Source organism: Erinaceus europaeus, chromosome 17 (assembly GCF_950295315.1).
Source record: "Erinaceus europaeus chromosome 17, mEriEur2.1, whole genome shotgun sequence".
In the NCBI taxonomy this organism is placed as follows: Eukaryota; Metazoa; Chordata; class Mammalia; order Eulipotyphla; family Erinaceidae; genus Erinaceus; species Erinaceus europaeus.
In genome coordinates this window covers 49273573-49344976 of record NC_080178.1, presented here as the reverse complement: position 1 = coordinate 49344976, position 71404 = coordinate 49273573, and the positions used below count along the sequence as shown (strand labels likewise).

Below are 71404 nucleotides of genomic sequence, written 5' to 3'. Positions count from 1 at the left end.
ATCAACTCAATTTCTGTACTTTTTCTCAAAAGCTAAATTATTTATTTATTAGTAAGACAGAGGTTATGGAGGAGAGGAAGACCGTGGTTTTCCCCACGTGGTTGATGTTTTCATAATCAGGCAAATCAAAAACAAATTTATCTTCTACTTGCTGTGCAGCACTTTGCACCTGGAACATACGAAATTCTCCCTTAGTTTATTTCCCACCAAGGTTACTACTGGGGTTTGGTGCCAGCACTGTGAATACAACACTTCCAGCGGCCAGTTTTTCCTTTTTTTCTATTTTGTTGGATAGGACAGAGAAAATTGAGAGGGAAGGGAGAGGTAGAAAAGAGAAAAACCTGACACCTGTAGACCTGCTTCACCACTCGAGAGTATTCCCTGGGCCTTAAGCTTGGTGCTATGTGCACTTAACCAGGTGCGCCACCAACCAGTCCCAGTTCACTTATTATTATTTTTTATCATTGTTCTTAACTTCTCTTAGTTTAAAAGTCTGGTAGGTTTCTATTACCTTTATAGTACAGCTGTAAGTTCTACTTCCAAGTATAATCAATTACAATCATTATACCACTAATAATCTAATAATAGTGAATCTAATATTCCATGTCATTAACAAACCAGGAAAGCATAAAGCTTAGTGATCTAAAATAAGTATTTAAGAGATCACTGAGTGAAGGACATCTTTAAATAAAAAACAGATTTATAAGTATCCAAGGAGGCTCTGAAACAGCTGACTCGGATATTTGCCATGCTCAAGAGGCAGGTTCGAGGCCCGGTCCAGCGCACTGGAGGAAGCTGCGCTGCTATGGTCCTTAACACTATTCAACAAAAAGGCTGCAACACCGAACAGCAGCAAGAAAGCAGAGCTGTGGGACATTTCCAGGCGGCTTCCAAGGTGGCTAGCCAGGCTGCCTCCAGAGTATTCCTGACCATTTCAGGGGGTGACCTCGCCCCTGTCACACAATCTAGCCCAGGGGGCATCCTCTCTGGGGACCTTACAAGGAGGCGTGCTACCTACCAACACTGGGCGAGTGGGGAGAACCTCAGGCCCAATTGCCCAGGAGTCCTCCAGGCTACACCAGGCCCTGTAGGTCTACACTGCAGGGGCACCAGGGTCTTTAAAAAAAAAACAGGGTCCTCAGACCAGATGAGAACTGACTGCCCGCCGGGTGACAGGAGCTCAGGCAGACATCGACACTGCCAGTCATGCAGCTCTCCCTGGTGGGAACTGGAGCTCCGGGAGAGGGCAGAGAACAATAGCCCAAGATGTGCCTGCAGTGGCCAGGCTCCAGGCCGGCATAGCCTGCTCCCCGCCCAGTTGGGCTCATGCCCCCGCCATCCTCACCAGTCTCCCAGCCACTAAGCAGCGAACATGGCGGCGACCCTGCGCCAGCCGATGGGCGGCCGAAACCGTCCACGAGTCACGGGGATGCCAGGTCAGGCGGACCTCTGAGCCCCCTCACAGCTAGCTATCTGCCCCTGGAACAAGTATTTCCGGGTTGCGCCAAGCCCTGTCACTATAAGTGAGTGACAATAAATGAAAACTACAAGTCCCAGAAGGCTCCGCGCCTACTTACTGTAGGTTATGGTCCCTGAAAACACACCCCCGTTGAGAAAATTTGGGCTCCCAAATTCTGGAATCAGAATTGATTGACAGTTGAGTTATTGCCTCTGTGTAGTGTTTAAGAAATTACAGTGCGGGAGCCCGGCTGTAGCGCAGCGGGTTAAGCGCAGGTGGCGCTAAGTGCAAGGACCTTCATGAGAACCACTGTTCAAGCCCAGGTTCCCCACCTGCAGGAGAGTCACTTCACAGGTGGTGAAGCAGATCTGCAGGTGTCTGTCTTTCTCTCCTCCTCTCTCTCTTCCCCTCCTCTCTCCATCTCTCTCTGTCATATCCAACAACGACGACATCAACTACAACAACAATATCTACAACAACAATAAAAAAAGAGACAACAAGGGCAACAAAAGGGAAGATAAATAAATACAATTACAAAAAAAAAAAAAGAAATTACAGTGCGCCTTTATAAGTATCGCTTTATTAAATCCTTACAGCAGGCATTATCACTCTTTCCTTTAAAGAAATAATTATTCATTAACAAGAAAAAGAACCAGAAGGGTGCCGGGCTGTGGTGCACCAGTTAAGCACACATACCACCAAAGGCAAGAACCTGGCATCGAGCCCCGCTCCCAACCATCACGAAACAAGTCTACAGGTGTCTTATCTTTTTTTCCCCTCTATCATTCCATCCCCTCTCAGTTTCTCTTTGTCCTTCTGAAATGAAAAAAACATTGTTTTATTTTATTTTTTATTTTTTTTATATTTATATATTCCTTTTGTTGCCCTTAATGTTGTAGTTATTATTGATGTCATTGTTGTTGGCTAGGACAGAGAGAAATGGAGAGAGGAGAGGAAGACAGAGAGGGGGAGAGAAAGAGAGACAACTGTAGACCTGCTTCACTACCTGTGAAGTGACACCCCTGCAGGTGGGGAGCCAGTGGCTCTAACCAGTATCCTTCCACTGGTCCTTGTGCTTTGCGCCACCTGCACTTAACCCTCTGCGCTACCACCTGACTCCTCAGATTTTTTTGTTTTAATTGGCCGCCAGGAACAATGGATTTGTAATGTGAAAAAAGTGGGTGGGGCGAAATGAAAGTCAACTAAAATAGAGGTGGGATAAATTTAAAAATATATATTCAACACGTTGAGGCGCCATTTGTTGAAATTTAACTTTAAAAGGGGCTTGGATCTGTGTTGTAACTTGAGACTTAAAAAGGAACTTAAGACTTGGGTGCTTAAGGATTCACTGTGGGAGCTGAGAACAGTGTTAAGTTGCTACTGACAGAGCCCTATCACAAACTGAGGCTGACACAGGCAATTGACAAAGTTAAAGTATTTATTCACACAGACACACAAGACACACACACAGGGGAACTCAGCACTGAGGGTCTAGCTGGGACAGATCCCTCAGGCAACTCTAAGACCCCCTATTTACACTCTCGAGGGATGGGGGTTGCACAAGCAGGATGCCCCAAGGGAAAACAGGTGCACATTACATTCTAATCTTTGCCTTGAGCAAGGCAAAGCACACATTCCTCCTCAAGCTTTACCTAAACAGCACATTCCAATCTCTAGGGATACCAAAGGAGACCAACTGGGACCTAAACAAGACAGTACTAGAATGACTACAGGAATCCACCAAATCACCAGTGAGTGCAGATACACATGGATTGTGATAGAGAGGAGCCTAGGGAGAGTCTAAGTGGCTGTTAACAGTCCTACAGTTTATCAGTTGAGACAACACCTCCAGTCTGTTCCACCAACAAGGGGACAGCTGAAGGGAGGAGAGGACTCCCTGGAGTCTCACCAAGTGCAATTCTAAGTCTCCATTGCTACTGCCCTCAGAATCTGGAGCAGTAGTAGGGAGGGACAACAGGGGACAGAGATCTAACCAGGAAACAGAGGAGAAGACCTATACCTCTGTGGCATAGCTGTTGGACTGTGAAAGTATCTTTGCATAACCACTGGACTATCTCTGCCACACACTGCCTTATCTCTTGGTCAGGAGTCAGTGATTAAGCTAAGAAGCCTACTTATAGTTTAAAAACCCTCAGGCTCCCATAGCCTAAAGAGAGAGAAAAAAAAATAAAAGAGAGAGTTTTAAATCACTGAGCTCCAACTCAAGGATTAAAATACTATTTCACATCTGTTAACTTCCACCACTGTGAACCCTTTAATTACCTTACATAGACACAAGTCAATCCAGGAAATAGTGGTCAGTAATTTGAAAAGTACTAAGAGAGGGAAATCATAACATAATATATAAAATAGGTAAACCAACAAGAAGAACTATTGGAGAAAGAAACCAGGACAAGAGTCCAGCTAAAAGCCCCCCAAAGGGAGAACAACAAAATAGCAACTTCAGCATCCAAACATTAGCTAAGGAAATAATACAGGAGTGAGTAAAGAGTTTGAAAAAATTGTAATCAGAAACACGGGAACAACAAATGAGACTCTGGAAGAAAACAGTAACTAACTATCTCAAGGTTATTAGAGAGCTGAAAGCTGAAATAGCTGAGCTAAGAACTCAACTGGTTGAACAAGCTAAAACAGTGTCAAAACAGAGTAACAAAATAAATGAACTGCAGAAAACAGTAGAGGGCAGAGAGAATAGAATCAATGAGGCTGAAGGCAGGATTAGCAAGATTGAGGACGAATTAGAGACAACTAAAAAAGAAGTAAGACATCTCACAAAGAGATTAAGAGGTGCTGAAAATAACAACAGAGACCTATGGGTTGACTTAAAAGGAAACAATATACACATCATTGGCTTACCAGAGGAAGAAAGAGAGGGAAAGGAAGAAATCATTCTTCAGGCCATAATAGCTGAAAAATTCTCTAGTCTAGACAACATCAAAGACATAAAGATGGGAGATGGGCTGTAGTGCAGCAGGTTAAGCGCAGGTGGTGCAAAGCACAGGGACTGGCATAAGGATCCCAGTTTGAGCCCCAGCTCCCCACCTGCAGGGGAGTCGCTTCACAGGTAGTGAAGCAGGTCTGCAGGTGTCTTTCTCTCTCCTCCTCTCTGTCTTCCCCTCCTCTCTCCATTTCTCTCTGTCCTATCCAACAACGACAACAACAATAATAACTACAACAATAAAAAAAACAAGGGCAACAAAAGGGAATAAATAAAGAAAATAAAATAAATATTAACAACAACAACAAAAAGGCATAAAGGTTCAAGAAGCCCAGAGGGTCCCAAACAGAATTAACCCAGACATAAAGACACCAAGACACATCATCTTTAGAATGGAAAGGAATATGATAAATAAAGGATCCTGAAGGCTGCAAGAGAAAAACAAAGAGTCACCTATAGAAGACATCCCATAAGATTAGCAGCAGACTTCTCCACACCAACACTACAGGTCAGAAGAGAATGACAAGGTATCCATTGAGGGCTAAATGAGAAAGTCTTTCGACCAAGAATACTGTATCCTGCTAGACTGCCATTCAGACTAGATGGAGGCATCAAAAGCTTCTCAGACAAGCAACAGTTGAAGGAATCAACTATCAACAAGCCTGCCCTGAAAGAAGTTCTGAAAGCTCTTCTATAAACTGTCAGACCATCATAAATAGGTCATATATCAGAACACTCTAAAACTCTACAAGAATGGTGTTAAGATATCTTCATTCTTTGATATCAATAAATGTCAATGGCCTGAATTCACCTATTAAAAGACACAGAGTAGGAAGATGGATCAGAAAATACAACCCAACAATATGCTGTCTATAAGAAACCCACCTAAATCAACAAGACAAACACAGACTTAGAGTGAAAGGATGGAAAACTATCATACAAACCCATGGTCCACAAAAATGGGCAGGAATAGCTATTCTCATATCTGAAACGATACACTTCAAAATAGATATGATTAAAAAAGATAGGAATGGACACTACTTAATGCTCAGAGGATCAGTCAGTCAAGAGGACTTCACAATTATTAACATCTATGCACCCAATGAGAAGCCACCTAAATACATCAAACATCTACTGAAAGAGCTAAAGTAATTTATGCATAGCAACACAGTCATAGTAAGGGACTTCAACACCCCAGTCTCTCAACTTGACAGATCATCCAGGTATAAAATCAATAAAAACATAAGGGAGCTAAATGAAGAGATAGATAAACTAGAACTATTGGACATTGTCAGAGTCATTCATCCCAAGAAACTGGAATACACATTTTACACAAGTCCACATGGATCACTCTCAAGGATAGACTATATGTTAGGCCACAAAGACAGCATCAGCAAATTCAAGAGCATTAAAATCATCCCAAACATCTTCTCAGTCCACAGTGGAAATAAACTAACACTTAACAATCAACAGAAGATTACTAATAGTCCCAAAATTTGGAAGCTCAACAGTACACTTCTTAACAACCTCTGAGTCAAAGAGGAAATCACGGAAGAAATCAAAATGTTTCGAGACTTCAAAGAAAATGAAGACACAAACTATCAAAATATTTGGGACACAGATATGGCAGTACTGAGAGGGAAGTTCATAGCTGTACAAGCACACATTAGGAAACAAGAAAAAGCAGAAATAAACAGCCTGACTGCATATCTTAAAGACCAGGAAGAACAACAACAAAGGAACCCTAAAGCAACCAAAAGGACAGAAATCACTAAAGTTAGGTCAGAAATAAATAACATTGAAATAACAAGAAAACCATACAAAAGATCAATGAAAGTAAATGTTGGTTCTTAAAAAGAATGAACAAAATCAACAAACCTTTAGCCAGACTCACAAAACAAAAAAGAGAGAAAACCCAAATAAATCATATCATAAATGAAAGAGGAGCTATCACAACAGACACCGCAGAAATTCAAGATATCATGTGAGGCTTCTATATGCCACCAAGCTAGAGAATCTAGAAGAAATTGACGATTTCCTACATATCTACGAACTTCGAAAACTAAGTAAAGAGAAAGTGGATAACATGAACAGGCCCATCACAGCTAATGAAATTGAAATAGTTATCAGAAATAAAAGTCCTGGACCAGATGGTTTTAAAAAAGAATTCTACAAAACCTTCAAAGAAAAACTAATACCTCTACTTTTAAATGTCTTCCAGAAGATTGAAGACACTGGAATACTCCCTGCCAGCTTCTATGAAGTCAACATCACTCTGATACCAAAAGCAGGCAGGGACATAAACAAAAAATAAAACCTCAGATCAATATCTCTGATGAATATAGATGCTAAAAATACAGAACAAGATTCTAGCCAGCCAGATACAGCAGTATATTAAAAAGATTGTTCATCATGAACTAGTGGGGTTTATCCCAGGCATGCAAGGTTGGCTTAATATACATAAATCAATCTATGTGATCCAGCACATCAACAAAAGCAAGACTGAAAACCACATGGTCATATCAATAGATGCAGAGAAAGCCTTTGACAAAATACATGGTTTATTATCAAAACACTACAAAAAATGGGAATAGATGGAAAATTCCTGAAGATAGTGGAGTCTACATATAGCAAACCTACAGCTAGCATCATACTCAATGGTGAAAACCTGGAAGCATTTCCACTCAGATCAGGTACTAGACAGGGCTGCCCACTATCACCATTACTATTCAACATAGTGTTGGAAGTTCTTGCCATAGCAATCAGGAAGGAGCAAGGAATTAGAGGGATACAGATTGAAAGAGAAGAGGTCAAACTCTCCCTATTTACAGATGACATGATAGTATACACAGAAAACCTCAGGAATCCAACAAAAAGCTTTTGGAAATCATCAGGCAATACAGTAAGGTGTCAGGCTATAAAATTAATATTCAAAAGTCAGTGGCATTCCTCTATTCAAACACTAAGCTAGAAGAAATTGAAACCCAGAAAGAAATTCTTTTTACTATAGCAACTAAAATAACAAAATATCTAGGAGTAAACCTAACCAAAGAAGTGAAAGACTTGTATACTGAAAATTATGAGTCACTACTCAAAGAAATTGAAAAAGACACAAAGAAGAGGAAAGATATTCCATGTTCATGGGTTGGTAGAATTACCATCATCAAAATGAATATACTACCCAGAGCCATAAACAAATTTAATGCTATCACCATCAAGATCCCAAGCACATATTTAGGAGAATAGAATAAATGCTACAAGTGTTTATCTGGAACCAGAAAAGACCTAGATTTGTCAAAACAAACTTGAGAATAAAGAACAGAACTGGAGGCATCACACTCCCAGATCTCAAATTGTATTACAGGGCCATTGTCACCAAAACTGTTTGATACTGGAACATGAATAGACACAGTGACCAATGGATTAGAATTGAGAGCCCGGAAATGAGACCCCACACCTATGGACATCTAATCTTCAACAAAGGGGCTCAGACTATTAATTGGGAAAAGCAGAGTCTCTTCAACAAATGGTGTTAGAAACAATGGGTTGAAACAGGCAGAAGAATGAAACTGAAACACTGTATTTCACCAAATATAAAAGTAAATTCCAAGTGGATCAAGGACTTGGATGTTAGACCACAAACTATCAGATACTGAGAAGAAAATATTGGCAGAATTCTTTTCCGCATAAAATTTAAAGACATCACCAATAAAAAAAAATCCAATTGCAAAGAAGACTAAGGCAAGTATAAACCTATGGGACTACATCAAATTAAAAAGCTTCTTCACAGCAAAAGAAACCACTACCCAAACCAAGAGACCCCTCACAGAATGGGAGAAGATCTTTACATGACATACATCAGATAAGAGTTTAATAACCAACATATATAAAGAGCTTGTCAGACTCAAAAACAAGACAACAAATAACCCCATCCAAAAATGGGGGGAGGACTTGGACAGAATATTCACCACAGAAGAGATCCAAAAGGCTGAGAAACACATGAAAAAATGCTCCAAGTCTCTGATTGTCAGAGAAATGCAAGTAAAGACAAGAGATAACACTTCACTCCTGTGAGAATGTCATACATTAGAAAAGGTAAGAGCAGCAAATGTTGGAGAGATTGTGGGTCAAAGGAACCCTATTACACTGCTGGTGGGAATGTCAATTGGTCCATCCTCTGTGGAGAATAGTCTGGAGAACTCTCAGAAGGCTAGAAATGGACCTACACTATGATCTTGCAATTCCTCTCCTGGGATATATCCTAAGGAACCCAACACATCCATCCAAAAACATCTGTGTATACATATGTTCTTAGCAGCACAATTCGTAATAGCCAAAACCTGGAAGCAACCCAGATATCCAACAACTGATGAGTGACTGAGCAAGTTGTGGTCTATATACACAGTGGAATACTACTCAGCTCTAAAAAAATGGTGACTTCACCATTTTCAGCTGATCTTGGATGGACCTTGAAAAGATCATGTTGATTGAAATAAGTCAGAAATATCAGGGTGAATATGGGATGATCTCACTCTCAGGCAGAAGTTGAAAAACAAGATCAGAAAAAAAAAACAGAAATAGAACCTGAAATGGAATTGGCATATTGCCTCAAAGTAAAAGACTCTGGGGTGGATGTTTGGGAAGAATACAGGTCGAAGAAGGATCCCATGGCTGTGGCTGGGATCCTTGTGACTCTGTGGGTCACCAGAAGCCAGCTCTCTAGCCATGTGTTCATCTTCCAAAGAGCATGGGAGGTAGGTACTGCCATGAAATGGAGAAGCCTAGAGGCAGCCTGGCACGATGCCTCATCTGGACACTGCACTCCTTTGCCATGTGCACGGCCACTGCATTGGAGGAACCTCCAGACCTATGGGCTTTTTGCACCCTCTCTCACTTGAGGATCCCTTCGTGCCCCAGGTGTGGAGGGAGGAGGGCTGGCTGCTGCCTCCCTGGGTCTGAGCCTGTCCTGTGTGGCACCCCCAGGCTGCCCTGGGCATCACTCACCTCCTGGTCATGGCCCTGGAGAAGGAAGGCGTCCCTGCAGCTGAGGCCACCAAGAAGATCTGGATGGTGGACTCCAGGGGACTCATTGTCAAGATGTGTTGGTCTGGGGGCAAGACATGGGGTGTCTTACAGCAGTTGGAGATGGGGTGCTCACCTGTGAGGAGGCAAGCCTGGCAGGCAGGAGAGAGAGGAGGTCAAGGAGGGCAGGGCCTGCTCTTTATTTGCATTCATGGATTGATTGATTTTGCCACCAGGGTTACTATACTGTTTCACTATTCCTGAATGCCATTTTTATTGCAGAGAAAGGGAGAGATAGAGAGGAATACATAGGGAAAAAATGAGAAGGAAGTAGAGAGAAGGGGAGACATCTGCAGCACAGAGTGATTCCCCTCAGATGTCACTCAGAGCCTGAATTCAGATCCCAGATTCCACTAGCATAGAAAACTGGGGAGAGGGACAGGAGAGACAGTTCAAAGGTCAGAGCTGAAAATGTAAAAACCTGGGCTAGGAGGTGGCACACCTGGTAGAACACACACGTTCCCATTTGTGAGAACCTGGGTTCAAGTGCCTGGTCCTGACCTGCAAAGGAAAAGTTTCCCGAATAGTAGAACAGGCTGAAGATGTCCCTCCTTATTCCCTTTCTATCAGTCTCTGTCTCTATAAAAGAAGGGAGAAAAAAGAAAAGAGAATGCTTCGAGCCCCTGGCTCACCACCGGCAGAGGAGTTGCTTCACAGGTGGTGAAGCATGTCTGCAGGTGTTTGTCTTTCTCTCCCCCATTCTGTCTACACTTCCTCTCTCCATTTCTCTGTGTCCTATCCAACAATGACAACATCAACAACAATAATAATAACTACTACAACAATAAAAAATACAAGGGCAACAAAAATGAAAATAAATAAATATTTTGAAAAAGAAAAGAGAAGAAAAGGAGGAGGGAGGAAGGAAGGAAACAAAGTGGCCACCATGAGCAGTGGAGTTATGTAACCACTGATCCTGGACAATGACACTGCTGGCAATAATGATAATAATAAAATTAAAGTTTAAGAACCATGGACACCTGCATCTGAGAGCCATATATTTCAGTGGGCAGGGTAGATACCTTGCCATGCACTTGAATCACATTCAAACCCTAGCACCACATGGGAGGGTGTCACTGTACTGGGAGAAGCTCTGGTGCTGTGGTGGCTCTCCTTCTGTGTGTGTGAGTGTGTGTTTGTGTGTGTGTGTGTGTGTGTGTGTGTGTGTGTGTCTCGCAAAGAAGTATGAAGAGTACACTCTGTGGCTCAAATGCAGCAATTTTGCCCAGGTTCCCCACAGCCACATGCCTTCTTCCTCTCCTGCAGGGGAGGAGTCATCTGAGCCCTGAGAAAGAGACTTTTGCCCAGGATCATGCTGAGAAGGGCTCCTTGGAGGAGGTGGTGCAGCAGGTGAAGCCCACAACCATCATAGGTAGGAGGGTATGCCAGGCTCGATGATTTTGGTAGGCTGAGCTCCTCGGGTTGCAGGAGTGGCCCCAATTCAGCTTGATGTGCAGTGTCTACATCAACTCAGAATCCTTGTTCTCACAGCCCTGTGTGTGTTCAGTGAAGCCACCCCATCATTTGCTTGTTTGGGGAGATCAGTGCCTGTCTGCTGTCTACTGATTGTATGGTCTGGTGGGTGGCGAAAGGAACCTGATAGAAAAATTCAGGCCGTGAATATTATCAACAAGGGTTTTATTTGTGTGCTCCTGGGGCAAGGTTCTCCAGTCCAGGCATGCAGGGTAGGGTGGAGTGGGCATGGAGTCACAGCCAGGGTCAGGGACGGAGATTCTTATAGGTGAGGAGAACAAGGAACTTAGGTGAGAGTTCAGTGGGCATTTTCCATGACATTAAGTGTGGTGGGTCTGTGGTTTAGGAAACTGCTAGCCTCCAGCAGGCGTTCCAGGGAGGAGCTGGTATTGCTGGGTTCCACATTCTTATGATTGAGTGTTTTTAGCCACAAGCGCCTTCAATGGTCAGGCCGTCCCCGTTGTATCATTCTTACCTTTTTGGTTATATAGGGTGCTGAAGTCATTCTGGCTGCTTCCTGCTAAATGGGGGCGACATGTGGTGGGGGTAAAAGGTAGGAATAGGTCTGTCGGGGCCCAACCTGCAGAGGAATGTAAGAGTGTAGGAGAAGCTGGTTGACAGATACTCTGCATAGCTCGTGAATGCAGGTCATAATGGACCTAAAAAGGCAGGGAGCAAAAAGAAAAAGCAAAGAAATTAGGATTAGAGTGGTATCTCTGTAGAATCGTCTCATTCTCTAGATTCTTCTTTCGTTTTTCCTCTCTGTGGTACATGGGGGCAGAAGGAGGAAAAATAGGGAATCCGGAATTAGGCTGGGTGCTTCCTCCCTAGCTGTGCTGGTACCAGGTCTGTGAGGTTGAGGGTGGACAGGTTGTGGGGATTGGGGGAGAGATCCTGGACTAATTGGAGGGGGTTTGATGGGATGGTGTGGGGTGGAGTGGTGAATGTAGGGGTTTAGGCGAGCACACCACATCAGTCTTAGGCTTGGTGCCTTGTCCCAAGCTGTCCTGAGGGTGGACTGGGAAGGTGGAAGGATGGTGGTTGGGGTGGGGGACATTGAATGGGATAGGGTGGTTTGGGGTGCTAAATGGGGTAGAGGCAGGTCAACTAGTAGGGATGGGGGTGGGATTTGGGGTTGTTTAGTGGGTGCCTCCAATTCAGTTGGGCACCTCCTCTCTCAAGCCCCCCAGTCCACCCTCAACACTCCAGTCCCTGCTAGCAGGACAACTGGGAAGGAGACACAGGCAATGGTGAGAGGCCTTCCTCAAAACTGTGAAAAGGAGACAAGGACAGTGACCACCCCGCCCCAGTACCTGCTCCCATTCCCCCAGGCTGTTCTTCTCCTATCACTCACTGCCACAAATGATGGGCCCTACATGAGAGAGGGGGAGGAAATGCCTTCCACCAAAATCAGAACATCTCCTTTAGAAGAGATTGTATCCCAGTGGGAAAGATAGCATGGTGGTTCTGCAAAAGACTTGCATGTCTGAGACTCTGAAGTCCCAGGTTCAATCCTCTGTACCATCATAAGCCAGACTGAAGGAGGAGTAGAGAGAGAAAGAAGGGTAGGAGAAGAGGAAGGAGGAGTTATCCATGGGTTACCCAGGATTACAATTTGTTAATTGGCCATTTAGAATATTTGTGGCCTTTCTCTGACAATCAGTGTCCTATAGCAGTTTTTCATAAGTTTGTTAGCCTTTTGGATCTCCTCTGTAGTGAATGTTTTGTTCATATCCTCTGCCCATTTTTGGATGGGGTCATTTGCTTTTTTGGTGCTAAGTTTGCTGAGCTCTTTATATATTTTGGTGATTAGTTTCTTGTCTGATGTATGGCCTGTGAAGATCTTCTCCCATTCTGTGAGGGGTCTCTCTGTTTGTTTAATAGTTTCTTTGGATGTGCAGAAGCTTTTCAATTTGATGTAGTCCCATTGGTTTGTTTCTGCTTTAGTCTTCCTTGCAATTGGGTTTGATTCATCAAAGATGTCCTTGAGGTGTAGGTGGGAAAGTGTTTTACCAATGTTTTCCTCGAAGTATTTGATTGTTTCTGGTCTGACATCTAGGTGTTTGATCCATTGGGAGTTGATTTTTGTTTCTGGTGAGATAAAGTGGTTCAATTTCATTCTTCTGCATGTTACAACCCAGTTTTCCCAGCACTATTTATTGAAGAGAGCCTCCTTTTTCCATTTAATCCTTTGGGCCCCCTTATCAAAGATTAGATATCCATAGGTGTTGGGATTTATTTCTGGGCTTTCAATTCTGTTCCACTGGTCTGTGTGCCTATTTTTGTTCCAGTACCATGCTGTTTTGATGATGATGGCTTTATAATATAGTTTAAGGTCTGGGAGTGTGATGCCTCCATTTCTGTTTCTTTTCCTCAAGATGGTTTTGGCAATTCTAGGTGTTTTCACGTTCCAGATAAATGATTGTAGTGTTTGTTCTATTCTCTTAAAGAAGCTTGGTGGAACTTTGATGGGTATTGCATTAAATTTGTATATGGCTCTGGGGAGAATATTCATTTTGATGATATTTATTCTTCCAATCCATGAGCATGGCTATTTTGCTAGCTCTTTGTGGCTAAACCGACTGTGCTGGCTCCTGATTCTGGGGTGTCCGCATCAATAAGAATTGTATTATCACACTGCCACGAGTTCCTCGTCTCTTTCTCCAGTGAAGCTAGCACAGCAAGGTGGGGAATACAGAAAGAGGGAGAGAAATATATACACCTGCATACCTGCTTCACCGCTTATAAAGCTACTCCCCTAGAGGTGGGGATTGGGGGCTGTGAACCATGATATTTATATGCTTTGTGCCATGTACACATAACCCACTGCACTACTGCCCGACCCCCCTCTTTCCCTCTTTATCCCCACTGCCCCTTTCAATTTCTGTGACTGCATTCAATAATAAATAAATAAAAAGTTGAAAAGGATTTATAAAATATTTAATTTATTTCTTAATACAAGGTAGTGGTGGGGTGGGAGATCCAGAGCATCCTATTGTTTCTGAGTGACACTTTCAGTGTGTCAGCAGATTATGTTCAGAATACAAATAGTAGAGCTGTCTTCACAAACTATTGAGTTCAGTTTAGCTACCATGTACCTGAGAGAGAAAGAGATGTCTGATTCTCTCTCTTAACATCTGGAAAGAAAAGTCAGGTGATCACAAAATACAAAGACTGATTTTTTGACAGGTTTTTTTTTTTTAGGCTTATGGCCCTTATTTATATAACAAGGATCATGATAATACACCATCTTGCACTTTTATTTTTCCTTTTTGAAAATTGTGATTAGTAGTGGTTTACAAAATTCAATGCACTCTCCCACCGCCCAAAGAAAATCACGATAGGTGATTGTGGAAGAGCTTGGCACATGCCCCTGAAGTACTGGTCCCCAGGGCAGGTAGCTAGTTGTGAGGGAGGTCAGAGGTCATGCAGTGGGTGGCCCTGTAGTGTGGGCCCTAGAGCCTCCTGCATCTGCTGGACAGAATTCCTCCCCTCCTGGCCTGGCTTATCTGCGACTCATCAAAGGTTTCAGTTGCCCGACAGTTGGCACAGGGTCTCCACCTTGTTCACTGCTTAGTGGCTGGGAGACTGGTGAGGAAGGGCGGGGTGGGGGTGGTGGTGAGCGCCAGGCTGGGCGGGGAGCAGGGATGTCTGGCCCCAAGCCTGGCCTCTGCAGGTGCATCCTGGCTGGGCCTTTCTTTGCTCATCACCCTCTCCAGGAGCTGCAGTTCCCACCCAGGTCAAGCTGCGTGGCTGGCAGTGTAGACGTCTGCTGGAGCTCCTGTCACCCGGCGGGCAGTCGGGAGTTCTCATCTGGTCTGAGGACCCTGTTTTTTTAATGACCCCGGTGCTCGGACAGTGTAGACCTACCGGGCCGGGTGTAGCCTGGAGGACTCCAGGGCAAGCCGGACCTGAGGTTCTCCCCAGTCGCCCCGTGTTGGTCGGTAGCAGGCCTCCTTGTAAGGTCCCCAGAGAGGATGCCCACTGGGCTAGATTGTGTGACAGGGGCGAGGTCACCCCCTGAAATGGTCAGGAATACTCTGGAGGCAGCCTGGCTCGCCACCTTGGAAGACGCCTGGAAATGTCCCAGAGCTCTGCTTTCTTGCTGCTGTTCAGTGATGCAGCCTTTTTGTTGAATGGTGTTAAGGACCATAGTAGTGCGCCTTCCTACAGTGCATTGGGCCGGGCCTCGAACCTGGATCGTGAGCATGACAAAACTCTGTACTATCTGAGTCAGCTGTTTTAGAGACTCCTTGGATACTTAAAAATCTGTTTTTTATTTAAAGATTTCATTCACTCGGTGATATCTTAAATACTTATTTTAGATCACCTGGGACTTCAGAGCCTCAAGCATGAGTCTCCTTGCATAACCATTATGCTATCTACCCATGCCCTGTATGTCAGTTTTTTTAAAAAAAGGTCATTGTACACCTGAGAGGTGATGTTGTTGTACTCTCATGCAAGAAGTTTTGAGTTCAAGCCTTGGCATATCATGCCAGAGTGATGCTCTGGTTCTCACTCTGTCTACCTCTCCTCCTCCATAACCTCTGCCTTACTAATAAATAAATAATTTAGGTTTTCAGAAAAAGTACAGAATTTGAGTTCATTTCCGTTTAACATCCTCCAAGAATAATGCTTCTTTTAAAGTATTGATATGAAATTATGGGTATATGTTATGTGTGCGCATGTGTATTCATAGCCTCTGGTATACTGTCAGCATCTGTTGAACCATTTATACATAAGGGAAGATACCAGTATTTTAGGAACTTTTATGCAAGGAGACTCAGTAATACAGTGTCTGCTTTCTTTTTTTTTTCTTTTGCCTTTATTTTAGTTTTCTTATATTTTATAGGACCGAGAGAAATTCTGAGGGGAAAAGAAAGACACCTGCATCACTACCTTACTACCCTTAAAGCTTCCCCCTTCCTCCACCCCCTGCAGTTGGGGGCTGAGATCTTGAACCTGGGTCCTTGTGCATGGTCATGTGTAATCCAAGTGTGCCACCTACCCGCCCTTGATGTGTATATTTCTTTTTTTTTAAGATTTTTAAAAATATTTATTCATTTTTCTTTTTGTTGCCCTTGTTGTTTTTATTGTTGTAGTTATTATTGTTGTTGTTATTGCTGTCACCGTTTGGATAGAACAGAAAGAAATAGAGAGAGGAGTGGGAGAAAGAGAGAGGGAGAGAAGATAGACACCTGCAGACCTGCTTCACCGCTTGTGAAGCGACTCCCCTGAAGGTGGGGAGCCAGGGGCTTGAACCGGGATCCTTATACCGGTCCTTGTGCTTTGTGCCATGTACGCTTAACCTGCTGTGCTATCCCCCAACTTCCAATGTGTACATTTCTTAACCTGCCCTGATCATCTTAGTTGTCATGGGTCAAGAAGCTCTGTTGATAGAAATGCAGTTGGCATCAGGTTCTGAATTAATCTACTGTGACTTTCAGTTTGACTGAGAAGATTATTTGTAACATTTGGATTCTGAAAAGGAATTTTATGATGGTTTTCTTTTCCAGTTAACGGTAGTTCAACTCTGATAAAGCTCATTGGCTATGATACTCCCACAGCTCAAAGTTTGATGAAATTGCATTTTTATTTTTACATCTGCACTCACTTCTTTACTATTTCATTTCATTATTCATTTGTTGGATAGAGACAGACATTGAGAGGGAAGGGAGAATTAGAGAAGAGAGGGAAGGAACATCTGCAGCACTAACATACGCAGCAGTAGCATCAGCAGCACTGCTTCATCACTCATGACACTTCCCTCCCTGCAGCAGTTAGGGGCCAGAGGCTTGAACCCAGGTCCTTCTACACTGTCATATGCACTGTACTGGTGTGTCACCACCTAGTTCCTGAATTACATTTTCAGACTGAAAATAGACTGGAATAGTCAGACTGGAATAGTCTGGGAATGATGATTCAAAACTACGATGAGGGCCAGGCGCTAGCGCACCGGGTTAAGCGCACATAGTGTGAAGCACAAGGATGTGCACAATGATCCCAGTTCAGTTCCCTGCGGGGGGTAGGGGGGAGTCATTTTGCAAGCCATGAACCAGGTCTGCAGATGTCTGTTTTTCTCTCCTCCTCTCCAACTTCCCCTCCTCTCAATTTTTCTCTGTCCTAACAGCAGTCATAACAAGAATAAAAGCAGCAACAATGGACAAAAGATGGCCAACAGGAGCAGTTAATTTGTAGTGCCAGCACTGGGCCCCAGCTATAACCCCGGAGGCAAAAACAAAAACTGAAAAGGTGCCTGCTTTGCCATAGATTCAAGATCTGAGAGAAAGGAGGAAAAAAGCTAGAATTCTATGCACTACTACACAGAAGCCCCCAGCTTCTAGCAGAGCTGTGGGAGCAGAAAGTTGTTCTTTGTTCCCACAGAGCATGGTGGTATTGATTCCAAAAGTTTTTGTTGAAAAAGGATGGGGGAGTTGTACCCCTATTATCCTATGGTTTTTATCAGTGTTTGATTTTATAAATAAAAAAAATTGAAAAACAACAACAACACAAAGCTGTCTTTCTGCTAACTGCAGAAAGATAAAGGTTTTCTTAAAAATGTTTTAAGTGGAAAAAAATATTAGTTTGCTGCAAAATATATACCTGAAAGCAGAAGTACACTAGAGTTTGTAGTGAGTATCCCCCTCACACTTCCTCTCCACTATTCCAAGCTTTGGGTCCATGATTGCTCAACAATTTGTTTGGCTTTGTATGTGAACTCTCTTTTCAGTCACCAGGTTCCAGATGTCATCAGGATGCTGGCCAGGCTTCCCTGGACTGAAGACTCCACCAATGTGGCCTGGAGCTCCACTTCCCCAGAGGCCCACCATACTAGGGAAAGAGAGAGGCAGACTGGGAGTATGGACCAACCAGTCAACACCCATGTTCAGCAGGGAAGCAATTACAGAAGCCAGACCTTCCACCTTCTACTACCCACAGTGACCCTGGGTCCATGCTCCCAGAGGAATAGAGAGTGAGAAAGCTATCAGGGGAGGGGGTGGGATATGGAGATTGAGTGGTGGGAATTGTGTGGAGTTGTACCCCTCCTACCCTATGGTTTTGTTAATTAATCCTTTCTTAAGTAAAAAAATAAAAAATAAAAAAATATTAGTTTGGAACAGAAAAGGATAGAGATTCTTTTCAACTGTATTCTGTCAAGGTATCCTCCCCCCCAATAAGTTGATAACTATGGTATAAAGGAGAGTGGAGACCTCAAAGACAGGGTGATTGTGTACAAGGGGAGAGAAAAAAACGGAAAAAAATAAAGACTGCAACTTGCTCCTAGGGACAGGAGAAAATTTAAAAATGCAGGAATTAATCAGTGTTTCATTAGTCATCTCCTTCATCTTCCTCTCTTTCCTCCCTCTCATCACCATCTTCTTCTCCTTCATCCTTGTCTCCTTCTTCATATCTTCTTTTTTTAAAAAAAATTATTTTTATTTGTTAATTGGATAGAGACGGTCAGAAATCAAGAGGGAAGGGAGGGATAGAGAGGGTGAGAGACAGAGAGACAGCTGCAGTACTGCTTCACCACTTGTGAAGATCTCCCCCCTGCAGGTGAGAATTGGGGGCTTGAACCCAGGTCTTTGTGCATTGTAACATGTGAGCTCAACCAAGTGCACCACCACCAGGCTCCCACTTCTCCATATCTTCTAATGTTTCTTCCTCTTCTTCTTCTTCTTCATCATCATCATCTTCCCCCTCGCCTTATTCATCATCCATATCAGGAACCAAGTAGTATTGTAGTGGATGTGGCCAGATACCATCTTTAATGACCTCTCTTAACTCACCTGCATCTGCATGAGAATGGTCAATAAAGCAGGTGAAGAAGGTCTCTGGTTCCTCATGCTGTCTCTTCCTGTTGATTTTATATTGTGTTTGACTTGAACATTTGATCAGATCCTTTCCAGATTTCCATTTGATTTCAGTGGATCCTTCAAAAGAAGGATCACCACTCTCATTCAGATAAAATTCTTTGGAGAGAACTTTATTTTCAAAGTAAGGGTTTTCAACAAAATAAAAGTCTATTCTATTACCTGATTTACTATCTTTGAATACTGCCACTTCAACTCTTGTCAAGTAATGCAGTGCCTCTTCATCCTCTTCCCCAAGCAGTGTAGACACTTGTGGGTGGTTGACAAATGTTACCCCAAACTTTGGCATATTGGCCAACAATTCTGATCTCTTCTGAAAAAAGTAGTTGGCAGAGTTTGTTAAATTTCTGTTCTAACTTCAAAATTGTCACTCCCCAGACATCAGCTTGGTAAAAAAGCAACAGGATTGAATTGAATATATCCATGAAGTACAGAATGAAATAGACTTAAGGAACAAGCCAGCTAGGAGATTTCTGGAATTTTCTATCTCACCTTAACTCTAATCCCTGAGAGTCTCATCTAAGACTCTTTGCTGACTCTCTGCTACTTAAAAGAGTCAAAGTTCAGATATCTGCTAGGTAAGGAGGATGGCCTAGGTAGATAAAAGCAATGCATCAAGTGAGCTGAATGTACCGTGTTCCATTATATATATATATCTGAGTTGTAGTTCTAAACTGAGCTATGTGGCTTAATAGAAAATAGTAGGGTCCTCATGTCTGTGGCTCATGTGACCTTGCTTGAAGCATATGGAGAAATCCAAAGTTTTTTTTTTGTTGTTTGTTTTTTTTTTTAGGTGCTCGAGATACCTAGAAGTTGTCAGACAACCTTTTGATGACTGGTCCTTCGATTTAGAGATTTTCTTTGTTATCTTAAGTTGCTATTTATGCAATCTTCTTTCATTCTCTCCTATGTCCCCTATTTCTCTCTCTCTCTTCCTCTCTCTCTATCTCTCCCCCCTCTGCCAGGACCTGAACCTGTCACCTTCTTCTTCTTCTAGCGTTTGCCCTTCTTCCGTAGCCAGTCAACAGCATCAGGTTGAGCCTGATGTAAAGTTTCGAGACCTCCTTTGAATCTGGAGAGGTGGCAGTCGTTGACTATGTGGGTCATAGTCTGTCTGTAGCCACAGGGGCAGTCCGGGTCATCTCTGGCCCCCCAGCGATGGAACATAGCGGCACACCGGCCATGGCCTGTTCGATAGCGATTGAGGAGGGCCCAATCATAACGTGCTAGGTCAAAGCCGGGTTGACGCTTGCAGGGGTCTGTGATGAGGTGTTTGTTTTTTTACCTCAGCTGACTGCCAACTCTGTTTCCAAGAGACTGGAACAGAGAAGTTCAGTGTAGTCATAGGGGACCAGATAGGGTGACGAGACGTCAAGCGTTGGACAGGGTGGGCGAAGATATCCGGGTATATTGGCAGGTCCGGTTGAGCGTAGACGTGGGAAATGAACTTAGATGATGCCGCATCCCGACGAATATCTGGCGGGCGATGTTGCTAAGAACTGGCATCCATGGAACTGGGGTGGAACGGATGGTTCCAGGAATTATCCTCATGGAGGAATATAATTTGGAATCGACCAAGTGGACATGGGGGCTACAGAACCATACTGGGGCACAGTATTCTGCAGTGGAATAGCATAATGCCAGAGATGATGATCGTAGTGTGGAAGCGCTCACGCCCCATGAGGAGGTGGCCAGTCTTGCAATGATGTTATTCCTTGCGCCCACCTTTGCTGCAGTTTTTATGAGATGTTTGTGAAATGACTGAGTGCGATCGAGAGTAACGCCAAGATAGATTGGCTGGACTTCATGCTGGATTCTCGTATCGCCAAGCTGCACATTAAGCTCACGCGAGGCCGAAGCATGGTGTAGATGGAAAACAGATGATACCGTTTTTGCAGTGCTAGGGATTAGTCGCCATTTTTTACAGTAATCACATATCAGAGACATGTCTTTCGTGAGTGTTTCCTTGAGGATGTTGAACTTGGATGCCTGAGTTGCACAGCAGATGTCATCGGCTTAGATGAACTTCCTTGAAGAAGTTTCTGGGAGGTCATTGATGTAGATATTAAATAGCGTAGGAGCCAGAACAGAGCCCAGGGGGAGGCCACTTGAGACAAGTCTCCATCTGCTAGACTTGTCACCCAGATGCACCCGGAATCTTCTGTTTTGGAGAAGAAACGATATAGTGTTGGCCACCCATGAAGGCAGGCATCTTGAGATCTTGACTAGGAGACCATGGTGCCAGACCATGTCATAGGCTGCTGTGAGATCAACAAAGACAGCACCCGTCTTTAAATTCACTCCTGCTGCCACGGAACATTCTCCTAGGCCCCTGCATCTGGTGTACAGCAGGGCAGGTGAGCAGGGAGTCTGTGCCCGAGAAGAGGCCTCCCCACAAGAAGTACAGCATCTTAGCATGCCAGGTTTGTAACTGCCTCAGGTTTGCACATCCCATGGCCTAACTGCTCTGCAGGGCTGATGATGGCTAACTTTTCAAACACTAATTAGTGTCTATGGGTGCCACAGCTCCAGTGTCCAAACCCTAACCAAATCTTCATCTCACAGCACCCTCATTGGTTACATTATATAACTGATCCTTCTTCACTTGAATCACATCCTTTGTGTTTTATCCACCAAAAGGTAGTAAGGGGCTGGCAGGTGGCTTCCTCTGAGTGCACACATTACCATGCACGAGGACTCACATTCAAGTCCTAGGTCCCACATGGGAGCATCTAGAGGACCCAGGGAAGCTTCATCAGTGGTGGACAGTGCTGTAGTGTCTTCCCTTTTCTGTTTCTCCCCCCCACCCCCAGGACTAACCAAGGAAAAAAGAATGGTCTCTGGGGCCAGGTGGTGATTCACCTGGTTGAAAAGCCATAATCACTTGTCAGCATAGCAAAACTTAGAATACTTAATCTTTCAGGTGTTTGATGCCACTTTATCTCTCTCAGAAATTCCTCTGGCTGTCCCTGTCATATGTTTGTGCCATGCCATGAAAGGCAAAGTCTATTTGAGTGCAATTCTAAACAATTGAAGAAGTTGTCTCTGAGTGTTAATACCATCCTCTTATCCCAGGACTTTCAGGAATCACTACACCTTTTAAATGAAGCCTGAAGTGACTGACTTAGCATTCTGGTGGGTCATCTCAGCTAGCAGTAATTTGCCTCCACATCTTCCTGGCACACCATCTTCCCACCTTTCAGAAGCTCCTTCACTTAGCTTGCAGCTGATACAATGAGTATGTGTATCAATTCAAGTCTCAGGAGAACCGAACAAGAATCATTTAAGGGGGCTTTATAGCCCACAATGTGTCACTGTGCACTAACTCTGGACTTAGGAAGTTTGCTTCTTGTGGGGCTTGGCTGTGGAGCACCTGGTTCAGCATGCATGTTACCATGTGCTAGGACTCCAGTTCAAGCCCCCGGTCCTCACATGCAGCAGGGAAGCTTGAGGAGTAGTACAGCAGTATCTCGGGTCTCTCTTCTCTCTCTCTCCCTCTCTATATTCTCTGTCTTTATCCAATCAATAACAATTAAAATGTAAAGTAAAAAATAAAGAAGTTTGATTCCTGACTTTAAAGTGCCAGAACTCTACTTCTGTCTCTGTCTTCCTTTTCTGAAAATAAATTTTTATGGTCCTGAAGGTGGGCAATGGCTAGAACACTGGACTCCAAAGCATGAGATTCTGAGTTCAGTGTGCCAGAGTGATGCTGTGATTATTTCCCCTTCTCTCTCATGTTAATACGTAAGTTTTTTTTATTTTTTTTTTTTTTTGCCTCCAGAGTTATCACTGGGGCTTGGTGCCTGCACTGTGAATCTGCTGCTCCTGGGGGCCATATTTCCCATTTTCCCATTTTTGTTACCCTTGTTGTTATTGCTGTTATTGTTGTTGGATAGGACAAGGGAAATTAGAGAGAAGGGGAAGAAAGGGAGAGAGAGACACCTGCATACCCGCTTTACCGCATATGAAATGACCCCATCCTTCATGTGGGGAACCAGGGACTTGAACTGGGATCCTTAATGCTTGTCCTTGTGCTTCACACCATGTGAGCCTAACCCGCTGTGCTACCACCCAGCCCCCACCCCCAATAATTGTTTTTTAAAAAGTAGGAAGGTGGGTGGTGAAGTAGTAAAGTTGAGGGTCCAAGTGGTGATGTACCTGCCCAAGTATGTGCATTAAAATGTACAGGAATTCAAGTACTCCAGTTCCCAACTGCAGGAGGAAAACTTCCATGGGTGGTGATGCAGAGCTGCAGGTGTCTCTGTCTGTAAACCTCTCTACCTCTGTCCAATAAAACAAGTTATTTTTGTTCAGCTATTTATTTTTCAAAAATAGCTAATGGGTAGTGTGCTGCTTTGTCAAGTGTGCACCCATGTTCAAGTCTGGCCCCCAATGATTTGAAGGAAGATTTGGTGCTGTGGCTTGTCTGTCTATTTCTCTCTCTCTCTCTCTCTCTCTCTCTCTCTCTCTCTGCCTATATAAAAAGAAATGAAGGCTACACATAGGACTTTATTTGGGCACATACACATAGTCACTTATCTCTCTTGATTGGTGACTAGTGTCCTACCAATTAAGCAATATGTGAGAATCTTAGGGCCAGGTGGTGCACCTGGCTAAGAACGCACAGTACAGTGCACAAAGACCTGGGTTCAAGCCCATGGTCCCCCCTGCAGGGGAAATGCTTCACGCGTGGTGAGGCATGGCAGCAGTTGTCTCTCTGTCTCTCCTTTCTAACTCAGTCTCCCCTCCCAATTTCTGCTGTCATCAAATATAAATAATGTTCTTAGAATTTGCATTTAGTCTTAATGAGGACAGAAGAGATTTCATCTCTAATAGAGTTAGTAGTTTAGAAGAAAGAACATATATCATTGTATTTTAATATAGAAAGTCATAACATTTTTGGAAACTCAAAACACAGGTTGCTTAAATTCATTGCTTAGTTTTTGTTGGTGGTGGTGTTTTTGTTCTTACTGTTATTGTTTTACAAAGTGATTCAGAACATACTGGTTTTATTGACATTGTTGTACTTTACTTACTAGGTAAAACAAAGCAAGAAGTTTCTGGGTTTTGAAAGGTATGTCTCATTTTGAAGTCCTACTTCAAAAATATACTACCATTGATTTAGTTTTGATAACTCATCTCTAAGATGTTATCTACTTATAATAATCAATGAGTTAAAAGAGTGAGAAAGTAAAATCAATGCAGCAAAGATGTTTCTCAACATATATATTCTTATCACCTGATTAGCTGAAACAAATGCAGTTGAAACAAATTTAGAAGAGATCGTGTTGCTTTTTTTGTTTTCTTTACGTATTTATTTATTTAATCAGAGCCCTGCTCAGCTCTAGTTTATGGTGGTATGAGGGACTGAACCTGGGACTTTGAAGCCTCAGGCATAACTTTGAAGCCTCTCTTTGCATAACTATTATGCTTAGAATAGATCTTTACTAGAAGACCTGACTATGAAGAACACCAAACTAAAGGGTAGTTATAAGAGTTACTTCCTGATGGGTGGTTTGAAAGCAAGTTCTGCCACATATATGAGATAGTTTAATTAAATGTATTTTCTTTGTACACTTTGTATATACACTTTGTATATACACTCATTTAATATGCAAGGATTAATATAATGCAGAAGTTCATAAACCTATATTATTTTATGTTCATTAATAAATACATGCTACAGAAAATATATTTATTGATCCTGGAAATATTTTAACATGAAAGAATGACAAGAAATTTAATTTAAAATAGCTAATATTGAAGAGAATTTTTATTTATTTATTTTTCACCAGAGCACTACTCAGCTCTGGTTTATGGTGGTGTGGAGAATGAACCTGGGACTTTGGAGCCTCTGTCTTGAGAGTCTGTTTGCATAACCATTATGCTATTTACCCCACCCAAGAGATTTTTTGTAAAAAGTTTTACATTCTCCTATAAGTAAGGACTGGGGCTTGAACTTGGGTTCTTGTGCATATTAATGTGTGCATTCTACTGTATGTGCCAACGCCTTTCTCCCACATCCCCCACCTTTTTTTTTTTAAGATATATTTATTAACGAGAGAAAGATCACTTTTCTGGGTAATTCACTTCAGAACTCATGTTTGCAGGCCCTGTGCTCCCCTGCTTTACCTACCACTCCTTAAGATATTAAGTGCTCCCATTTTTTCCTTCATTATATTATATTTTCTTCAATAAATATGTGTTAAATGGGGAATAAATGAATTGCCTACCTCTTGCATGGTGGGTTCTCTCTCTGCCCCATCATCACGCCTCTTATCTCTTAGCAACCAACCAAGTCCCTGGTAAAAGCTAATATATGCTCAGTAGACATGGGTTAACTTTCTGGCAAGTTTTGAATAATACAAAAGTGAGGGCATTGTAAATGTCTTTTCTTTCAGATACATTCCCAGACTGTCCTTATTTCAGAGTGTGAGTCTTTGGGTTGTGTGGCAGCTGAGGGATGTGAATGAAAAAGTGACTGTCATGTGGGTTTTGCAATGCAAGTCCACGCTTGCAGAAAAGCGTATGTGCATTGAGGCAGCTTAGAAAACTCTGACCCAGTTCATTTCTGTCTGTTTGCTTAAATCCCTATACTCTCCCTGCACTTCACTCTGTGTGTTTCTTACCTTGGCCAACTCTTGGACTACTTGAAAAGTAACCCATACTCTTGGTGATCAGTAAATAAGAGAGAAAAATGAGCAAAAAGTTCCCTGAACTCTTCTTCCCCTTCACTTAAAATGTCACATGGTCCCCAAACAACCACAGCCAACACTTTTGTGTATCTGTCCTCAAAGACTGATACAAGTTTGGAAAGTATAGTTGTGCCAGGGACCAACCTTAGCAGTTAACTTAGTACCACCTGGCATATAGGTTTGGCCCTGTGCCCACTGCACTATTCTCCTGTTTTTTTTTTCAGAGCAGATTATTGGCAGGGGAATAGCCATGGTGCCCTAGCTTTACTGTGGACTGAAGCCTGTGTGGTCTGCACTCCGAGTAGAGTCCAGCTAGTCCCTAGTCTCTGTTGGGACAGACTGGGGAGTAGGATGGAACAGTTGTTTCTTTCTCTTTTTTTCCTCCAGAGTTATTTGCCTGCACTGAGAATCCACTGGATGCTATTTTTCCCATTTTGTTGCCCTTGTTGTTGTGCTTGTTGTAGTTGTTTTTGTTGGGAGAGCTGTTGTTGTTGTTGGATAGGACATAGAGAAATGGAGGGAGGAGAGGAATACAGAGAGAGGGAGAGAAAGATAAACACCTGGAGACCTGCTTCCAACACTTACAAAATGACCTCCCGCAGGTGGGGAGCCAGGGCTCGAGTCGAGATCCTTACTCTGGCCCTTGGGTTTTGCGCCATGTGCATTTAAACTGCTGCACTACCACCCAGCTCCCTAGAGCAGCTGTTTCTATCACTGATGGAGTTCTAGTTCTTGCCTTGGGCAAGGTTTACATGACTGTGTTTAACGTGTGAGAATTCACAACTAGCAGTTGAAGAGGGGGAAAAAACAGTGCAGGATGATGGGGCACAGGTAAGGGAATGGAGGGGCAACTGGATAAAGAAGTGTCAAATGAGATGAGACAAATACTGCTTTGTAATTTAAAAATAAAGACTATTGGAGGTGATGATACAGAGTGAAATAAGGGAGAGAAAGGCAGCTACCATTTGGTTTTGCTCATGTGTGGAATATAGAGGGTTGAAACACAAACTTAGGAAAGGAGGGGGGTGAGGGACGGAAGGGAAGGGAAAAAGAGGAGGAGAAATGATAAGTAATGAAGGAGAATGAAGAAAGGAGGAGAGAGATGAAGGGGGTGTGTGGGAAGAGGAGCCAAATTGTCTCTAAGACTTTGTGAGGTGGGTCAGGTGGCAGTGCACATGGACTGAAGCACAAGGACCAGTGTAAGCATCCTGGTTTTAACCCCAGGCTATTCATCTACAGGGGGTTGCTTGACAAGTGGTGAAGCAGGTCTGCAGGTGTCTACCTTTCTCTCTTCCTCTCTGTCTTCCCCTCCTCTCTCCATTTCTCTCTTTCCTATCCAGCAACAATGATGTCAATAACAACAATAATAACCACAAGGATGATAAAACAACAAGGGCAACAAAAAGGGGGGGGGGACACAAAAACCTCTAGGACTGGTGGAGGTACCAAGCCCCAGCAATAACACCAGAAACAGAAAAACAAACAAACAAAAAACAATAAAAAACTTTGTGAGAACTATGGTTATTTTGTGGTGGGGGTAAGGGTGTCACATAACTCTGGTCGTGGGTGTAATGTGCAACTATACCCTTGTAATCTTACCATCTTGTCAGCCATTATCATATCACTGATAATAGTGAAAAAAGTTCATCCCAGCTGTAAACTCATTTTTTTATTTAAGAAAATAACATTAAAAAAAAAAAGTCAACCTAAACTGGAGTTGGTGTATTGCACCAAAGCAAAAGATTCTGGGGTGGGTGTGTGGTAGAGTCCTGGAAAATGATGACAGAGGACCTAGTGGGGGTTTTATTGTTATGTGTAAAACTGAGAAATGTTATGCATGTAGAAGCTATTGTATTTACTGTGGAATGTAAAACATGAATCCCCAAAAAGTAAATTTAAAAACATAAAAATAAAAATTAAAAGAAAATATGAAAGAGGGGGAAAAAACCGTCAACAGAGAGAGTCAGAGTGACAGCCTGTGGAACATATCTGGCAGCAACATTCTAGCAAAGGGGTGGGGGCTGGGGGCCAGGCGCCCAGGTGATGACCTCTGAGCCTTTGTTGCTTGCTTGCCTGGCCACGCCCCTTCTCCAGGTTGCCCAGATTTTCTCTCTGAATCCTGAGAGTGCAGGAGGGCAGGAACCTAGCTCCTCTGTAACACTGCCCTTCTGGGAGTCTTGCCCAAAGTACTGAGCCCAGGGGGTGTGGAGGGGAGGCTAGGAAGAGCCTTTGCCCTTATATTAAAAAAAAAAAAAAATTCAAATCGCTCATTCAGTTATAGCGTAATTTCGAGGCACAGTCGGAAGTCAGACAACCCCCGTGCCTGCCTTGGTGGGCGAGCCCCACCGCCCACCTCCTTTGGGAGGGTGGGCATCATGCGCCCTGCGGACAAGACAGGCCTCGGCCCTTCTGCCGCCATGGGCGCCACTGCAGAAGAGTTGACGATCTGGAGACAGCACATGAATAAGAACAAGCTGCACACCCTAGCTCGGCTGAGCCGGGATGGTAAGGACACCACCCACCCCTCTGTGTCCCTCTCCGTGGGCAGGCTGGCTGGGCTGGGGGGCGGGTAGGAGGAATCCACACTATGACAGCCTGGGGTGCCCCAAACTCTTATATGATCTGTATACTGGCACCAAGTCTGTGTCCAATAAATGCCACTCAACACAGCCACCTCCTGGCTTCCTGGCCAGGACTAGACAGCCGGTGGCGTCCCTGATTCCTGGGGTTGTGTTGTGTTAAGAAACTGGGGTGAGGAGGGCCCAAGTTCAAGGCCCCAGTTCCCACCTTCAGAGGGTGGAGATTTTAGGAGCAGTGGAGTAGTGCTGCAGGTATCTCTTCAGTTTCTCTTGCACTTTCTCTCTCCCCCTCTGTTGGAAAGTAAGGAGGGGGAAACCATAAAAAGAGCTGCTTAATGTTTGGGAGAGGACCAGAGCAGCATCCCCTAGAAGACTTTCTAGGCTTGTTTGAAAGAGGATGCTGATCTCTTGGCAAAACAGATGCCTCAAGAATGGCACCACCACTACCATTAAGTCACTGGGCTCTTGCCCAGACTCTCACTAAATGATGTGAGATGAACCAGGAAGAGGCATCTCTTCTTTCCCTTCCCTGACATCTATTCGACTTCCATATTTTTATAAGAACTTTATTCTGCTGTCAGGAACAGGAGTGCTATGGTGTTTTGGTTCACTGTCAGTCGTCTTCCTCTGTGGGACATTTAATTACTTTCCCAGCTTTCACATTTCCATTAAATTATAGTTAAAACATTTCTTACTAAACATCAGCTGATTTTTCTCCCAGAAGCAAATTCTGAAATTAAACATCACAGGTAATGATTTTATAGGTCTTCTTTTTAAAAAAATATTTTAAAATTATTTATTTACTTATTTCCTTTTGTTGCTCCTGTTCTTTTATTGTTATTGTTGTTGCTATTAATGTCATAGTTATTGAATAGGGCAGAGAGAAATGGAGAGAAGAAAAAGATAGATACCTGCAGCAGACCTGCTTCACCCTTTCAACCCACTGCACTACCGCCCGACTCCCGATGTTATGTGTCTTAAGAAATCTATGCCTGGGCAAATTTCTCAGTTTTTTTCTTGATTTCTTTCTAAATTTTGGTAGTATTCTTTTCATCAAGCCATTTGGAGAGCCCATTCTGTGGCTTGGTGTGGCTAGAGGTCAGTTGCCTGGGAGATGAGTATGTCACAAAGGCCACCCTGACTGCCAGTCACCAGGTCATAAAGGTGGACATTGTTGGGGAATCAGTATGTGACAAAGGTCAGCCTGGATGCAAAGTCCCAGGTCATAAAGGTGGACATTGCCCAGCACCACCAAGTGTATGGCTGTGTGCTGGGTACTGGGGAACTGATCAAAGTCAAACATTTTGAATTTATAACCTAGTGTTGGGAGATACACAAAACCCAGTAAGCACAGATATAAATGCACATGTATAGTGAGTGTGAGGAGTAATTTGTATGGTTATAAGGAATGCTTTTTTTAAATTTCCTTATTGGGGGATTAATATATTCATTTAACAGTAAATACAGTAGTTTGTAGATGAATAACATTTCTCATGTTTTCCACATAACAATACAACCCCTCTGCCATCATATTCCAGGACCTGAACTACAAGAAAGACATTTACAGAGGGCGAGGGTGGGGTATGTTTCAAGGCTGACTAAAGAAGGGGGAGATGTGAAGTGAGAATCAGGATCAGTGGAGCAGGAGGGGAAGATTTTTTTTTTTTTTTTTTTTGGTAGAGGGAACAAGGAGAACAAACACACTTAACTGAGGGTGGATGGACAGTTTGTGGAAGGAGGTGAAAGACAACACTATGGCTGCTGTCTGACTGGGCATGGAAGTATGTGATTTTTTTTCCCACCAAGGTTATAGTTAGGGTGTAATGTTGGTAATACAAAGTCAGAACTCCTGGCAGCAATATTTTCCTTTTCTTTTTTAATAGGACATCAGAATTTAGAGAGTAGGGAGAGAGAAAGATAGACACCTGCAGTCCTGCTTCAGTGCTTGTGAAACATTCCCACTGCAGGTGGAGAGCCAGGACTCAAACTCAGGTCCTTGCACAAAAAACTATGTGCACTTAACCCAGCCAAAGTGTTTGCTTAATGAGAGGAAAAAGTCATGTTATTCGGGGCACTGTCAGTCACATCACATAGGTTGGCATTGAGGATAATCCTAATGAGGGGGTAGAAGAGAAGTGAACCCCCAAGATCTGTGCTGGGAAACACTGGCTCAGGTGGCAGTGTGGAGAATTAAGTGGATGTCAGGATTGCCTTTATGAGTGATCTAAGTGACAGCTCAGGTGGTGGCACAGTGAATAAGATGTTGGACTCTGTTTCATGTATTTGTTATTTGTTTGCATAGAGAGTACAAAAGTTCACAAGAACAAAGTTTCATTTAAGGAGTTGGAGGCTGGGCTTGAACCTGGATAGCACACATGGCAAAGTACTTCAGTGTCCAAGGAAGCATTTTGCTGGCCCAGGTTGTTGGATTTTCAAGCTTGAAGTCTCAAGAATAATTCCATGACATCCTATGCGCAAAAATGGTTCTCTGATTCTGTCTCTTTCTCTCTACTAATTCTTTTCCTCGTAGGGTTCCCCCCTCCGCAGCCCTCCCCCATGTTTTAAACTTTAATCAGGAAAATGAAAAGGCCACACACTAGAGAAGCATGTGGGCCACTCAGGCAAAAATGGATGACCTAACGTGGAACAATTGTTTCCTTTCAGAGTTATCTAAGAGAGAAAGGATGGCGATTTGGCCTGAATTGGTAGAATGAAATGTAGAGAGTGGACAGACTTAAAGGACAGATGTGAAAATCTATTGGTTACAGTGATGTAGTAAATGATAGGATATAGCAGAAAGGAACTTTCCAAGCAGCTTTTGAGTTTGGATCTATGCAAGTGAATCAAGTGATGATGCTATTCGTCGAGAGCAAAAGCCTACATCAAAGACAAGATTTAAAGGAAGCCCGATTCTGGCTTTAAGTGAGTTAGGTGTGGTTTTTCCCAGAGCACTGATTTTTGTTGGCTTATGGCTGTGCTGGGAATTGACTGTTGGACCTCAGAGCTTCAGGCTTGAGTCTTTTTGTATAACCATTGTGCTATTTATTTCTCCAGTCCAAGCATATCGATTGTGGGATATTCAGGTAGGAAGTCACATGCATAGGATCAAAAATGTGATTTTGTGTGAGTGTGTTGGTGGTAGAGAGTTGGGGGGAGGGAACCTTGGCTTTTGAATTTGCCTTTGGCAGAGATTGGCATAGTGATGGTTGGCAAGGCCCTGGGCATGATGTAAGCAGAGGGGATGGAGGGAAATAAGAGAATGTGGAGCTAGACCTCAACAAGCTCCAACACTGATGCCTAAATTGAGCTAGTGAACCTGCTGAGGGAACTGAGAAGAAATGGCATAGAGACACAGGGAATCCCAAGAGAGAATGGTGCCACAAAGCCATCCTTTGATGCCACAAGCCCTCATCGCCAGGGCACAGTGGGTGCATGCCAGGTGAGCTTGTCGGCAAGGTAACAGTGTCAGTGACTCCTGCAAAAACCTCACGGTTGAAGGACAGACAAGTATTTTCAAATATAAAAGTCATATTCCAATTCTCTGACACACTGGCATATTGGGGCATCAGAAAAACTAGTTCAATACCAAGTCTGTAAGGTTTCCAAGTCTATTCCAACTGAACTGCAGAGGACTGAAACTGTTCTAGAGGGCACCAGGTGGTATCCCACGGGCTTATGTGCACATAGTGCAAACTGCAAGGAGCTGCACAATGATCCTGTTTCAACCCCTTGGTTCTCCACGAGCAGGGGGGTCAATTCACAAGTGGTAAAGCAGGTCTGCAGGTGCCTTTCTCTTCTCTGCACTATTTTCTCCTCTCAATTTCTCTCTGTCCTATCCAAAAAAAGAAAAAAAGGAAAGAAAAAAAGGTGTCCAGGAGCAATGGGTTCATAGTGCAGGCACTAAGCTCCAATAGCCCTGGAGGAAAAAAAAGAAAAACTTCTTGGAGTGAATACTGTGCATGTGTTCTCTGTCTTCAATGAGAAGTAGGAAATATCAGGTCAAAGGAATTTAATGCTGCTCTTATTAGGACATCTATTAGATTCTTAAAAGCAAAACCACACAGTGGATTTGTATAGTATCCAGATGAAGAAACACGACTCTTACATTTCCAATTTAGCTCTCACAAGCCTTTCTACTAGCATTTGGTTGCAAGAAATACTGTTTCTCTGGGTCCCAACTAGGTCATTTCCTTTTTGAATAGATGTGTTTCCTGAAATCTGAGCTGCCTGCCTCAAATCTACATAAAAGACAGTAGGTTTGACACACTAACTTGGAAAGGGCTCCCCTATATCCAGATAGTGAGATTCTATTTTATTCCTGTGTATATTTGATTGTGATGAAATTTTAACTTGGGGGGTACAAGTTGGACTAGGTTGGAGAATCTTCTTTTGTGCTTAGCTTCCAGGAGGAGAATTCTTTTGGTAATGAAAATATGATAGGATAGAGGAAATACCTGAACAGATTCAGAGCTTGTCTGGAGGTTCAATCAGGGGAGCACAGCTACTCATATACCTTCACCCAAAGACCGGTCACCTCTACTTAGGGAAGGCCATCCTCCTCGACAGAGCACACGGCTTTGGGAGGGTCACACATGGAGTGATGATGGAGCAAGGGGACACCCACCTAACCAGGCAGATGAGCCAAATCAACCTGGCATTCAATGGGGTGACAGATGTCACAACCAGATCGCCCTCACATTCCCTGATCAGTTTTAATACATTAATTAGCCATGATTTAGACCATGGTTTAGAGAATAGGGCAAAATCTTAGTCTTTGACTGACTTACTTTTAGTACTTGGCTTACCATAACATATGTTTTGGGGTAGGTTTCCACCACCCAGTTTGTCTCCAATGTCCATAAGAGCAATTACTAGTTCTCCTTCAACAACCTGTACTTCAGTCCTAGGACATCAGAAAAAAACTGTGTATAACTTCCACATACTGGAAGTGAAAGACTGTGGTATCTCTGTCTCGGGTAGTGGTTTGGGGGTGGGGGAATATTCCAGTGAATTGAGCAGTTTGCTTTATTCCATAAAGATTTCCTTCAAGTACATATCATGATGTACTATTTATTACATATTTACAGAGCTTAGCAGGGGTAAAGTTAAACAATCAGGGAAACTGACTTTCAGGAAGGACCTTATTTCTGTCTGTTTCTAGCTATGAATGACTTGCTATTTGAAGGAGTCTTTTGCATTTGCATTTGGATAGTGACAGGGTATTTACATAAATCAAATTGTGTTTTTGTTTTCTTTGAATTTCAGAAGTCTCTATGATATGGAGCCACGTTTCTGACTTTATTCTACGACAGCTGAGGCTGCAAAAGGTAGGACTTCGGAAGGTGACTTGACAGTAGAGCACTGACCCTGCACACATGCCTGAGGTCTTGAGTGTGAAGCCTGGCACTGGCTGTGTTGGAGTGGTGCTCTGGTATCATGCTCTCTCATCTCTCTGTCTCTCTCTGTCTCTGTCTCTGTCTGTCTGTCTGTCTGTCTCTCTCTCTCTCTCTCTCTATATATATATATATATATATATATATGCAACTATAGCATCCCTATAGTTTCTCTTAATATTATAGCTTTCGAGCTAGAAATGGACCTAATCTATGATCCTGTAATTCCTCTCCTGGAGACATATCCTAAGGAACACAACACACCCATCCAAAAAGATCTGTATACACATATGTTCTTGGCAGCACAAGTTGTAATAGCCAAAACCTAGAAGCAACCCAGGTGTCCAACAACAGATGAGTGGCTGAGCAAGTTGTGGTATATATATATTAAAGTACTACTTAACTATAAAAGTGGTGACTTTGGGAGTAAGGCTGTAGCGCAGCGGGTTAAGCGCAGGTGGCGCAAAGCACATGGACCGGCATAAGGATCCCGGTTCGAACCCCATCTCCCCACCTGCAGGGGAGTCACTTCACAGGCAGTGAAGCAGGTCTGCAGGTATCTGTCTTTCTCTCCCCCTCTCTGTCTTCCCCTCCTCTCTCCATTTCTCCTGTCCTATCCAACAACGATAACAACAATAATAACTACAACAATAAAACAACAAGGGCAACAAAAGGGAATAAATAAGTAAAATAAAAAATAAAAAAAGTGGTGACTTCACTGTTTACAGCCAATCTTGGATGGACCTTGAAAAATTCATTTTAAGTGAAATAAGTCAGAAACAGAAGGATTAATATGGGTTGCTCTCACTCTCAGGCAGAAGTTGAAAATCAAGATCAGAAAGGAAAACACATGTAGAACCTGAACTGGAATGGGTGTATTGCACCAAAGTAAAAAACTCTAGGGTAGGTGGGTGGGGAGAATACAGATCAAAGAAAGATGACAGAGGACTTAAGGGGGGTTGTATTATTATATGGAAACTGGGAAATTTTATTCATGTACAAACTATTGAATTTACTATTGAATTTAAAACATTAATTTCCCAATAAGGAAATTTTTTAAGAAAGAAAAATATAGCCTTTGAATTGGTTATATTTTATGCAAACATCATTTGAAAACTTTTAGTCTAAAATTCTCTCAGGATTCGTCTTTATCATCCCTTCAGAGAAGTCAGCATGTGGTTCTTTTCTTCCCACCTTCTGTTTGCTTCGTTTCTAGGGGGTCTACATACCTGCTTTTGGGACATTTACTTTTATGAGGCAAAAACTAGATGCTGGGAACAGGTTTAGCTCTATCCAGATACCGATCTTTATCATGTCAGAGAAGCTATTGCAGCTGCATGGACTACGACAAACTAAGGTCCACACACCTGGTAAGTAGCTCTACTGGCTAAACCTTTCCCATTAAAAGAGAGACAGTTATTTCTGAGTATCTGCCATCTGCTCACTGTCTTTCCCCCACACAACTGTCCTTTTCTCTTCCAGGGGATATTCCCGTTGTACCACTGAATTTTATCATGGTTGCCATAGCGGGGCATTATAGCAGGGACACAGTCGAAGGATGCATTAAAGAAACTCTGCAGCTCTTATCACGATCAATCTGCACACGAAAGAAAGTTGAATTTACTTTCCAAGGAATCGGTATCCTTACAATTGAAAATGACAAAGTAAAAATGAAATTTTTTCAGGACTTCTTGTCTGCAGTGGATACAAGTGGCAATCTGGAAAAAGGTATTGCAAAGGTAATGTTGACCTTCTAATTATTTCTCTTTCTTACAGTTCTGAATTGTCTATAGAGGTGTCACCCTTCAGTGTTGGCCTGTCTTAGATGACAAGTGCCCCTTGGGCAAAAAAAGGCTTGATTCTAAGTGTCTTACTCAGATAAAATGGCCAGAAGGATAAAACATCTGAAGGACTGAGCCAGGGACAGGGGAAAATATGGTTTAAAAGTATCTTACTGAGAGTTGGGAAGTAGTGCAGCGGGTTGAGCACAGTAGGCCCAAAGTGCAAAGACTGGCATGAGGATCGTGGTTTGAGTCTGCAGGTGTCTATCATTCTCTCCCCGTCTCTGTCTTCCCCTCTTCTCTCCATTTCTCTCTGTCCTACCCAACAACAAAGACTTCAATAAGGACAATAACTACAACAATAAAACAACAAGGGCAATAAAAAGAGAATAAATAAATATAAAAATAGATAAAAGTATCTCACCCACATAATTTCTTTTTTATTATTTTTATTGAGGAATTAATGTTTTATATTCAACAATAAATACAATAATTTGTACATGCATAACATTTCTCAGTCTTCCACATAACAATACAATCCCCACTAGGTTCTATGTCATCCTTTTGGAACCTGTACTCAACCACCACTGCACCAGGGAATGTTTTACGTTGTGGCAGTACACCAACTCCAGTTCGGTTTCTACTTGTGTTTTCTGATCTTGTTTTTAAGCGTCTTCCTGAGAGTGGGATCATCCATATTCATCCTTCTGTTTCTGACTTCTTTCAGTTAACATGATTTCTTCAAGCCCCATCCAATATGGGTTTACAATGGTGAAATCACCATTTTTAATAGCTGAGTGGTATTCCATTGTGTATATAGACCACAACTTGCTCAGCCACTCAACTGATGTTGGACACCTGGGTTGCTTCCAGTTTTTGGCTATTACAAATTGTGCTGCCAAGAACATAGGTATACACAAATCTTTTTGGATGTGCATGTTGGGTTCCTTAGGATATATCCCCAGGAGAGGAATTGCAGGATCATAGGGTAGGTCCATTTCTAGCCTTCTGAGAGTACTCCAGACTGTTCTCCACAGAGGTTGGACTAATTTACATTCCCACCTGCAGTGCAGGAGGGTTCCTTTGACCCTACAACCTCTGTAGTATTTGTTGCGCTACCTTTTTTGAAGTATGACATTTTCATAGGAGTGAAGTGGGATCTATTGGTTGTCTTTATTTGCATTTCTCTGCCAGTCAAAGACTTGGAGCATTTTTTCATGTGTTTCTCATCCTTTTGGATCTCTTCTGTGGTGAATATTCTGTCTATGTCTTCTCCACATTTTTGGATGGCTTCATTTGTTTTCTTGTGGTTGAGGCTGGTAAGCTCTTTATATATTTTGGTTATTAGCCTCTTGTTTGATGCAGGGCATGTGACAATCTTCTCCCATTCTGTGAGGGGTCTCTTGGTTTGGGTATTGCTTTTTTTGCTCTGCAGAATCTTTTTAATTTGATGAAGTCCGATAGGTATATATTTGCCTTAGTCTACTTTGTAACTGGATTCATTTCATTGAAGATGTCTTTAATATTTATGTGGAAAAGAGTTCTGCCAATATTTTCCTCTAAGTATCTGATAGTTTCTGGTCTAACATCCAAGCCCCTGATCCATTTAGAATTTACTTTTGTGTTTGGTGGTTCACATTCATTCCTCTGCATGTTTCAACCCATTTTCCCAACACCATTTGTTGAAGAGACTCTGCTTTCCCCCTTTTAATAGTCTGGGCACCTTTGTCAAAGACTAGATGTCCAGTGTGTGGGGGCTTACTTCTGGGTTCTTGGTTCTATTCCACTGGGCAGTGTGTCTATTCATGTTCCATTACCTAGAAGGTTTGATTACAAGGACCCCATAAAACAATTTGAGGTCAGGGAGTGTGATCCTCCAGTTCTGTTCTATCTTCTCAAGATTATTTTTGACAATTATAGGTCTTTTTGGTTCCAGATAAACATTTGTAGAATTCGTTTTATACTCCTACAAGATGTGTATGGATTCTTGATGGGGATAGCATTAAATTTGTATATGGCCTTGGGCAGTATATTCATTTTAATGATGATAATTCTTCCAACCCTTGAACATGGAATTATCTTTCCACTTCTTTGTGTCTTTTTCAATTTCCTTGATTAGTGACTCACAATTTTAGTATACAAGCATTTCACTTCTTTGGTTAGGTTTATTCCTAGATATTTTATTTTTTTGTTCTTGTTGTTGCTGTAGGAAAAGGAATTGATTTCTCGATTTTTCTTCTTCTAACATAGTGTTTGCACAGAGGAATGCCACTGAATTTGAATATTAATTTTGCAGCCTGACACCTTACTGTATTGCTTAATGATTTCCTAAAGCTTCTGGCTGGATTTCCTAGGTTTATCTATGTATACTATCATATCATCTGCAAATAGGGAGAATTTGACTTCTCTTACAATATGTATGCCTTTAATTCCTTGCTCCTGCGTGAAAGCTTGGGCAAGAACTTCCAAAACTATGTTGGGTAGTAATGGTGATAGTAGGCAGCCCTGTCTAGTACCTGATATGTGTGGAAATGCTTACAGTTTTTCACCATTGAGTATGATTTTGGCTGTAGGGTTCTGAGGGATCAGAGCTCCAGGACACATTGGTGGGGTTATCTGTCCAGGGAAGTCTGGTTGGCATCGTGCTTGCAGCTGCATCCTGTTGGCTGAAAAGAGAGTTAAAATGTAAAGCCAAACATGTTTTTGACTGATTATGAACCTAAAGGCTAGAATGGCACAAATGAAGAGTTGGGGGTGGTCTCCATTCTCTGCTAATAGGCGTATTTTAGTTATATTTGTTTTTTAAGCTTTATTTTTTTTATTTACAAAAGGAGACAATAACAGAACTGTAGGATACTAGGGGTACAACTCCACACAATTCCCACCACCCGATCTCCATATCCCATCTCCTCTCCTGATAGCTTTCCTATTCTCTATCCCTCTGGGAGTATGGACCCAAGGTCATTTTGGGTTGCAGAAGGTGGAAGGTCTGGCTTCTGTAATTGCTTCCCCACTGAGCATGGGCTTTTACTCATTGATCCATACTCCCAGTCTGCCTCTCTCTTTCCCTAGTAGGGTGGATCTCTGGGGAAGTGGAGCTCCAGGACACATAGGTGGTGTCATCAGTCCAGGGAAGTCTGGTCGGCATCATGCTGGCATCCGGAACCTGGTGGCTGATAAGAGAGTTAACATACAAAGCCAAACAAATTGTTGAACAATCATGGACCTTAAGGTTGGAATAGTGGAGAGGAAGTGTTAGGGGGGGTACTCACTGCAGACCAGTGTACTTGTGTACTTCTGCTTTCAGGTATATATTTTTCCTTGGTTTATGGACACATGTGAACATATGCTCTATCTCAGGGGACCTGGTCTATATCTGGGTTTGGGGACTTTATTGGGAAGTGGACCACCTGGAATGGAATTAGAGAATACTATGAAAGGAAAGGTCTCTCCTGAGTGATGAAGCTGAAGGGTTGTCGTTCCACACCTGAAGTCTCTGGACACAGTCTGAAGTGAAGCATGCTGGGGTGGTACTCGTTGCGTTGATTAGGTTGTGATCGGCGGATGCAATATTATTTGACATGAATTGAGAGAAGCATGCAGGAAAGTCCAAAGGGCCTGAGGATATACTAGTTTTTTTTCTCCCTGAGCCTGAAATGTTATATGCAGATGGATCCTAGTTATTGTCTGGGGAGATGATGTCATGGCTGGAAAAAGGACCAGAAAGCTGGATCAGGGAAGAGAGTAGCTTCCAAATATGCTAAAGGTATATAAATATTGTTGACTGTAAACCCCATCTATTGGATCTGATCTGTTGCCCTACTTCAGCTTAGGAGCCTATTTGATTGACCTCTGTATCCCTTTAGATCAAACCTCACATTCTGGATCATCAGTAAGAACATTCCAATTGCCCCAAAATTAGGACCCATCTTCCTCAGGTGTAGCATAGAGTATGTGGTCCAGCCTCATTTCAGAGGATGGAACATTCTCTACTGTTGTTGATTTGAGTGCAAGGACCTGTGGGGGTCCACAAAGGGATCTGTTTTGTTGTTCCTGATACAGATGACTGGTAACAATGGAGAAAGGGATTTATTTGAGGTCAAGGCCCATCATGTCTGTTTGGGAGTCTCAGAACTCCCAGACTAGGGCCCCAGCTTGATGGGGTGGCCTGATAGTGACTAAAGAGTCATTGTTAAAGTATGCCAGTCTCTTGCCCTTATTGAGCTTTTGCTGTCTTTGCTTTGATAAGGATATCTTGGGAGTAAGTATAATAGGAAATAGGGAAGGAACTTCCCTATTCTTTATCCCTCTGAGAGTATGGACTCATGATCATTATGGGGTGCAGAAGGTGGAAGGTCTGGCTTCTGTAATTGTTTCCCTGTTGAACACTGGCATTGGCTGGTCAATCCATATTCCCAGCCTGTCTCTCTCTTTCCCTAGTGGGGCAGAGATCTGAGATAGGTGTGTCTCCAGGTGGAGTCATCTGCCCAGGGAAGTCAGGTTGGCATCATGGTATCATCTGGAACCTGGTGGCTGAAAAAGAGTTAATATAGAAAGCTGAACATATTGTTGACTAATCATGAACCTAAAGGCAACAATATTGCAGATGAAGATTTGGGGTCTCTGTTTTGGAAAAAACAGGTTTGTCTATTTTAGGTTTATTCTAAGGGCTCCATTTTTGCCTGAGCCTAACAGCTGATATGCAGGTGGACACAGGTTACTGTCTGGGGAAATGGTGTCATAGTTGGAAAAGGGACTAGAAAGCTGGATCTGGGAGAAGAGTCAGAAGATCGTTATTAAATGGGGGGCGGGGGGGGGGGTAAGCTTGAGGCTTTAGTCACTGAGCATCCAACAAGCCAGCCTTCCAGTAGCATTGCTTCCAGGGAGCCTGTGAGGTGTCTGGGTCCTGGACTATAGACCAGCTATAAATCTCCTCTCTCCTTTTTCTCCAGACACCTCAAAGTGTAAATTCAACTTTAGCAAACATCAAAAATTCGAAGATAAGTCCAAACTGTGTTCTTTCATTCCCCAGGTGAGTGCCTTACCCCACAGGTTCCATGGACCTATCAACCCTGGCCTCCCAAGCACTCTGCCAACCACATACCACTCTGACAGCCCTGTATTGAATCTGGTGACAGAACTAGAAAAGTCACATTCAAACTGAAACCAAAACCCAAAGGCATCCCCTCCCCCCCAGAGTATGAGTACCTTTTGAGACCTCAGTTTAGAAGAGGCAGGTCACAGTCAGACTCAGGCTAAAAAAGAAAAGAGTCTTCAGTCTGTGATTTCTGCATAACAAAGTCCAGGCACTCACTCATGGAGAGAAGTAGGTTTATTTCAGTATTATCAGGCTGGGTGGGGTGCTGCTCAGAACTGAGAATTCTCCTAGTTTCTTATTCAGATCCAGTGAGCAGGCAAACCTTTTGGTCCATTCCTAGAATTGAATTTGAATTAAAAGGAAATAATGAAACACTGGAAAAAATTGAACAACCTAAACTGAGGAAATCTGTGTTAAGAATGAAGTCAGACAAAGATGATGTGCAAGGTAGGCCAACGATTTTAGCTGTTTTCTCTTTTCTGCTAAGCAGCAGGGCATTGTTGCTGAGCAACTCCTGTGCCGAAAATCAGTACCATTAGAGTTATAAGAAATGTGTTCTTCTAAGAAACTGGTCTTCTAGAATTTTCTTTTTTTTAATTTTATAATTATTTATTTTCCCTTTTGTTGCCTGTTTTTTATTGTTGTTGCAGTTGTTATTGTCATTGATGATGTTGTTGTTGGATAGGACAGAGAAATGGAGAGAGGAGGGGAAGGCAAGAGGGGGGAGAGAAAGACAGACACCAGCACACCTGCTTCACTGCTTGTGAAGCGACTCCTCTGCAGGTGGGGAGCCAGGGGCTAGAACTGGGATACTTACACTGGTCCTTGTGTTTTGTGCCACTGGCATTTTTCCAGCTGCGCTATCGCCTGACTCCCAAGAAATATGCTCTCTAAGAAATAGCTCTTCTAGAATTTTCTATCTCACCTTAACTCTAATCCCTGAGATTCTCAACTAAGACTCTTTGCTGGCTCTCTACTACTTAAAAGAGTCAAAGTTCAGATGGCTACCGGGGGAGGGAAGTGGCCTAGGTAGGTAACAGAAAAGCATCAAGTGAGCTGCATGTAACATGTTCCATATATATATATATATATTCTGAGTAGGAGTTTACAACTGTCTTATATGGCTTAATAGAAAATAGTAGGATTCTCATGTCTGTAGCTGATGTGACTTTGGTTGAAACATATGTAGAAACACAAAGGTTTTCTTAATTTTTTTCTAAGTTACTGGAGATAGCTAGAAGTTGCCAGACAATGTTTTGAGGACTGTTCCTTTCATAAAGAGATTTTACTTGTTATCTTAAGTTGTTATTTATGCAATCTTTCCCTTTCACTTTCTTCCCTTCTCTCTGTCTATCTCTCTCTCTCTCTGTATCTGTCTCTGTGTCTCTCTGCCAAGGATTGAACCTGTGATTTAAGAGCATCAGACACAAAAAAGTCTTTTGCATAACCACTATGCTATCTCCCTGGCCCATTATGCATTAGATTAAGCACTTAGCACAGTTGGTGTAGAGTAAGAATGTGTTATCTGTTCCTATTGTATTTTTCTCTCTTCATTGTATCTATATGACCATTAAAGCCTCAAAGGAAAAGACTGAAAGGAAACTTAACTCTTTCTCTTATTCTACAGTCAACTTTCTACCTAGACCTCCAGGTCAAAAACCCACTCCAGCATCTGGAAATATTGCACCCGTAATATTGCCTACCACAGTGGAACCTAATAAGACTGTCTTTACAAAAACAAGAACCAAAAGGTAACATGATGGTCTTTTGTGGGGGGTTAGGTGGGGATCACACTTTACTAACTGTAGTCTGAGTCTTATCTTGATTCAGGGATATTAGATGTTTCCATGCATGCCTTCACATGGTGTCCCTGCATTTGTGCTCCATGGTGAGGACTGCAGAGATGTTCAGGGCTCACAGTCTATCAGGGGGAAGCTAGGTGTGCATGGTCATTAGCAGTGCCAAATACACTGGAGACCTCGCTTACCTTGTTTAGTAACTTTGCTTTAGAATGTTGATTCCACAGGAAGAGGGTGTGTGTGTGTGTGTGTGTGTGTGTGTGTGTGTGTGTGTGTTTGTGTGTGTGTGTGTGTTCACTGCACCTCCCATGCCTGAGAAAGTGCAGTCAGTAATGCTTAAAAGTCAAATGTAAACAAGCATGCTATTATTGAAATCCAAGCTTATCAAACACATAGGTCGCTCACCTGTACAATGCAGAGCTCTGAAGAGAACCACTGAGCTATCTTCCTTTGGCTATATTTGCCTCTAATTTCACTCTGGATGTGAAATTGTGTTGTTTTTTAATATTTATTTATTCCCTTTTGCTGCCCTTGTTGTTTTATTGTTGTAGTTATTGTTATCATTATTGTTGGATAGGACATAGAGAAATGGAGAGAGAAGGGGAAGACAGAGAGAGGGGAGAGAAAGATAGACACCTGCATTTCTGCTTCTCTACTTGTGAAGCAACTCCCCTACAAGTGGGGAGCCAGGTTTGATCCTTATGCCAGTCCTTGTGCTTTGTGTCCTGTGCACTTAACCCACTGTGCTACAGCCTGACTCCCTATTGTTGTTTTCTTATAGTGTGCCACATCCACCCAGTCCATCAAAGAACACCAAAACAGAACCTAAGACCTCTGAGACTACAACTTGTAGGGATCATGAGAAAGCAGGACAGGTACCAGTCTCCTCAGACAAACAAATGATAAATGATGGGGGTGGGGGCCACTGAACACAAACAGGGCTGGGAGAACAAGGGTTCTGAGTGAACATAGACCTTGCAAATCAAGTGGAATTGTGGCCACTCCTGCAACCTGAGGACTCAGCCTATCAAACCCATTGTGCACATCGCTGTTCATATGTCTTTTTATCAAACACACTCCTGGAGAAATCCAGTCTTGGGGAGCACAGGAAGAAGTGTGAAGATAAGAAAGCAAAAGGTAGGAATAGACCCTTGGTGTCATTGTAGGAACTTTGTTACGTGTGTATGCAACGCAGGAAGGCCAACAGTGCACTGTATTCTAATGTCAAGTTGAAAAAAGAAGAAGAACAGGACGACCAAATTCTACATCAATATCAGATAATGAAAGACAAGGACACTGAATTCAAAGACCAGGTAGCAGAATGCTTGGATTGAGAGGTGTTGCAGTGGGGGCAGCAAACAAGACAAGGCCACTGCAGATGTCCTGTGCATGTCTGCCTGGCAGTGTGCCAAATCAGGCATTTCATTTGAGAATGAAGTTTGGGTCATGGCCAGGTTTTCAGGAGCAGACTAAAGTTTTGTTTGGTGCACTACATTTTGGGGCTGAAGCTACTTTCTGATCTCCTCACAGCTTATATAAATGCATTGGGGAGGGGTTTGGAGGATGAATGGAGGGTTTACTCTACTCTGTTGCATGAGTGCAGGGAAGAACATAGACAGCCATCCATTTTCAGGTGCCATTCTGCTTGACTTGCTAGAGCCGCCAGGCCTTGGGTTTGAAAAAGAAAGTTCTTGACTGGGAGACATTTTCTCAGGGAGCAAAACAAACATAGAAAAGCCCAATCAGTTTGGACTCATTTGAAACACAGTCTTTGTAGAGAGAAAGTTAGTAGCCTTCACAAACAGAATGACATTTCCAGTGTGTGTTTATTTTCTTTTTCCTTGCGAAGTTGAGACTAAAATCAGAAAAAGAAGAACGCATGAGGAATGCTGCTTATAACCTTGGTGTCGCAGATGCTATAAAATCACAGAGGAATCCGAAATGCCACTTTTCTGTAAGAGTTGTTTCTGCCTCTCTCTTGCATATAACCCTGTCTGGGAATGTTTGAACCCACCCTCTGGAGGGCACATTGAAGGGATTCCTGTGGGCTTTACAAGAGTGATACTTCCTTTCTGGGTGGGAGCTCATTCCATAGAATCTTGGGCCCCTCCCCACACCCTCAGAACTAAGGTCTCCACCTCAGTAAAACCCTCAGGTGAGCTGTAGGTGCAGAAGTTTCAAAAAACTTCATTTCAGATGGTAGTGAACATGCTTCACCACCATTTTCATGTTTTTAGTATCTTTGGCTTCTATTTTTATCTGCCTAAATCATCCTCTTTTCAAACCATTTTCTAGTTAACCTGACAACTCTTGGACTTGATAGATAGTCCATTGCATTGCCTTTGTTCACCATGCAGGGCTTTGGGACACACACACACACACACACACACACACACACACACACACACACATACATACACACACACACAGACACACCATGGAGAAGAAAAAAAGACCTGTGTTGTTAAAATTCGGAGTCTCTAGCTGGCCGGGCTAGCTTCACGAGCGGGTAACAGAGACGACCAGAGACATACGGCTGGGCAGAGAAGCTGTATTTCTTTATTTAGGATCAACGATTTATAAACTAAGACAAACTAATCACCAAACAGAACTCTGCTGCCTCTTTCCCATGGCGGCGCCAAGAACTCTCTCTAACTCTGCCACTCTGGAACTCTGTTGGGGTTCCTAGGGGCGGGGCCAAGCAGGCCCTCGAAACTAACTGGACTGATGCAATTCTCTTGGTGGGGGAGAGCTAGAACAAACCAATGTAAAGCATACAACAGACCTGTGACCTCTGGTCAGTTCTGCTCAGAGTCACCTTGGAGCAGGTGAGTTCAACATGTAGCTGCTTTATCAGCACTTTGAAAAATGACTTTTCTTTCTTTTAGATAGATGGAGAAAGCAACCACAGCACTGAGGCTCCTTCAGTGTGGTAGCGCAGGGCTGAAACCCAGGTCTCACCAACGACAAAGCAGTCACTGTATAAGCCAGCTATTTTGCTAGCCCATCAGTTGCTTTCTTGCTCGTCTCAAAGAAATGAACTGCTCCTCTTTCATCCTAGAATCCATATTACTTTGCAAACCGACCAGCAAGTGCTGCTATTGTCACTGAAAAGAAAAATGAGTATACTAAGAACCTTCTCAAACAAATAGATGCCAATAGTAAACTGGCCAAGAAAAAGAAAGAAAATCAGAAAGTCTTGGAGCAACTAGAACGGCTGCAACTCAAACAAGAGTGAGTTTTGGTGGACTTGCAGGGGGACTCCAGTAGGGAAGGGTAGGGCAGCACAACTAGTGCTGCAGCACTTCTTAACCAGCCAACCAGGATCCCCATGCAGCCCATCATTGCCACCATGCTTAGTGTCAGGACAGCCTTGGAGGCCAGGTACAATTGTCAGTTGGGACCATGGCCTTTGGCTTTGTGGTCAGTGGTGTTAGTAGAGGAAGAAGGGGCCAGTCTGATGGAGGGACCCTTCCAAGTGTAGGTTTATCATCAGTCTGTTGGGAGCCCAGCGCCCAGGGTAAGGAGTGTGGGGGCCCAGACTAGAAGCAGGGGCCAGGCCATCATGGAAAGTCTTCCACATACTCATACCTGCCATTCTCCTGTAGCTCAGCCTGGGATGAACATTTCTCTCAATTCCCAGTCCTGAGGAAAGAGAGTGTTTGGTTGCACTTGGCCTGAGGCTGAGCATTTGAGTCAGGGAGGAGGTCAGGAGAGCAGTGAGGGAAACTGCTGTGGGGAAGACTCCCCCAAATGGAGGTAATTCCTGCCTCCATAAAGCTAGTGTCTCTCTCTCTCTCTCCCTTGCTCCCTCCTTTCCTCCCTCCCTCCATTCCTTTCTTATTTGCCACTATGGTTATTTGGGGCCTGTTGCCCTGATGCTTCACTATTTCTGACAGTCCTTTCTCCCATCTAAGTACTAACCAGGTCCAACCCTGCTTAGATTCTGAGATCAGATGACATCGGGTGTGTTCAGGGTGGTATGGCCATAGACCTGACAGTCCTTTCTTTGATAGACTGTGATAGCTAGAGAGAAGACAGTGAGAGAGAAAGAGAGACAGAAATAGAGAGAGAGAGAGAGAAAAGGAGAGATCCCTGCAGCACTGTTCCACTGCTTGTGATACGTCTCCCTTGCAGGTGAGGACCTTGGGCCCAGGTCTTTGCACATGGCAGCATGTGTGCTCTCCTAGATGAGACAAAACCAGGCTCCAAGGCCCGTCTCAATAAGGTGTAATGGAAGCTTCCAGAAGGAAGTACCAGCTTTTATTTTCTTGGAACTTATTCCCACTATTACTTGCTAGGTGTGTTTTGATGATGTTGGTCTCCATTAGAATAAACTGTGGCCTCACCTCCTCCTCTTCCAATTATCAGGATTGATGAACAAAAAGCTGAACTGAAGAAACATCAATTTGAGGAGAGAGAAATGTATAAGAAAGCACTGGAATACCAGGTAAGTGGACGGGTTGCTATTTTGAGAACTGTACACTGCTTCCTAGCACTCTGAACGTAGGTGTGTGGAGGGTAGAATACTGGGCCCCCACCCACCTACCAGGTTTCCTCATGAGAGTTTGGGTGCCCTGGCTCCTTCCTATAAACAGTGGGTCTGTCAGTGTACCCCAATGCTGCAGACTTCACACTGGCTCTCTCTGTTCCAGCTGAAACACAGGCCTTCCAGACTGCCCATCTACGAGCCCATGGGCACCTTCACCAACTTTGGGCAGAATGAAAAGACCCTGGAGGCCGAGAAGCGGCAGAGAAATATTGAATATATGAAGCAGCAGGTGGAAGCCGCTCTAGGCCACAGAAGACAGCGTGTCCTCAACCAAATAAAAAATCTGCAGCAAGAAAAAAAAATGCTTCAGAAAAACCAAGAAAAGTAAGGGGCCTGGCCCTTCCTTCCTCACCATAACCCTCTCCTCCTTTCTCTCCCTCTCCTCCCCCACCCCTTGACCTTAGTAGAAACGTGTGGACACGTGGAGAGTCATGACTGACCCTAGCTCGCCCCAGCCTGCTTCTCATCTCTACTCCCTAGTCAACTTCTGAGGCTGTTGCATGTCACAAACCACCTTATGGGATGAGTATAAATACAATATGAGTATAAATACAATAGTTTGCACATGCATAGCATTTCTCAGTTTTCCACATAACAATGCAAACCGCACTAGATGCTCTGTCATCATTTTTGGACATGGACACTGCCCCCCCCACTGCACCCCAGAGTCTTTTACTTTGGTGCAATACAGCAACTGCCGTTCTGGTTCTACTTGTGCTTTCTCTTCTGATACTGTTTTTCAACTTCTGCCTGGGAGTGAGATCTTCCCATATTCATCCTTTTTCTGACTTATTTCATTTAACCTGATTTCTTCACACTCCATCCAAGATGGGCTGAAAATGGTGAAGTCACCATTTTTTTTTATTATCACTGAATAGTATTCCATTGTGTATATAGACCACAACTTGCTCAGCCACTCATCTGTTGGACACCTGGGTTGCTTCCAGGTTCTGGCTATTACAAATTGTGCTGCTTACGAACATATGTGTACACAGATCCTTTTGGATGTGTGTGTTGGGTTCCAACCAGGAGAGGAATTGCAGGATCATAGGGTAGGTCCAGGAGATGAGTTTTTAGATTAATTAAAGGAAACAAACATCTTTTGACAGAAAGAGGGTTTTCATTGACATAAAGAGGGTTTTGGCTTAAAGCAAGCAGTCTTGGACCCTTCAGCTAGGGTTCCCTGTATCTGCTCATGTTACTGACTCTTTTTCTTTCTTTTTTTTTTTTTTTTGAAAAAGTTTTATTTATTTTGGGTAGAGACTGGGAGAAAAACAGAGAGAAACCTGTTGCACTTCCTTATTGAAGTTGGGGACCTGAGGCTTGAACCCAGGTCCTTGCACACTGCAATGTGTGCCTTCAGGTAGGTGCACCACTACCTGGCCTCCAACTTTACCTCTTATTCCAAAGAGTGAGAGCAAAACCAGATTTCCCACTGAATCCAAAGGAGAGAGGACTAGGCGGGAGATGGTGGCAGTGTATGGAGTCAGACTCTTGCCTTCCCTCCAGGCATTTAGCAGAAAGATGTGCAGAAGAGGATCGAAGGAACACAATCAATCAACACCTGAGAAAAGAATGGGATAAAGATGTTGTGCTGAAGCATCAGCGAGATGAAGATGCCAAGGCCTTTGACAAGTAATTGCCTTCTGGGGTTGCAAGTTGCCTCCTCTCCCCATTTCCTCCACTCTGATCTGTGGGTCTATAGAGCTTCATGCAAATGAGTGGGGATTGCCAAGAGAACTCCATGGAGGACAGAAGTCTGGGTTTAGTGTGGGGACAGGTGTGCTGCCTGCTAAATGTCTACCAACAGTGTTTTGGTCTGCCTCTACTCAAGGGAGCTTCATTTTTCTTTTGTGGAGGGTGCAGGGCATTTCTCTTTGGAAATAACAAGTTTGAAGCAGGGAGAGTGAGTTTCCATCCTTGGCTTATGGAATGTTCTGCTCTAAGAGCAGAGCTGAGGAATCATGGGTAAATGGGCAGTCAGGGGAGTTGGGCTGTAGCGCAACGGGTTATGCGCAGGTGGCGCAAAGCACATGGGCCGGCATAAGGATCCCGGTTCGAACCCCAGCTCCCCACCTGCAGGGGAGTCGCTTCACAGGCGGTGAAGCAGGTATGCATGTGTCTATCTTTCTCTCCTCCTCTCTGTCTTCCCCTCCTCTCTCCATTTCTCTCTGTCCTATCCAACAACGACAACAACAATAATAACTACAACAATAAAACAACAAGGGCAACAAAAGGGAATAAATAAAATAAATATTTAAAAAATTTTTTTTTAATTTAAGATTAAAAAAAAAAAGTAAAAAAAATGGGCAGTCAGTTAGGAATGGAGTCATGAGTAATGGATGCTATACAAAGTGAGACACCCAGCAGGGAACAGGCCCAGACCATCCTCCCAGAGGGTGCCTGTCCTGTCTTCTCAGCCCTCTCTCTCTACTCACCACCAGGAGCAGAGCCTCTAGCCTCGGTCCATGGAGGCTGACAGTTAGCCTGAGAAAGGCTGATGATCTTTTGTTTTATTTTCATTTGTCAATGGCGAAAGTTAACATGTGCCTGACTGAGAAGGTGAAAAACTTGCCAAAACAGATGGAGCCTATCCCTTCAGATGTTATCAAAGCCTCAATATGACAAACTTTTTTTTTTTTTCATGAACCTTATGTCAGGCTTATAGTGGAGCTGGGAATTAAACTGAAACTTAAAAGGAAATGAAAGTCACTTGCAGAACCACTGTGCTATATCGGTAGCCCCAAATATTCTAAATGACCAATTAACAAATTGTTATCTTGGCTAACCCATGGATAAGTCCTCCTCCTCCTTCCTCTCCTCCTACTCTTCTTCCTCTCTCTACTCCTCCTTCACTCTGACTAATGATGATACAGAGGATTGAGCCTGGGACCTCAGAGCCTCAGACATGCAAGTCTTTTGCACAACTGCCATGCTAGCTTTCCCACTGGGATACAATCTGTTCTAGAGAAGATGTTTTGATTTTAGTGGAAGGTGTTTCCTCCCTCTCTCCCATGTAGGGCCCATCATTTGTGGCAGTGAGTGAGAGGAGAAGGGCAGGCTGGGGGCAAGGGGAACAGGTACTGGGGGGGTGGGTCACTGCCCTTGTTTCCTTTTCACAGTTTTGAGGAAAGCCTCTCACCATCACATGTGCTTTTCCACTTCAGGGCGCCAGACAAACTATTTATTTTGGATCAGTGCAATGACTACAAACGCTGTAAACAGTGTCAGAGAGACCCGTCCAACAAGGGCAAGACCCACTTCTGGCCCTACAACAAACACTTGCCAGGGTCTCTCATGCTCATGTGAAGCCAGAGTCCTGTCCTCGCCTCCCAGTTGTCTTGGGACTCCAGCAGGATGCCACCTGGGAGCTTGCAGAGAAGATTGTGTCTGTCCTCCCTCCTTTTGTGAATCCATGTGTGCCTGATCACCCACAGCCTCACCCCAGTCCACCTGCACCCCAGAACATAATGTGACAGCTGTGGGGATGAGTTATGTACCCTCACCCTAGGGTGGAGTGCTGTCCTCCACCCCCACCCCGGACACCAGTCCAGCCTCAACCTCACAGCACCTGCTGCCAGGGTGGCAGGGGAGAAGGCACCCAGCCTCACCTGAGCTGTGGTGCTCTGTCCTCAAACCCACCCCCCCACCCACAGCCCCTTCCCTCACAGTCGACTTCATCCCTCCCCTGGCCATCCCTTCATACCCCAGTTGACCCTTACCCCAGCCCACCACCCACCCTGCAGTCTATCTCCCTTTTCCCCATCCACCACCCTCCCCTCATCCACCACCCACCCTGCAGTCCACCCTCTTCCCCCCATCCACCACCCTCCCCTCATCCACCACCCACCCTGCAGTCCACCCCCTACCCCCCATCCACCACCCTCCCCTCATCCACCAACCACCCTGCAGTCCACCTACCTGCCCCAGTCCACGTCCACGTCCACTCAGAGCCCACTATCTACCTCCATCAGTCCACCCTTACCCCATAGCACCCTGGCTGTGGTGTGCTGTCCTTACCCTCACTCTACTCCCCGACCCAGTCTACCAATCCCCCTCCAAATCCACACATCTCCCTTATTGCACCCCTCCCCTCTAAGTTCACCAACACACATCAGTCCATCCAGCTCACCCCTACTGGACTCCCCACTATCAAAGCACCCAACCATTACTCCACCCTCCCTCCACCCTCATTTTCTGTCCCTTCTCAGCCCTAAAGGTACCCACTGCCAGATGGCTGGGGAAAGCCACCCAGCCTCAATTTGGCTTTGGTATATTGCCCCCCCCTAACCAGTGCAACCAAAGTTCACCTTTTTGGACCCCCCTCTCTAAGTCCAGCCTCCTCCCTTCACCTTCCATGTCCCTCCTCATCCACTGTACCTGCTGCCAGGGATGAGACATCCAGCCTCACCCTGAGTGATGTTTCAGCCTCCTCCTCCCACCAGTCCTCTCCCCTGCCTCATTAGACCCCCTTCCCCTCCCATTAGTCCACCCTCCCTCCAACCCCCACTTGTGCATCCCTCCTCTAACCACACCCCTCCAACTCTCCTTCCATTAGCCCACCCTCTGCCCACCCCACCCCCCAGTCCACCCACAACCCCACAGCACCTGCTACCAGGACAGCTGAGGACAAGGCACCCAGCCTAATACTGGCTGTGCTGTGCTGATTTTGACCCTGGCCCCCACCACTGCACCCCTCCCCCCACTCAAAACCCCTCCAACCTCCTGCCCTCCTTCCACCACCCCATCTCCCTTCTACCTCCAGGCCCACAATACCTGCTGCCAGAGCAGCTGGGAGGCACCCAGCTTCCCTGGCAGCCAGGGCCATGGGGTTGAAGGTGGACAGGAGATGGGGTGGTGGTAAAAGGAGGGTAGTTGGGGTGAAAGGGTGTTGAGTGTGGAGGAGGGGTGGAGTGGTGGGGGGGTGGGCCTTGAGGACCAGGACTGAACATCACAGCCAGTTAGGCTGGGTGCCTCCTCCTCAGCTGTCCTGGTAGCAGGGCCTGGGGGTTAGGGGTGGAATGGGGGGTGGGGGGGTTGAGGGAGAATTCACCCCACTCAACAACTCCTTACCCCAACCCCCTACTCCCACCACTCAACCTGCCCCTACCCCTTTCATCACCCCCAACCCAACCACAAACCTTACACACTCCCAGTGCACCCTCAGGGCAGCTGGGGAGAAGGCACCCAGAGTCAGACTGGATGTGGTGAACTCTCCTCTCTCCCTTCACCCACCAGTCCTCCCCTCTCCTGGCCAAGATCCCCTCGGACTAGTCCAGAACCACAGCCCACCCCCACTCCACTATCAACCTCACAGTCAGGTTACCAGGACAGCTGGTGAGAGTGCTCCCAGCCTAACTCTGGATTATGTATCTGTCCTCACCCCCCACCCCACACCAGACCACTCTCATCCCTCCCACTCAACTCCCCTATCTCCCAGTCTAAACCCCTCGCCTAACTCTCCCCATTCCTCTATTCTAGCCCATCCCCATCCCACCCCTCCCCCACTCAAATCCCACACCTCCCCACTCTACTCCTCCCTTAACCCACCCCCTCCCCATTATCCCTCCCTCCCCACTTCAACCCTCTCCCATTCCATTCCCTCCCCCACCTTATCCCTCCCCCAACCCACTCCTTCCCACTTCACCCCCTCCCCCATTCCACTCATTCTCCCCCACTCTACCCCTCCCCAACACACGCCCTTTCCAATTCCACCTCTCTCCCCCCACTCCAACCCTCCCCATTCCATCTCACTCCACCAACCTCCTTTCCCCCATTCCACACCCTCCCCTTAGTCCACTCCAACCCCTCTGGCCCCTTAGTGCAGCCTCCTATCCTCCAAGCTCACCCTAGACTCTTTGTCACTGAATTCCAGGGCAGCTGGGGAGGGTGACCCCAGTCTTACCCCGAGCTGTGCAGTGCTGTCTTCATTCTCATGCCCTTGGCACCCAGTCCATGCTCCCCACAGCATCTGCTGCCAAAGAAGCTGGGGAAGAGGCACCCAGCCTCACCTTGCCTGGGGTGTATTCCTGCTTGTGCCTGTACCCTCCTTGTGTATCACCCACAATCTTTTCTAAAAAAGCTCAACCTCCTCTTGGAATTGATGTTAAAATAATAAAACGTTTCTATGTGCCTGCTTGCTCTTAATATTTTTTTTCTTTTTCTTTTTTTTTTCATCAAGACTTAACCACACTGGGCTAACTTATTGAGAGAGAGAGAAGCAGCACTGACTTTCCCTCAATTCTGTGGGTGCCAGATTTGAACCAGGGTCATGCACATGACAAAGCAGCACACTGTTCTACTAAACTATTTTTCCGGTCCATATTTCTTTATCTAATGTGGTGCCTTGTTAGAGGAGGAATCCAGTGGCCTCATGTCTGCTCATTGTGACTGAACTACCTTCCCGGACAATCTGTAAGTCTGTATTTTTAGAGAAAAGACAAGATCAAAGTACTGTCCCACCATCCATGGAGCCCCATTCAAGGCTTCAGCACTCCAGGCAATTCTTTCAGAGGGAGAGCAGGAAAGACCCCAGCAAGACAGCTTCCTTCAGTGTGGTGGGGCTAGGCTCTAGCCTGGGTTGAGTATAGGGCCACGCAGGGTTCTGTTCAGGGAAGCTTTTCTGCCAGCCCTACACTGGCCTTTATCCAGGGTGCTCCCATGTAGTGGTAGGTCTCCAACTCGGGGCCTCCTACATGAAGGCTTTATCACAGCCCCCTCCTGGGTCCCTGTGTGTGTAGCGATCTTCTTTAGCTAAAGGCAAGAAACCTAAGGTCCTGTGCTTGCGTAATTGCATCGCTCAGAGGCCTCCTAGCCTCAAATGTTTCACTGTGTCCAGAGGGGGACGGAGACTAATGTTATCCTAGCACCGGTCCCCTGACCATGAAGCTCCCCACCCATTTACCATTCATGGTGCTCTCATGTGGTACAGGGGCTCAAACTCAGGGCCTTAGTATGAAGAGCTATTTTCTGCCTCTCTCCTCCAGAACAGTTACTTGTGAATCTGATCATGCCTCCCTAAGCCTGGACTTTTCTGAAGGAATGAATGTTCTGGAATACCCCCCAACCCCCATGAATCTTTCAACTCAAATCCAGGAGTCATGGGACAGAGCTATGCTTTGGGGACACTACACTGAGTGTCAGCACACTGGGAGATATGGGGAGACTAAAACCTGGTCCAAAGTGGCCTGTTGTGGCTGACAGATGGCAGTGTGGCTCTAGGCAGAGCAGGCAGCAGGGGTTTCCTGAGTGTCTGCTTCCTGTGTAACACAGTGACATCACTAGCACACTCAATGTCAAGGACTCAACTCAGGATCTCATGCTTGTGACTCATGTAGTGTAGTTTAGTCACTGCTCCACCACTCTGCTTTCTCACTGCTCAGCTGCATGCCCTGAACCACTCTCCTCCTGTTCAAGTGACTCCCCACGTGACACACTTCTCTCCCCACCAGCAGCCATGGGTACTGTCAGGGCTGAGCTCAGGTGGGGCTTTCAGATTTCTCACAAGCTTAGGTTCAGGGCTGGCAACAGAAAGTCTGGAGAAATCCTTAAGCCAGATATGGAGGGAGGTTCTGAAAAGATGGGCATTTAGGGCCTGTGGGACAAGATATCTCTGGGCTTCTGCTCTTGCACAGAGAGTTTAGGGATAGACAGTGACAAGGACAGCCATCAGTGGTCATCTGTATTGTGGGTGTCCCTCCCTTGTCCCTGCTCCCAGCCCTGCAGAAATGGCATCAGACCATCTGCACATTCATGAGTTCCCTAGAACAGGTGTAGCTATCCAGTGAGAAGGATTAGCACAAAAGAGAAGGATGATTATTGGATGATCTCACTCATAGGCAGATTTTAACAGTCAAGGACAGAAAGGGAAAACGCCAAGTAAATTTGAACTGCATTCCATGCATTGTACAAAAACAGCAAAGGATTCTGGGGAAGGAGGCAGCAAAAGGGCTGTGGGAGCTTGGAGGGATGGTTTCTGGTGCACGATGGAACAGAAGGACCTAAGTCAGGATTGAGAATGTTCTGCAGATGAGACATTGTACCCATGTGTCAACAACTGTCCTGTAAACCACTATCCAGCCAACAAAACACTAAAAAATTGGTTTAATCAACAATAAAGATGTAAGATATACATGTATATGTATATTAATAGAAATAACATAATAAGAATGTCCTTAGCATTCCTAGAATAATCAAAGTTACCTTTACTGCTCCACATTTGTTTTTGACACTAGGGATATTTCTAGGGCTCAGTGCCTGCATGATTCCACTATTCCCTGTAGCCATTATTTTTTAAATGAGACAGAGATAGTGGGAGATAGAAGTGAGAGACAGAATTAGAGGGAGAGACAGAAGGGGAGCCACCTGCAGGACTGCTCCACTGCTCATGAAGCTCCCCCTTCAGATAGGGATCCATGGCTTGAACCTGGGTAACATATGTTCTCTGTGAGGTGAGCCACCACCTGGCCCCTCTGATTTATGTTTATGGCCTGGGCTCTCACGTCTCATTTCTGGTTCCATACAGTCTTCTATGTGTACATGTGTACACTCACACATATGTACATATATAAGACACACATGTACACACATGTGCAGCCATATCCTCACATACCTGTGTTTGCACAAACATAAGTGGGAGCCCTGGATGAGAGCATGTCTGACAGGAAGCAAGGAGGGGACAGTCCAGGCAGCACACTCCCAGCTTCCTTTGCACCATTCTCCACTCCAAAGCCAAAGTCTGAGCCTTCGCTTGGCGGGGGTGGGGGGAGGCTAGCACTGAATAAACTCTCAGAAACACTGAGCATCACCCCCTACAACAGGGAGACTCTCCAGCAGCTGAGCACAGGCCTCCCAGCCCCGAGGGTGTGCCTAGCATGTGCCAGAGCAGATCAGGCCCCCTTGCAATCCCCCCTCAGCATCAAAATCAATATTTAGTGAAATACAGCCATTCTTATGAATGCCCAGAGTTGTCCAGAAAGAATCCATGAAGCACGTCCAGTACAGAGTCTTCTAAGAGTGGAAGCAGCCTAAATGCCCATCAAGAAATGACAGGCTGTTGTCTGGGAGGTGGCACAGTGGATAAATCATTGGATTATCAACCATGAGGTTCTGATTATAATCCCTGGCAGCACATGCCAGAGTGGTGTCTGTTTCTTTCTCTCTCTACCTATCTTTCTCATGAATAAATAAACAAATTCTTTTAAAAAAAAAAAAGAGATGACAGGCTGAGGACGTTCTGGGATATGTATTCCATGGAATACTACTCTTTGACCAAAAACCATGACATTGACCTTGTGACCTCTGGGACAACATGGATGCAGTAGAGGTGACCATGCTTAGTGAAATAAGTAGACATCTGGGTTACTTCTTATTTGGGCTCTTAGAAGTCATGCTGCTGGGAGACGCGCTATAATGCAGAGGGCTAAGCGCAGGTGGCACAGAGCTCAAGGACCTGCTTAAGGATCCTGGTTTGATCTCCTGTCTCCCCACCTGCAGGGGAGTCACTTCACAAGTGGTGAAGCAGGTCTCCAGGTATCTATCTTTGTCTTCCCCTCCTCTCTCCCTCTCCATTTCTCTCTGTCCTATCCAACAATGATGACATCAACAACAACAACAATAATAACTACAACAATAAAACAACAAGGGAAACAAAAGGGAATAAATAAATATTTTTAAAATCTTTTCTTAAAAAAGAAACTATGCTGCTCCAAACTTAGGGGTGCAGACATTTTTTTGGATAGGTATTCCTCCCAACCCTCTTTCATCTGAATTTCTTGGAGTCCACAGAAGTGCTTTTGCCTACCCTGAAGATTATTTTGAGCCCCTATAAATCTGCCCTAGAAGACTTTCAGAGTTTCCTCAGCCTGGGAATCTATTTCAGCACAGCATTCTGCCTCCTGCATGAGCGACTGCGCTCTGACCAGCAGATGGTACCAAAGACCATCAGTAGAACAGCCTCCAAGGCTGGGCCTTGGTACTGTGAGTGGCATGTTCTTTGGTGGCTGGAATCTGAATAACCCTGATAATATCCACTGCTACCTTGCACCTTGCACTGTTAACACTCAGCCTGATCGCCCAGGTCACCAAGTATACTTTCTCTGGGCCTCTGCACAGCACCTTGATCTTAAAATAAGTTTTGGCACTCTGCTCCAGCAGTGTATATGACTTCCAGAGCCTCCAGACCTTTTGGTACCCTAGGGTGCCATCTGAGGCTACCTTTGAAGGGAGAAGTTACCCCCACCCCCAACCCCCACACACTACAGCCCAGAACCTCAAAGGATGAACAACAGGTCTCGAACCCTACAACAGAAAGTTTGGGTTTTTTTTTTTTTTTCCAACAGTGACTTTCTTGGAGCAGGGGCTCTTGGATCACATATTAAGGACTTAAAAATAGAAAGGAGGACCAGCAGTTGGCTCACCTGGTAGAATGTACACATTAACATGTATAAGGACCTGGGTTCAAGTCTCCCAGCCACCATAAGGGAGTTTCTGCAGAGGGGTGGGGTCTTCTGTGGTGGCGGAACAGTACTGTGGTATCTCTCCTTCCCTCGCTGTCTTTAATTCTCTATCTCAAGGAATAAATGGTTACTAGGAGCAGTGGAGTCATGCAGGCACTGAGCCCCAGTGATAACCCTGATGGCAGAGAGAGAGAGGGGGACAGGTAGTGAAAGAGACCATAGCACCTCCGGTGTGGTGGGGGCTGGGCTCAAACCTGGGTTGTGCACAGGAGAAAGGAATGCACTATCCGAATGAGCTATTTTGCCTGTCTCTCTCAAAGCCCCCACCCTAACTTTGTTTCTTTCTTATATTTATATAAAATTTCATGTACATATATTTCATGTATATATATATTTCACATATATGTAGTTTATATTTCTTTCAACATTTATTTACTTACATTATGTTTTAAATTTCATTTTTGAGGAATTAATGTTTCACCTTCAACAGTAAATAGCTTGTACATGCATAACATTCCCCATTTTCCCATATAACAATACAACCCCCACCAGGTCCTCTGTTATCCTTCTTAGACCTGTATTGTCCCCACCCCCACCCCCCCAGAGTCTTTTACTTTGTTGCAATACACCAATTCCAGTTCAGGTTCTACTTGTGTTTCTTTTTCCGATCTTGTTTTTCAACTTCTGCCTGAGAGTGAGATCATCCCATATTCATCCTTCTGTTTCTGACTTATTTCATTTAACATGAATTTTTCAAGGTCCATCCAAGATTTGCTGAAAACAGTGAAGTCACCATTTTTTATAGCTGAGTAGTATTCCATTGTCTATATATACAACTTGCCCATCTGTTTTTGGACACCCGGGATGTTTCCAGGTTTTGGCTATTACAAATTGTGCTGCCGAGAGCAATGCATACACAGATCTCTTTGGAGGGGTGTTTTGGCTTCCTTAGGATATATCCCCAGGAGAGGAATTGCAGGATCATAGGGTAGGTCCATTTCTAGCCTTCTGAGAGTTCTCCAGACTGTTCTCCACAGAGGTTGAACCAATTGACATTCCCACCAGCAGTGTAAGAGGGTTCCTTTGACCCCAAACCCTCTCCAGAATTTGCTGCTGTAACCTTTTCTGATGTATGGCATTCTCACAAGAGTGAAGTGGCATCTCATTGTTGTCTTTATTTACATTTCTCTGACATTCAGAGACTTGGAGCATTTTTTCATGTCTTTCTCAACCTTTTGGATCTCTTCTGTGGTGAATACTCTGTTCAAGTCTTCTCCACATTTTTGGATGGGGTTATTTGTTGTCTTGTTGTTGAGTTTGGCAAGCTCTTTATATATGTTGGTTATTTAACTCTTGTCTGATGTATGGCATGTAAAGATCTTTTCCCATTCTGTGAGGTGTCTCTTGGTTTGGTAGTGGTTTCTTTTGCTATGAAGAAGCTTTTTAATTTGATGTTGTCCCATAGGTTTATACTTGTCTTAGTGTTCTTTGTAATAGGATTCATTTCATTGAAGATGCCTTTAAAATTTATGCAGAAAAGAGTTCTGCTACTATTTTACTCTAAGTATCTGATAGTTTGTGGTCTAACCTCCAAGTCCTTGATCCACTTGGAATTTATATTTGTATTTGGTGAAATACAATGGTTCAGTTTCATTCTTCTGCATGTTTCAACCCATTCTTTCCAACACCATTTGTTGAAGAGACTTTGTTTTCTCCATTTAATAGTCTGGGCCCCTTTGTCAAGGATTAGATGTCCATAGGTGTGGGGCTTATTTACTTACATTATTTATTTAATCTGATAGAATAAAGAGAAATCGAGAAGGAGGGGCCACGTGGTGGCACATGTGGTTGAGCACACATGGTATAGCACAACGACCCAGGTTCGAGCCCTCAGTCCCCACCCGCAGGGGGAGTGCTTTGCAAGTGGTGAAGCAATGTTGCAGGGGTCTCTCTGTCTCTTCTTCTCTATCACCCCCTTCCCTCTCGATTTCTGGCTGTTTCTATCTAGTCAATAAAATAAAGATAATAAAAAAATTAAGAATAAATTGAGGGAGGAGAGATAGAGAGAACCTATATCACTGCTTCACCACTTATGAACCTTTCCCCTGACAGGTGGTGACAGATTGGGTCCTTGTGCATAATAACACCTGTACTTGACCAAGTGCACCAACACTCAGGCCCCAGTATCTCATATGTGTTTGTGTGAGTGTGTGCCTGTGCATGTGTGTGTGTGTGTACAATTCATATATGTGTATTCAAGAGGGATTTCATTATTTATCCATTTATATTATTTTTTAATTTTTTAATATTATTTATTTCCTTTTGTTGCCCTTGCGGCTTTTTATTGTTGTAGTTATTCTTGTTGTTATTGATGTCATTGTTGGATTCAACAGAGAGAAATGGAGAGAGGAAGGCAAGACAGAGAGAGGGAGAGAAAGATAGACACCTGCAGACCTGCTTCACCACTTGTAAAGCAACTCCCCTGCAGGTAGGGAGCCTGGGGCTGGAACCAGTATCCTTCCTCTGGTCCTAGCACTTTGTACCATGTGCGCTTAACCCACTGCACTACAGCCCTACTCCCTATCCATTTATTTTTAAACAAAACACTGCTCAGTTCTGACTTTTGGTTGTGCTGGGGACTGTACCTGTACCTCAGAGCCTCAGGAGTGAAAGCCTTTTTGCATAACCACTGCAATGTCTCCTCAGGCTCCTAACTCCCAGAGTCTTGGTCACCTGACAAAACCTTCAGACCAACTGGGACCAGAGGGCTGAATAGTGGGCCAGTGTGGCCTCCAGTTGAACCCTTTATTACAGAAGGTGGGCTTGTTGGAGGCCCACCATCATGTCTGGCCAGCTGTCATGTGGGTCCACTGTCAGCCCTGTGTCACAGTGAGGCAGAGTTTGGGCCACTTAATTGCAGCCACACATGGCCAGTGGGAGGCATAAAGGTGATGGGCCCTGGTGTGCACCCCCCACACTCTCCCCATGGATTCCCTGGCAAGTACCACCAGTGCAAAACCAGGAAGTGCTGGGAAATTGTGAGCATGTGGTTGGGCTTGACTTGAGGGGAGATCCATCCTCTCCCTGCCTCTCAAACCACCCTACATTCCTGATACTATGGCCTGTTCTTTTATTATCTACATATCAATTTTCTGCATTGTCTTACAAATGATTAAAGGTCTCCTTCCGAATTCCCCACAAGATATAGCTAATCCTAAGAGTTGATCCCCTAGCAGGGTTTCCACCAAGCAGGTTGCGATCAGCAGATGCAATATTATTTGATATGAATTGGGAGAGGCATGCAGGAAAGTGGGTCCTATCCTAAGGTTCCAGGACTGGTGGAAATATAGGCTCTATAGTGGAGATGTGAGGTTCCTGCTGTTTTAGGGTTCAAAAAGACAATGGATAGTTATTGTTATCACATTATTTGGTAATGGGGTTAACAAACTCTTTTGTTAGGGTTTTCTGTATAGAACCCAGTATATTGTTTATAGCTGTGCCACTGGTTGCTTTTGATCTACTTGGTCTAGGCTTTTGAGAGAGTCCGCAAATCAAATAAACAGCTTATATATTAAAAAGACTCAGTCTGTTTTAAATTACGAGGAGTGTACATAAATACCATTCCCACCACCAAAAGACTGTGTCCCATCCCACCCACCCACACCCACCCCCACCAACCCAGGAAGCAGCATGTGTACCCCTCACCACAGGGTTTTTACTTTGGTGCCCTACTTTCAATTTAGTCAGATCCTGCTTTTAGTTTCCCTTTCAGATCTTCTTTCTCAACTTCTGTTGATGAGTGGGATCATCCCATACTCATCTTTATCTTTCTGACTTATCTCACTTAACATAATTCCTTCTCTCTCTGTCCAAGATGGGTCAGAGAAGGTGGGTTCATTGTTCTTGATAGCTGTATAGATTTCCACAGCTTTCTCGCCACTCATCTGTTGTTGGGTACCTGGGTTGCTTCCAGATTTTAGCTATTATGAATTGTGCAGCTATGAACATAGGAGTACACACCTCTTTTTGGTTGGGTGTTATGGAGTCCTTGGGGTATAACCCTAGGAGAGGAATTACTGGATCATATGGAAGGTCTATGTCTAGCCTAGTGAGAGTTCTTCATACTGCTCTCCACAGAGACTGGACCAATTTACATTACCACCACAGTTTTAAACCAGAGTTCTGCTCAGCTCTGGTTTGTGATGATGCTTGAGATTGAACGTGGGAACTCAGAACCTGAAACATCCAAATCTTTTGCATAACTACTGTGCTATCTTCCTGACCTCCTCCTCTCCCTTGTTTTTTTTTTTTTTTTTTTTTTTACTCGGGAGTTTTACATTTGACAGTAAATACAATTTGTTGTACATGCATAACATTTCTCAGTTTTACTTATAACTATACAACCCCCACCAGGTCCTCTGAATCCTTCTTGGACCTGTATTTTCCACAACCCCCCACCCAGCCCAGAGTCTTTTAATTCCTGTTCAGCTTCTACTTGCATTTTCTCTTCTGATCTTGTTTTTCAACTTCTGCCTGAGAGTGAGATCATCCCGTATTCATCCTTCTGTTTCTGACTTATTTCACTTAACATGAGTCCTTCAATGTCTATCCCAGATTGGCTGAAGACAGTGAAGTTACCATTTGTTATAGCTAAGTAGTATTCCATTGTGTATCTAGACCACCACTTGCTCAACTTGTCACTCATTTGTTGTTGGACACCTGGGTTACTTTCAGGTTTTGGTTATTACAAATTGTGCTCCTAAGAACATATGTGAACACAGATGTTTTGTATGGGTGTGTTGGGTTCCTCAGGATATATCCCCAGGAGAGAAATTGCAGTATCATCGGGTAAGTCCATTTCTAGCCTTCTAAGAGTTCTCTAGACTCTTCTCCACAGAGGTTAAACCAATTGACATTCCCACCAGCAGTGCAGGAATGTTCCTTGGTCCCTACAACCTCTCCAGCATTTGCTGCTGTTACGTTGTCATTTAAAAATTTTTTTTTTTAGTTATATAAAAGGAAACATTGACAAAACCATAGAATAAGAGGGATACAGCTTTTCACAGTTCCCACCACCATACCTCCAAATCCCATCCCTTCCTCTGATGCCTTTCCTCTTCTTTAACCCCTTGGGAGTATAAACTCAATATCCTTGTGGGTTGCAGAAGGATAAAGGTCTGGGTTCTATAGTTGCTTTCCTGCTGGACATGGGCATTGACAAGTCAATCCATACTCCCAGCCTGTTTCTCTTTCCCTAGGAGGAAGGGTTATGGGGGAGCATAGCTCCAAGATACATTGGTGGGATTGTCTGTCCAGGTAAGTCTGGTTGCATACTCCTAGCATCTGGAACCTGGTGGCTGAAAAGAGAGTTAATATACAAAGCCAAAGAAATTGTTGACCATTCATGGACCTAAAGTCTGGAATAGTGCAGATGAAGAGTTGGGGGGGGGGGGTCCTCCATTTTGTAGATAGCTAGTAGGCATAATTTAGTTATATTTCAAAGAGCAAAGGGCCTGTAGCTATACTAGTGTTTTCTTTTTTGTTTTTGTTGTTGTTTTTGCCTGAGTCTGAAATCTGATATGCAGGAGGATCCTAATTATTGTCTGGGGAGATGATGTCATGGCTGGTAAAAGGATCAGAAAGCTGGATTAGGGAAGAGAGTACCTCCCTAATATGGGACAAGGCTATAAATATTACTCAAACTCCAGCGATGTTATGTTGTCTGGGGCCCATAATTAGCTTAGTTGCCTGTGTGACCTCTTCATTCCTCTAGATCTGATCTCACATTCTGTGGGCATGACAGGAGTGCTGTTACTTTTTCTGATGTATGGCATTCTCACAGGAGTGAAGTGGTATCTCATTGATGTCTTTATTTGCATTTCTCTGACAATCTAACACTTGGAGCATTTTTTCATGTGTTTCTCGGACCTTTTGGTTCTCTTCTGTAGTGAATATTCTGTCCATTTCCTCCCCCCATTTTTGGATGCGGTTATTTATTTTCTTGTTTTTGAGTTTGGAAAGCTCTTTATATATTCTGGTTATTAGCCTATTGTCTGATGTATGGCCTATAAAGATCTTCTCCCATTCTGTAAGGGCTCTCTTGGTTTGGTAGTGGTTTCCTTTGCTGTGCAGAAGCCATTTAATTTGATGTAGTCCCTTAGGTTTATACTTGCTTTAGTCTTCTTTTAGTTGGATTAGTTTCACTGAGGATGTCTTTAAATTTTATGTGCAAAACATTTTTGCCAATATTTTCCTCTGTCTGATAGTTTGTGGTCTAACCTCCAAGTCCTTGATCCACTTGGAATTTACTTTTGTGTTTGGTGAACTATATCAGTTCAGTTTCATTCTTCTGTATGTTTCAACCCATTCTTTCCAAAACCACTTCTTAAAGAGAGTCTGTTTTCCCCATTTAATAGTCTGGGAACCTTTGTCAAAGATTAGATGCCCGTAAGTGTGGAGGTTTACATCTGGGCTCTCAATTCTATTCCACTGGTCAGTGTGTCTATTCATGTTTCAGTACCAAGAATTTTTTATGATAGTGGCCCTATAATACAATTTGAGATCTGGGAGGATGATGTCTCCAGTCTTGTTCTTTCTTCTCAAGACTGTTTTTGTAATTCTAGGTCTTTTCTGGTTCCAGATAAACATTTGTAGCATTTGCTCTATTCTCTTAAAAATGTTTTTGGGATCATGATGGGGATAGCATTAAATTTGTATATGACTCTGGGGGGCTAGTATATAAATTTTGATGATGTGAATTCTTCCAACCCATGAACATGGAATGCCTTTCCACTTCTTGGTGTCTTTTTTTATTTCCTTGAGTAGTGACTCATAATTTTTAGTAAGCAAGACTTTCACTTCTTTCATTAGATTTATTCCTAGATATTTTGTGAATTTTTTTTGTTACTATAGTAAAAGGCCTGATTTATAGGGCCAGAACTTCCAACACTATGTTGAATAGTACGTTAGAATCATAAAAGCTGGAAGGAAGTATGCCAGTGTCTTCAATATTTTGGAAGACTTTTAAAGTGTCTTTCCACTTCTTGGTGTCTTTTTTTATTTCCTTGAGTAGTGACTCGTAATTTTTAGTAAGCAAGACTTTCACTTCTTTCATTAGATTTATTCCTAGATATTTTGTGAATTTTCTTTGTTACTATAGTAAAAGGCCTGATTTATAGGGCCAGAACTTCCAACACTATGTTGAATAGTACATTAGAATCATAAAAGCTGGAAGGAAGTATGCCAGTGTCATCAATATTTTGGAAGACTTTTAAAAGTAGAGGTGTTAGTTCTTCTTTGAATGTTTTGTAGAATTCATTTGTAAAACCATCTGGACCAGGACTTTTATTTTTGGGAATGTTTTTTGACAACTGTTTCAAATTCACTAGCTGTGATGGGCCTGTTCGTGTTATCTACTTCCATTTATTTAATTTTGGAAGTTTGTAGGTATGTAGGAAATTGTCCATTTTCTGCAGGTTCTCTAGCTTGGTGGCATATATTTATTCATAAATGCCTCCACATGATGTCTTGAATTTCTGCGGTGTCTTTGTGATATCTCTTTTTCATTTATGATCCGATTTATTTGGTTCTTCTCCCTTTTCTGTTTTATGAGTCTGGCTAAAGGCTTGTCAATTTTGTTCACTCTTTCGAAGAACCAACATTTGTTTTCATTGATCTTTGTGTCATTTTCTTATTTTCAATCTTATTTATTTCTGCCCTAATTTTAATGATTTCTTTCCTTCTGTTTGCTTTAGAGTTCCTTTGATTTTCTTCTTCTAGGTCTTTAACATATGCAATCAGGTTGTTTATTTGTGCTTTTTCTTGTTACCTTATATGTGCTTGTGTGGATAAGAACCTTCCACTCAGTATAACAATACCTGTGTTCCAAGTATTTTGATAGCTCATGTCTTAAATTTTATTGACCTCTCAAAACATCTTGACTTCTTCCTTGATTTTCTCTTGTTAAGTAATGTACAGCTGAGATTCCACACTTTGGGACACTTACTAATCTTATGTTGATTGTTAAGTGTTAGTTTAATTCCACTGTGGTCTGAGAAGATCCTTGGGAAGATTTCAATGCTCTTGAATTTGCTGATGCTGTCTGTGTGGCTTAATATATGGTCTATCTTTGAGAATGACACATGGGAATTTGAGTAAAATGTGTACTCCAGTTTCATGGGGTGAATGACTCTGACAATGTCCAATATTTTTTTTATCTATCTCCTCATTTAGCTCCCTTATGTCTTTATGGTTTTCTGCTTGGGTGATCTGTTAAGATGAAAGAATGGTGTCTGAAGTCCCCTACTATGAATGTGTTGCTGTTAATACATTGCTGTGGCTCTTTCAGTAGATGTTTGATGTATTTAGATGTCTTCTCATTGGGTGCATAGATATTAGTAATTGTTCAGTACTCTTGATTGACCAATCTACTGACCATTAATTAGTGTCCATTCCTATCTTTTTAAATTTTATTTATTTTAAAATCCATCATGTCAGATATAAGAATAGCTGTTCCTGCCCCTTTTTGTGGACCATTGGCTTGTATGATAATTATCCATCCTTTCACTTTAAGTCTGTGTTTGTCTTGTTGAGTTAGGTGGGTTTCCTGTAGACAGCAAATTGCTGGGTTGTATTTTATGATCCATCTTCCTACTCTGTGTCTTTTCATAGGTGAATTCAGGCCATAGACATTTACTGATATCAAAGATTGAAGATATTTTAATGCCATTCTTGTAGAGTTTTAGAGTGTTCTGATATAAGTCTTATTTATGGTGGTCTGAATGTTTATAGGAGGCCTTGCAGAACTTCTTTCAGGGCAGGCTTGGTGATAGTTGATTCTTTTAACTGTTGCTTGTCTGAGAAGGTTTTGATGCCTCCATCTAGTCAGTTTAGTTTGAATGACAGTCTAGCAGGATACAATAGTCTTGGTTGAAAGCCTTTCTCCTTGAGCACTTAATAGATATCTTGCCATTCTATTCTGGCCTGTAGTGTTAATGTGGAGAATTAAGCTGCTAATCTTATGGGACTTCCTCTGTAGGTGACTCTGTTTTTCTCTTGCAGCCTTCAGAATCCTTTCTTTATCCTTAATCCTTTCCATTTCTAAATATGATGTTTCCTGGTGTCTTTATGTCTGGGTTAATTCTGTTTGGGAACCTCTGGGCTTCTTGAATCTTTATGTCTTTGATGTTGTCTAGACTAGAGAAGTTCTCACCTATTATGTCCAGAAGAATGCTTTCTTCCCCTCTCTCTCTTTCTTCCTTAACTAAGCCAATAATGCATATATTGTTTCCTTGAAAGTCATACCATAGGTCTCTGTTGTTGTTTTCAATATCTCTTAATGTCTTTTTGAGATCTCTTACTTCTTTTTTAGTCATCTCTAATTCTTCCTTGATACTGCTAATTCTGTCTTCAGCCTCATTTATTCTATTCTCCCTCCCCTATACTGTTTCTGGAGTTCTCTTATTTTGTTACCCTGTTCTGATGCTGTTTTAGCTTGTTCAGTTTGTTGTGTTCTTAGCTCAACTATTTCAGTTGTTGGTTCTCTAATAACCTTGAGATAATTCGTGTTTTTTCCAGGGTCTCATTTGGTGTTTCAGCATTTCTGATTACAATTCTTTCAAACTCTTTACTCACTCAGGTGAGTATTTCCTTAACTAGTGTTTGAATGTTGACCTCATTATTTTGTGATCCAACCTTTGCGGGACTTTTAGTTGGACTCTTGTCCTCATTCATTTCTCCAGTATTTCTTCTTGTTGGTTTAACCATTTTATATATGTTATGAGGTCCCTCTCTCAGTAATTTTCAAATTACTGATCACTCTTGCCTGTATTGACTTGTGTCTAATTAAGGTAATTACAGGGTTCACAGTTGTGCAAATTGACCGTTGTTTCAATAGTATTTTAATCCCTGAGTTGGAAGTAAGTGGCTTAAAAGCCTCTTTTGTTCTTTCTCTTCCCTGTAGGCTATAGGAGCCTGAGTGCTTTTAAACTTTAAGTAGGCTTCTTTGCTTATTCACTGACTCCTGATCAAGAGATAAAGCAGGGTGTGACAAAGATAATCCAGTAGTTTTGCAAAGAGACATTCATAGTCCCACCACTAAGTCACAAAGGTAGAGATCTTCTGCTGAGTTTTGTCATTAGTTCTCTGTCCCCTGGTGTCAGCACACTGCCTCTATGCTGCTGCTCCAGATTCTGAGGGCAATAACAATGGAGATACACACTTGCATTTGGTGAGTCTCAGGAGAGTCCTCTCCTCCCTTCAACCATTTCTTTGTTGGTGAAACAGAGTGGATGTGTTGTCTTAACTGGTAAACTGCCACTTACCTGTTAAAATGGTAAAGTGTTAAACTGCCACTTAAACTGGTAAACCAGCCACTTAATCTCTCCTTAGGCTCATCTCTGTCCACGAGCCATACATGTTTGTACTCACCAGTGATTTGGTGGGTTCCTGAAGTTAAAGTCATTCAATTGTCATGTGGTTCCAGGAGTCTCCTGTGGTATTCCTAGTTGACCCAGGAGAGGAGAGGAGAGAAACATAGTTGCTATTGTTCTGTAGCCCAACCTCCAGAAGTGTTCCCCTTCTCTTCTTATTTTTCCACCAAGATCATCACTGGAGTTTGTTTCCCACATGACAGTATTGCTCCCAGTGAGAGAAAAGGAGGCAGGGAGGGAGAGAGAGAGAGAGAGAGAGAGAGAGAGATAGAGAGAGAGTGAGAGAGAGAGAAAGAGAGAGAAAGAAAGAGAGAGAGAGAGAGAGAGAGAGAGAGAGAGAGAGAGGGAGTAATCTCTTGTACTGCTTCACTGTTCATGATGTTTGGGTCCTTGAGCCTGATAACCTGTATGATCTAATGTCCATGCAACCATATGAACTCCATACATTTGCAATTTAAACATTTACTATATCTGCCCCAGGTCTTTGTTAGCTTATTCTGTGGAGAGAGTCTGAAACTGTGACTCACAAAAGTGCTCTGTCCTATTCCATCTTCCACTTGCTGGTTGTATTATTTAGAAAGCTCTTTACATGTTTAATTTCATTTTCTTTTTTTTTTCTCCAGTGTTCTTGCTATGGCTGAATGCATACATGTGATAGAATCAAGATATGGAGAGAGACTACGAGTGAGACAGACAGAAAGAGGGGTGACACCATGGCACTGATCCATTGCTCATGAAACTTCCCTCTTTTTCTTTATTTTTGTTTCTTTTTTTAAATACTATTTATAGAATGAAACACTTACAAGATCATAGAAAAAGGGAGGTACAATTCCCAATGCCAGATCTTCATATCACACCCCGTCTGTTCATAGCTTTCCTATTCTTTAACTCTGTGGGAGTGAGTATGGCCCCAAGGTCATTGTGGGGTGTAACTGCTTCCCTGCTGAATATGGGCATTGACAGGTTGATCCATACTCCCAGCCTGTCTCTTTCTTTCCTTAATGGGTCAGGTTTCTGTGGAAATGGGGCTCCAGTAAAAATTGCTGGGGTTGTCTTCCCAGGGAAGTCCTGTTGGCATCATGTTAGCATCTGGAATATTGTGACTGAAAGAAGAGGTAACATAGAAAGCCATACAAGCTTCCATCTTGTAGGTGCTCCCATGTGGTTTCCAGAGGCTCAAACATACATCCTTGTACACAGTCACAGATATATTCAGTAATGTAATACTCATTTCCCTGAATGTGGCCATGGTCTCCAAGGTATATGGCCTCTGGTATATGGGCCAAAATTCTTTTTGGGGGACAGAACAAAGGAGTTCTGGCTTCTTTAACTGCTTCTCTCTATGTTATGTATGTTGCCTGGCCTGGCATCTCTCTCTCTCACTCTCGCTGTCTCTCTCTCCTGTCTCTGCTCTCTCCTCCTATATGGCCTGTACAGAGGAGGTGCCCTGAGCTAGAAGCATCCCTGCTGTCCTCAGAGCCTTATGCCCAGTTTTGGGGGGATTATCTGCTTGTTGTTACCCACATGTACCATCACAGGCAGGCACTGGCGTGGGGAAATGATCCCACACAGCTTGCCCACAGGGATGCCCATGCCTTAGAAGCGCAGGCCAAATGGTTGCTTGCTTTAAGGTTATTTCACTCAAACTTCACACATACACTTCACCTTTTGATCACAAAGGAAGAACACATCCTGTCACACACTGAAAAGCCCCCAAAAGCTTATTTCCTGGTTTACTTTGATGTCCTTAATTTACATCAAGCCTTGTTCTTCCTTCTCTATCTCACCTTACTGGTTCAACCCCTATTCTTCTTTCAGATGCCTTTGGATAATTAAATTCCTGCATCAGAAGACTGACTGTTTTGACCTTTATGTGTCACATCAACTCTTGTCATACCAACCACTTACCATAGGGGGCAAGTTGACCTTTAAGAAACCTGTGAATTCTGACATATCTGAAAAATGTTCTTTGTTTCACTTTATATAGTAGCCCCAAACAACCCCCCAGTAAATGGGTATTTGTACCAGAATTCTTCTTGAGTCCCCTTTATCATGCAGTCCCTAGAGCTGGTGTTAGGGCCTCAGTAAGCTTACCTTCTGGCTGGAGCTACCTCACATGAGCCTCAGCAGGTATGCTTCTGACCCAGTTGCCCACCCAACTTGCTTGCAAGTATAAATGAGACAGTAAGAGAAAAAGACCCTACTGGCTTGTTTTTTCCAAAGTGGATCTAGTTTACTTTTGTCCCCTCAGTCATCCATGTTTGTGTTTTGTGCTTTAGTTTTTTGTTTGTTTGTTTGTTTCCTTTTTTTTTTTTTCTTTTAGTGGGGTGGTGTGAGACAGGTGTGGGTAGATGCTTTTAAGACCCAGTGAGGCAGCATCCTGGGAGCCAAGGTCAAACTGCTTTCCTCCACACCCAGAGTCCCATTGCACACTGTCATTAAAGGGACAGTTGTCCATGCATTCTGAGGACAATCTTGAAGTAATTCTAAGTGGAAGGAGGGCTCTTCCCACTTTAATTTATTCAGATGCACGGCTGAATGTAGCTCACACACTCTTGGTGTCAAGAACTAGAGTTTGAGAACACAGTGAAGTACTCAGTGAGGACATGAGTTGGTAAGGAAACATGTGGCCCGGTCACAGAAAGCCAAAACAAACATGGATGACTAAGAGGACAAAAGTAAACCAGTCAAGAGAGACACTTGCAGTACTACTTTACTACTTGTGAAGTTTGGGACCACCGTGAGCTTGAGCCTGGATCCTGGCACCTGGTAATGTGTGTGCTCAGTGGGAGCACTACTGTCTGGCCCCAGGGAAAGTGCTCTCAAGTCTAGATGAAGTAGACAATGACCTTCATTCCCCATTGACCTTTCACCAGGGGGGAGAGGTCAATAGGCTCCAGGTTGCATTTTGCACTCAGTGCTCTCAGTTTGCCCAGGATCTCTGAAAAAATGCTCTGTGACTCAGAAGGTGTTTTTGTAAAGTGTGGCACTATCAAACATGAGGCCCAAGTTCCATCCGTGATATGGCAGGTCCCAGAGTGATGCTTTGATCTCTCTCTGAACTCCATAAACAAACAAACAAATGAGCATTAAAAAGAAAAAGGTTAGCATTTAAAGAAACCTCTGAGGACATTCTATTAAGAGAATGTAAGGGTAACCTGTAGGGCAGCCCCCCTGCTCCATTGCTGATAGTACAGTCTATTTACATAATCATTGTTTTTCCTGAGACCTGCCCTGCCTGCATAGTATTGATTACTCCCACTGGTTTCAACCTTCTCAACAGCTGCTCTGGAAGCTTTCAACCTTGGTGCACTTTTTTCCACCCCCTCTCCTAGCCATTTCCTTTTCCCACTTGCCACTTCCGTTTAAAGTTAAATATAAAGGAGTTGTCTCTGGTCACTAAAGGCATGACATTATGTTCCCACTCTGACACGAGTTCCCAGTCTCTCTTTCTTTCCTGAGAAGCTAGCCCGGCAGAATCCCATCGAGTGCAGTGGACTCACAGAGGGAAGGTATCTAACAATGGAGCTTGATTGACCAGTTGGTTGGTGCTGAGTCTTTGATGACCAGGCAGCCTGTACTTTTATTGAAGCCATTCTACAATGAGGCTTCACCCATGCCCTAGTACAGAACCTTTGAGAACACCTATGTCCTTTGCCGCCTCCAAGATGCTTCTCCTGACACTCCAGTCCCTGTGCCCCCACTCACAGGAGCATGTAGGGTGTTCCCTGCTTCCCCAAATACAAGCTTCCCCTTCAATATGCCAAAAAATT

At 43.6% G+C, this 71404-nt stretch overlaps 3 protein-coding genes across 3 annotated transcripts; all 3 read left to right on the top strand.

The window, feature by feature from the left end:
- The first annotated feature begins 27917 nt into the window (after positions 1-27917).
- LOC132533761 (coiled-coil domain-containing protein 81-like) lies at positions 27918-35316 on the top strand. Its single transcript, XM_060175794.1, has 5 exons — positions 27918-28047; positions 29164-29319; positions 33387-33448; positions 34731-34884; positions 34997-35316. The coding sequence occupies exons 1-5, from the start codon at positions 27918-27920 to the stop codon at positions 35269-35271; spliced, it is 777 nt and encodes a 258-aa protein (XP_060031777.1). The 3' UTR covers positions 35272-35316.
- Positions 35317-41753: 6437 nt separating this feature from the next.
- Positions 41754-43526, top strand: LOC132533760 (coiled-coil domain-containing protein 81-like). Its single transcript, XM_060175793.1, has 3 exons — positions 41754-42144; positions 42974-43067; positions 43359-43526. The coding sequence occupies exons 1-3, from the start codon at positions 41957-41959 to the stop codon at positions 43524-43526; spliced, it is 450 nt and encodes a 149-aa protein (XP_060031776.1). The 5' UTR covers positions 41754-41956.
- Positions 43527-44071: 545 nt separating this feature from the next.
- On the top strand, positions 44072-47260 carry LOC132533759 (coiled-coil domain-containing protein 81-like). The gene is made up of 4 exons (XM_060175792.1): positions 44072-44146; positions 45254-45426; positions 46564-46642; positions 46848-47260. Exons 1-4 carry the CDS (start codon positions 44072-44074, stop codon positions 47070-47072), a joined length of 552 nt encoding a protein of 183 aa, XP_060031775.1. The 3' UTR covers positions 47073-47260.
- Positions 47261-71404: the final 24144 nt, after the last annotated feature.

Bases quoted from the DNA above. Each gene is read 5' to 3' on its own strand.
- LOC132533761 (XM_060175794.1), top strand. From the start codon at position 27,918: ATGCGCCCTGCGGACAAGACAGGCCTCGGCCCTTCTGCCGCCATGGGC. The intron at 33,449-34,730 runs GTAGGACTTCGG...CTTCGTTTCTAG, and splicing joins GACAGCTGAGGCTGCAAAAG to GGGGTCTACATACCTGCTTT. The intron at 34,885-34,996 runs GTAAGTAGCTCT...TTTCTCTTCCAG, and splicing joins AACTAAGGTCCACACACCTG to GGGATATTCCCGTTGTACCA.
- LOC132533760 (XM_060175793.1), top strand. From the start codon at position 41,957: ATGACCATTAAAGCCTCAAAGGAAAAGACTGAAAGGAAACTTAACTCT. The intron at 42,145-42,973 runs GTAACATGATGG...GTTTTCTTATAG, and splicing joins ACAAAAACAAGAACCAAAAG to TGTGCCACATCCACCCAGTC. The intron at 43,068-43,358 runs GTACCAGTCTCC...GTGTCATTGTAG, and splicing joins ATCATGAGAAAGCAGGACAG to GAACTTTGTTACGTGTGTAT.
- LOC132533759 (XM_060175792.1), top strand. From the start codon at position 44,072: ATGAGGAATGCTGCTTATAACCTTGGTGTCGCAGATGCTATAAAATCA. The intron at 44,147-45,253 runs GTAAGAGTTGTT...CTTTCATCCTAG, and splicing joins ATCCGAAATGCCACTTTTCT to AATCCATATTACTTTGCAAA. The intron at 46,643-46,847 runs GTAAGTGGACGG...TCTCTGTTCCAG, and splicing joins AGAAAGCACTGGAATACCAG to CTGAAACACAGGCCTTCCAG.